This window comes from Pituophis catenifer, unplaced genomic scaffold (assembly GCF_029215685.1).
Source record: "Pituophis catenifer annectens isolate HBS135680 unplaced genomic scaffold, rPitCat1.0.hap2 SCAF_12, whole genome shotgun sequence".
NCBI classification, from domain to species: Eukaryota; Metazoa; Chordata; class Lepidosauria; order Squamata; family Colubridae; genus Pituophis; species Pituophis catenifer.
In genome coordinates, this window is record NW_027256892.1 from 17,615,100 (window position 1) to 17,666,766 (window position 51,667).

Genomic DNA, 51,667 nt, shown 5'->3' on the forward strand with positions numbered 1-51,667 from the left:
ACACCATTCGACAGCATTTTGGTGTGGCACCAATTACAGAGAAAATTTATTTATTTATTTATTTATTTATTTATTAAATTTATATACCACCCTATTCCTAAGGGACTCAGGGCGGTGAACAGCGAACGATAAAAATACATGTAATACAAATGTTAATAATAAAAACCAATTAAAATATACTAAACATTCTGGTCCTAGATAATTCAAGACATCCCAGTTTAAAATAAAATCAAAAAGCAATATAAAGGGAAAGTTAGGCCAGAAAAAATGAGAGAAAGCCGGTTCTGCTGGCACGGACATATCCAGAGAGAAGCATCTTTCACCGTGGCCAAGGTTGCCTACCAACCAGAAGTCAACGGCCGGCAATCTCATGGGCATCCAAAACAGAGATGGCAAGGCACCATCAACCAAAATAAGCAAGCCATGGGCCTGCACCATGGAGACGCGGCTGACCAGGCAAAGTGGTGTTCAATGATCCGAAAAGCGGACTCTGCACCTGTGGGAATATGCTAGGAGGAGGAGGAGGAGGAAGAAGAAGAGGAGGACAAGGAGGAGGAGGGGGAGGAGGGGGAAGACTTACCCAAATCAGGTGTTTTGAGATTACCATCACCATGGCAAGGGCCAGACTTTGATGGGGGCTTTCAGGAACAGATTGGGCAACTATTTGCCTGAGATACCCAACCTTTTGGGCACCAGGTTTTTCCACGGACCGGAGGAGACGGGGTTTTGTGTGCTGCCTTCATCCTGCTGATGGGCTTTTGCTTGTTTGTGCGGACCGGTTTCTGACATGCCACGGCCCGGTGCTGGTCCATGAACCAAAGGTTGGGGACCCCTGGTATAGGGTGTCCTGCTTGACTAATGGTTTTGGACTAGAAGACCTCCAAGGTACCTTCCAACTCTGTTCTTCTGTTATGAATCTGAAATCTCAGAATTTTCAACCACTATTTAGCCAATCTCCACTTGGAACTGGAGAAGGAAACTTCTCGTGATTCCTTGGCTGAGCCTCCAAAAGGAACATGAAATGGTATGCAACAAAAAGAGAAATATTGGCTCAGAGTGCTCCATGTCCTAAAGACACTTGCCTTAGAATAAGGTACATTGCTGCATAAACTATACTTTTTCTATCTTCTTTTTAGCTATATTTTATTTGTGAGATTTAACTCTGGATGAGTAGAGGAGCTTTCCCTGACATGTGTTGTGGCTCCGTTACCTGAGCCTGTGTCATCGGCAGGAGAGGACTCCGAGAGTGAAGGAGAGGAGTTGGCAAGGACTCCCTCTCCAGGACCCTCCTCTCTGGCAATGCCTTCGGTGTCCACCAAAGGGCAAGAGATAGGGCCGGGGCCAAGCACGTCCACGCAGCCACAGGTGGACAGTGATGAGGGAAATGAGTCTTGGCTGGATCCTCGGCAGCGTCGCAGAGATAAGCGCGCGCAACAGAAGAAAAGGCGTGCCAGAGATTAATCTGAGTCACTGGACCACACCCCACAGGGTATAAAAGGGGGTGAGGTGGCCATTCAGACTCTGTGATGGACAAAACTAACTACTATCGAGTCACATTGCATCTTTGGAAACAACATTATCGGCCTTGGATTTATTTTACGAACTGGACAATTCTTGACTGTGTGTATTTTGTTTAATGAGTAAAGTTCTTGGCAAGCAGCTATTGGGTTGCTGCCAAGCTTCTTATCGGAAGAATTGGTTGTCTGCCAGTTTATTTAAACCCCGGCTGTCTGTTTGTGTGCGTGTGTGAGACGGGGACAGAACAACATGAAGTCCAGATGGGGTTCCTCGATATAGAAGTTCCAATAGAAGAGAAGCTTTGTAGCTCAGGGTTGAACAGTGGGATCCCTGGTTCTCTCTGGGCTTGATTGTTTTCTTGCAGATATTTCATTTCCCAACTAGGTAATACCACCAGTGCTGCACAGTGAAGATGTGACCTAGTTGGACAATGAAACATCTGCATGAAAACAACCAAGCCCAGAGAGCAACAAGGACTCCACAGCAGTGGTGGGATTCTATTTTTTTACTACCGGGTCTGTGGGCGTGGCTTGGTGGGCGTGATGTGGCTTGGTGGGCGTGGCTTGGTTTGGCAGGGGAAGGATACTGCCAAATCCCCATTCCCTCCCCACTCCAGGGGAAGGATACTGCAAAATCCCCATTCCCTCCCCACCCCACTAACCTGCTTTCCAGCTCTGTTCTCCTGTGCAGGGCAACAAAAGAAGACCCAGCTGATCAGCTGGGAGGCAGCGAATAGATCGATTGGGTGCACCAGCCTTACAGGCTAAACTCCTCTGCAGCCCCCTGGGAGCCAAAACGGGGTGCGTGGGTACTCTTGGAAGGGGCAGGATGGGCAGGGGCAGGGTCAACCGGTATTTGCCGGTTCTCCGAACTACTCAACATTTCCACTACCGGTTTTCCAGAACTGGTCCAAATCGGCTGAATACCGACTGTGCTCCACAGGTATGGAAGTTGCCAAATGAGACAATCCAAAAGATGGGAGTCATTTGGATTTTGCTGCTGGAGGTAAGAGAATACAGAATAACAGAGTTGGAACACACCTTGGAGATCTATTAGTTTTTGTTTTTTTTTAATTTGATTTATATGCCGCCTTTCTCCGGAGACTCAGGGCGGCTTACAATGCGTTAAGCAATAGCCTTCATCCTTTTGTATATTTTTACAAAGTCAGCTTATTGCCCCCACAATCTGGGTCCTCAATTTACCTACCTTAGAAAGGATGGAAGGCTGAGTCAACCTTGAGCCTGGCAAGATTCGAACTTACTAATTGCAGACAGCTGGAATTAAATTACAATGCATTAGTCTACTGAGCTATCCAGGCTCCTTAGTTCAACCCTCTTTCCCAAGCAGGAGACCTAATCCCATTCCAGACAAATGACTGTCCAATCTCTTCTTTAAAACCTCCCATGTTGGACCCTGAGGACACAGATAAACCTCCAAGAGCCTTGGTACTACAGTGGTCTAAAGCACCCTATTATTAACACAGCTGCCTGCAATTTACTGCTGGTTCGAATCTCTCCAAGGCTCAAGGTTGACTCAGCCTTCCATCCTTTCTAAGGTAGGTTAAATGAGGACCCAGTTTGTGGGGGCAATAAGCTGACTTTGTATAAATATACAAAAGTATGAAGGCTATTGCTTAATGCACTGTAAGCCGCCCTGAGTCTCCGGAGAAGGGCGGCATATAAATCAAATTAAAAAAAAAAAAAAGTGCTTCAACGACGCTCTAAAAGGATGCAAATGTCCTGCTTGTCAGACTACGTTGCTATCTCAAAATTAAATGAATTTCCAAACTGCCAATCTTTAAGGAAATCTTTCTTTAATTGAGCACAGCCACCGGATCATGACTCCACGCGGACAAGACTGACCTTTTGCCCCCCAATCCCTCCCTTTCCGATCCCCAAATCTCTGCTTCTCATTGGCTGTCTTCCAAGTCATTCTTCAGACTTCATTCCCCAGGAATGTGCCCCCTCCCCTCATTTCCACGACAACCCGGCTTCAAAGGGATTTAGCAGGCAAAAGTTCCAGAGTTTATCTCTCGCTCTCCTCTGCTCTCCATGCCAGCGTTGAAACGCTGACACTGCTGTCTGCAAGGAATATAAATCCTTCCATTCCTCACTATCCTGTCAGAGCTGAAGAAGCTTCTTGGATAAGAAGCGAAACATCTTCAAAAGAAAAAAACAAAACAAGGAAGTCCAGTTGCCTCCTGAAAAAGCACCTTTGGGACAACCATGACCTGGATGACTGAGAATCTCTACAGACTCCATTGTTGGACCACTCACAACTACCTTCCCTACCAGTTCACAAATGTGAGCACGCATGCGCTTCCTTTGCTCGCATGCACCACCTCTGCGCATGTGCAGTAGTAGCGCATTACATCTAGGCGGATGGGTGATGCCTCCTGCAGTCGTCGCCAGTTCGCGCGATCAGGAGAGAACCGGCTGAATCCCCCACTGGTTAGATCTCGCTTTGATTACTTCTTCCATCCATTACTTCTTGTCTTGCCTTCAGGTGCTTTGGAGAATCGGTTATCCCCTCTTCTTGGTGACAGACTCTCAAATGTCTATGGTGATTCTCAATCATCCAGGTCATAATTGTCCCAAAGGTGCTTTTTCAAAAGGCAACTGGACTTTTATTTTTCCTTGAAGATGTTTTGCTTCTCATCCAAGAAGCTCAGACAGTTCAGAACTGAAGAAGCTTCTTGGATGAGAAGCGAAACGTCTTCACAGAAAAACAAAAATCCAGTTGCCTTTTGAAAAAGCACCTTTGGGACAACTATGACCTGGATGACTGAGAATCTCTACAGACTCCATTGTTGGACCACTCACAACTACCTTCCCTACCAGTTCACAAATGTGAGCACGCATGCGCTTCCTTTGCTCGCATGCACCACCTCTGCGCATGTGCAGTAGTAGCGCATTACATCTAGGCGGATGGGTGATGCCTCCCGCAGTCGTCACCAGTTCGCGCGATCAGGAGAGAACCGGCTGAATCCCCCACTGGTTAGATCTCGCTTTGATTACTTCTTCCATCCATTACTTCTCTCAAATATTGGAAGACTGCTATCATGTCACCCTTGGTCCTTCTCTTTGTTACTTGAATCTTTTTTTTTTTTTTTAATTTTGATTTATATGCCGCCCTTCTCCGGAGACTCAGGGCGGCTTACAATGCGCTAAGCAATAGCCTTCATACTTTTGTATATTTATACAAAGTCAGCTTATTGCCCCCACAAACTGGGTCCTCAATTTACCTACCTTAGAAAGGATGGAAGGCTGAGTCAACCTTGAGCCTTGGCGAGATTCGAACCTGCAGTAATTGCAGGCAGCTGGTCTTAATAACAGGGTGCTTTAGACCACTGTACTACCAAGGCTCTTTGGAATCTTACTTGAATCCTTCTTGGGATCTTCTTTTTAGAAATGCAAGGCACCTGAACTTCAGAGAAAACAGGGAAGGGACCTGAAGCAGGGGTGAAATCCAGCAAGTTCTGACAGGTTCTGGAGAACCGGTAGTGGAAATTTTGAGTAGTTCGGAGAACTGGCAAATGCCACCTCTGGTTGGTCCCAGAGTGGGGAGGGAATGGAGATTTTGCAATATCCTTCCCCTGGAGGTGGAAATAAAGATTTTGCAGTATCCTTCCCCTGCAACGCCCACCAAGCTACACCATGCCCACCAAGCCACGCCCACAGAACCGGTAGTAAAAAAAATTGGATTTCACCACTGACCTGAAGGTTTTCTTCTCCTGTTCCTTCCCCATCACAGAGCATCTCCTTGAGGGAAATGCTGCATTCTGCCTAATGGCAGAGTTGGGTCTACACAGGAATAGCATAGCAGCCTGATGCAGTAACATGGAAGTGGGGATTTGAGTAGCACCATAATTCAGTTGCTAAATGAAATAAAAACACTACTAGACCTTGGCTGACATGGCCACAGCTCTCAGGTCAGTGTGTATGTTTGTGACATGTCAACACTTCTGCACATATCTGTTTTTTTTTTTATAACTCAGAACAGGCTGAAAGGTTGAACATTCTGCTCAGCATCTCTTGTGCTGATGTTTATCATCTTTATCATGGCCAAGAGCAGGTCTGGCTGGGAGATTTAGGACCATCGTGTTCAAAAGACTTTCCTTCCTGCCTAGTTGCAGCCAGAAAGCGTCTTCCAGGTTTTCTCTTTAAATCTTCTGCCTGCATAGGAGTAAACCCAGACCAGCTGTTTTTCCACTTGGACAGCAATAATAAATCGAGAAGCTCATATGTGTGTGTGTGAGAGAGCGAGCGAGCGAGAGAGAGAGAATGAGAGTGTGTGTCTGAGAATGTGTGCAAGTCAGAAAGCTGTGCGTGCGCGTGCCGGTGTGGGGATGTTCAGCCATGAGCCTATCTTTGCAACCGCCTACAATTCTGCACTCATTTGGCATCGCCCATTAGCATGATTGCTGGCTTTATAAACAATTAGTTATTCATCCAGCTCAAACCCTTGGCATAAGGTGAAGTGGCCTTGCAAAGAAGAGATCAGCTCTCCATTTTGGCACTTTATCGGAAATGTAGGATCCTTGCCATTTTCAGCGATGAGCCTTCAGTGAGCAAACTCCAAATTCGCTCCTGGGGTAGAGTGCAAATTTCCCAGATGAGGTAAATGTCTTATCCCAGGTTGTTGTTTTTTCTCTGGTGTGTTTCTCCATCGGTGCTTGGTCTTTCTCAGCTGGGTTGGAGACGAGCAGGAGCAAAAATCCATCTTCTGTAGTGCTCAGCTCCAAACTGGTTGATATTAGGATCTCAATGACTGAAGCAAAATTGCAAGGTCTCGTACAGGGGGTGGGCTTCAAAAATTTTAGCAAGGGGTTCTCTGTCCGGTTGCAGCCATGGTAGGCGTGGCCCTGTCGGCCTCCTGCACCATGGTGTGTGTGTGTGGGGGCTCCAGACTTTCCTTGAACTTCCGGGAGGGCGAAAACGGCTTCCCCAGGCTCTGGAGGCCAGAAATGGGCCCAAACTTCCAGTAGGCCCATTTTTTGCCCTCCCAGAGCCTCCGCGCGCACCAAAACAGGCTGCGTGGGGACTCTGGGAGGGGAGGGGCGGAGTGGGCAGGGCCAGCCAGGAGTGGGATTTGAGAGTTCTCCGAACTGCATAGAATCTTAGCTAGAGGTTCTCTCAAACCCCTAGCAGCCCACCACTGGTCTCATAATTAAAAATAACTTTCCCAATGTCTGGTCTCAAAAAAAAAAAAAAAAAAGGCCATGCTAGCCAACTCTTGGCTACTCTATAGGGAAAGTGAATGGAAAGCGAAGGCAAGGCCTGGCACATGTTATAGCAAAAGACTTTTCGAGAAGATCCTTGACTTTCAGGAAGATTTCTTGCTCAACTGATCCTTTTACATCTTTACCTAAGGTTATGGCCTGTAAAATATTTATAAATACACAGGTGGCAGCATTTCATTTCCTGAATTTGCCACGTAGGTTTCTCCTTCCATGTCTAATCATGAACCAGGAACGTGTGTCTCTCTCTGTGTGTTTCTGTGTGCTCTGCATCATGCCCTTCTTACGAATGCATATTGAGTCCAGCTCAGGAGACAAGCATGTTTTCCAGATCGACTCTTCTCAACTGCGAATAGCTGAGATAAGGAGAAGGAATCAGTTGGATGGCAATCAATTTCTGCCTTCTGGGATAGGAGGGGAAAGCGAGGAGAGAAGAGACATGAAGAGTCTCCTCCAAGACTATAAAAGGCAAACGTTTAGATGAAGGTGATGCTTGGGGGAAGGTTTGCCAAGTTATTGGAAGGTGTGTGTGTGTGTCTGTGCGGAATTAAAAGCACTTTGTGGCTGGGCTTGGCATGTGCTTTTGTGCTTGTCTAAATCAGCTGCTTAAGTTTGATGATTGTTCTTGTTGACAAGCTTTCAAGCATCTTGGCTGCACGTGGCGGGCATGTGCTTTTGATGGGCTTGCAGAATACTGGGCTGTTATTAAATCTTGGGGTGGGGTGGGGGGGAGAGAGAGAGAGGCCCAGGGGGAGAAAGGTATCCCCGGGATGATTTACACGCGGCTCTGGAATCTCAGAACAGAACAAGCTCATCTCTGTGCAGAGCAGTTCACGAAAGCAGCAGCGGAAAAAGGGTCTGGCTAGGAATCAACCAGTTTGCAGAAGTGCCTTTCCAAATTTGGGTTTCTGGCTGTTTAAAATCTGGACTAATTAAATGAAGCCAAGGGTCATTGGTTTGGAGCGAACACGTTTAAATGCTGGCCCTTGGGACTGGGTGAAAGCGCCCATTTTGACAGTATTGCCATGATGAGGTCACTCAGAAAGCCTAAATGTATGCTTGTTTGATTTTCATCCCACTTTTATTGTTGTTTATAAGTAACTCAAGGTGACAAAACATGCTTCATATGCTTTTCTCCTCCTATTTTCCCCACAATAAACAAACCTGTGAGATGGCTTGGGCTGAGAGAGAGGGACTGGTCCAAAGTCACCCAGCCGGCTTTCATGCCTAAAGTGGGAGTAGAACGTCCAATTTCCGGCTTTCTAGCAATGCCTTAACCACTAGACCAAACTGGCTCTTGCTTCCAACTAAAAATTTAAAAATAAAACAAACTTTACTTCACATTTAGGATAAATTCTGAGATACGTCTACTCAAAAAGAGTAAACAGGAGACTGAACAAAACTATTGCTGCATTGTCCAATCCCATGTATGTTTACTCAGAAGCAAGCAAATTGATAACTGATCCCCCTCCCTTTGAATCAATGTTGACTCCTGGCCACTGCCTGGAGATTTCTGAGCAAGGTTTTCCAGAAATGGTTGTCATTGCTTCCTTCCCAGGGCAAAGAAAAAGTGACTGGCCCAAAGTCATCCAGTTAGCTTCATGCCAAAAATGGGACTAAAACTCATAGTCTCTGTGCTTCTAGCCTTTAATGCTTCAGCCACTACTGCGTTTCCCTGAAAATAAGACCCTGTCTTACATTTTTTTTGAACCCTGAAATAAGTGCTTGGCCTTATTGCCATGCACTCAAAAGCCCGATGGGGCTTATTATCAGGGGATGTCTTATTTTGGGGAAAACAGGTTACATCAAACTGGCTCTATGTGACTATAGGCCACAGGTATAGGGGACTGGTACCCTAAAGAGATGCTAATTTGGATAATTTGACAATCCAAACAGAGTCCTTGACTCCAAGAACTCTATACAGAAGCATTTCAAACCGTCTGTAGAGGAAGCAGAAAACATATTTGCTTTTTAAGGTCTACCTTATGTATGTAATTTCTCTTTCTATTCACCCTGAAAACTCGCTCAGCTAGGAGTTCAGTGTTTCTCAACCTTGGCAACAACATGCTGGCTGGGGAATTCTGGGAGGTGAAATTTGCACATCTTAAAAGTTGCCAAGGTTGAGACTGATTGCATTCATTCAACATTACAAAGTTGAAACACTGGCTTAGTACAATGACAGGCTGGCCTTAATGGCATACAATGTTCCAGCCTTATAGGAAGTCTAGGCACTTCTTTTTGTTACTGAAAATCAGCTGTGACATGAGGAAGAAATAATGCTGCAGGACAGAAATACTTACTCCGTAAAACATTAATGTTTTAATGAAAAATCTTAGCATTGTGTTTCTATCCAAAGACACTCAAAACTAGCTTTTCTTTCTGCTCCATTTTTGTCTTATAATGGGATCAATCGCTTTTTTAAAATTTTGAAGGCTTTTTTTTTTTAAAGTTTAAACAACCAGGCTAGCAAAAAAGGTACCCAATACATATTCATCTTATATCAAACAAGCTAATATTTCAGTACAAGGTAACTATACATAATATATACATTACACAGAGAATCACAAAAGCAAACACTACAGGCTCAGAACAAATCTTGAAAAAACCATGATATTCACATTGATTACAAGAACTCTAAAAATGATTGTAACAGTGAAACGGCACTTTAGTTTACAAAAAGTCACAAAAATATATATATATATATATATATAGCCACCAAGAACTATGGGTTCCTTAAAAATACTAATAGCCAGATATAGTATATAAAATGTAAAGTGTATTTCAACATTTAAAAAAAAACCCAAAACATTTCTCTTCCCATTAAGTCAATCAACATGCTAAAAAGCTTAGCTACGGTCAGCACAGACAGTGGGGGAAAAAATTTTTTTGAATGAGATGTGATTGGTGACCAAGGACTGGCACAGTTAAAGGGGAAGGTAGGTAAAGTCACATGCTAGAATGGCCCTTTAAGAATGGATTCAGTCTTCTAACGACAGCTTTATCTCCTTCCCTTTACGGTTTTTTTAACAGCCCAGAGACAAGACAGGCCTGCAGATGCTGGGCCAGGAAATACTCTCTCTAGGGCTTGTAGTTAGAATAAACCAGCAACATGCAGCATTATATATTAAATGAAACAACGGTGCCATCCATTTCAAGGGTCCCCAAACACTCCAGAAAAAGCAGCTGCAATATGTTGATACAATATGGAGAATTTAAAGAAAAAGAGCCAACTTTAAAAATGGCACATTTTGCATTTTAAAAAATAATTGCATCTTTTAACAATACCAATTGTATTCTATTGATCAGCCTGCCTACTTGCCAGCTGACGATAATTTGCAAAGTATGATGGGACCTAAGCAGGATTTTTTAAAAAACATGGTCTGAGATCAGTGACTGAACAATATTTCATTTTGCCTTTATTAAAATCAGAAAAGTAAGCCTTGTCGTCTGCGGAAAAGCAGCAAGCAAGAAAGGAAAAAAGTTTGTTTGCATTTAATGCTACCCAAATACTCCTGGTTGCCATGTTCTGTAGACTTTAAGATGCCAGGATTCAGATTTAGCCCTCTGCCATCTTTAGGCTGGTGAGAAAAAAATCAGTAACCCTCTCCCCAAAAAAGAAAAGCAAACAAACAGGCCAACGCCATTATTCAAAATTTTGCATTATTAAAAAAATACAATTTTAATCTCTTTGGGGACCTGGGGCCTAGGGACTATAGTTTTATAAAATATAATATATATATTTATATATTTTGCTACACCGGCACTGGTTACTTTAAAAAAAAAAAGAAGATTCACATTTACACTTTCCAGACAAATGATAAGTGCCAAAACTAGAACTATTCTTAAAGACATTAACTGTTGTATTTGCATTAGAACTGGGAGCATAAAATTGGTCAGTCTGAGGAAAGAGATTAACTGATTTTTTTTAAAAAAAAGTTATAAGAAGCTGGTGACAGAATATTTGCAATCCAAAAATGGATATTTCATAACATCTTGAAGAAAATATGGAATTGTCTGCCATGAGCACATGCTTTTCTATCCTCCTTGTGTCCCATGGGAGAAGTCAGAAAATAGGACTAAATAATATATCTCTCTTTCCAAACTGAATTTGGGAATAGATGCTTTCCATGGGAATATAAGCCTTTCTCCCAATTCATTGGTACAAAAGCTTGAATTGCATACGTTTGACTCTGGGAGCACCATACTACAGATGGATAACCTGAATAGTCAAGCATATATATATCCTAGCTACTTTAAAGGACCGTGTCGCCTAAATTACGGATACTAACCTGTTTTACTAGTAATCACCTGTTACTGACAAGCACTGTCCTCAAATAGAAAAAAAACCCCCTCTTTAGTATCTTGAAAAAAAGGAAGCTTAAATCAAGACAAGTTCTATTCCATGAAAATCTAGAGAGCTTTTTAAGTTCACTACTGGGCCATTTGGAAGCTGTTACATGAATCGTTCTCTACAAGGAAGACAGTAGCGATATCTTGACGGGATGCAAAAGTTCTCCTTGAAAATTCAAATTGGAATGGAAGGGATGGAAAACCACCCATAGTAAATTGCTAAGGAGAGGAAGGTAATTTGCTGCCACTGCTGGCCAGGATCCAAACGTTCAGGGCCTAAATGAGACTCCCATGGGTGCTCTATGAGTCGGGAACAGTTTGCCACACACTGCTTACTTAAAATAGGCTGTGCATAGAGCAGGGTTTATATTTTCAAGTTAAACGTGTGCGTTGCTGAAGACTTGATACCCCTCTCCTTTTAGACTCTGAATACTTTCCTTGTTGCGTGCTACACTTTGACCGCTGCTCGCTAAAGCATGCCTGTCATCCTGGCTACCTTCTTCACATATTGAGTCAAAGGGGGAAAACTTGAAAAAAATGACTTTGTTCCAACGACAAGTAGCTCTGCAGATCGGAAATACTTATGTAAGGAAAGAGCTTCACTTTGAGGGCGAGAGAAAAGTGAACTAATCCCCAGTTGGATCAGAGCTTTATAAAATCCTGAAAATATATCAGGATATGGAATTATTGTGGGTGCTATAATACAACATGGTAGGACAGGAATTACACAAATGTTTTATCTTTCTGTAAGGTAAAATGTACCTTTTACATTTCAGGAAGCCAACCTTGTTTTGGTGTTATTTTCAAAAAGCACTCAAATTTTTGAAATGTATTTTAAATATATATCATGTACCAAATATACAACCTGCACTAGCAAATTGCTCCCCATTACTGATCTCGTAGGGGCTAAAATGCACTGTGTAGGTCAAAAAAGGTCTCTGTGGATCAAGGTTAGATAACCTCACAATACTTGCTAGACAATTTGTAAAGTCTATCATATTAAACTGATTTGCTTCCTATGCTGTTTAGATCTGAGGTAACCATTTGCAACCCTTTCTTAATATTTATTGTATTTATTTTACATTCATCTATTTTGCTTGGAACCCAGTTAATATGTCAGTGTGATTCCCCCGATCTCCAAAAAGCTGTGTATTTTAATTTAGATGTTAAGACAACTCTCTCAATGAAATGTGTGACTAAATAGCTTTATCCTACATATATGGAAGAAAATAAATAGTTTAATAATTACTAGATGAGTAAAATCACTGTATGTATAGTGTAGCCAATGTCCTCTTTCCTGATATAATTTTTATTTTACTTAATAAATATTTTGAAACATTCCAACCTGAAAATATCCCTTACTAAAAACATTTTCTTTATCAATCTGGAAGAGTGACTTAATTTTTTTATTAAAATTCATTGGAAGAAAAATCTATGCCTATCTCATAAAATACTTTAAATTTAATCTTTGTTAATAATTATATCAAGCCCTTTAAGAAGTTGCAGAGAAGTGCAAGAAATAGTCTCACTGGATTTGGTGGATTTGCTAATTAAAAAAAAAAAATTCTTTGAAACTATTACTTCCAAAGCTTCCCACAAACGTCATTTACCACTGTGTAAATATCAGTGCTTTTACAGTTATTTAAACATTTCCCCCATCTATTGTGTTCTATTATATTCTTAGTCTGATAACATGAAATTCAAATTATTTATGTCCCCCTCATAAATCTCATCCTTAAAAAAAATAAAGATGGTTTAAACAAACCCAAATAGAGGGGAATAAAATATTACATATCGTTTTTAGACTTACCAATAAGATGCTGGCAACAAAACCAAAATTGCTGGCCTGTAAATGCCCTTTGTTGCCTTTAGAATCCTTTTAGGGGAAAATAATAATTTGGTGATTGTTTGCTGGACCTGTACTTGAAGTCAGAGTAATGGCTTTTATGAAACCAGCTTGGCAAGGGTATATAAACAATTTAGAATAGGAACATTTTATCATTGCAAACAGGTCTTTTGTAAACAACTCTCACTGATTTGAAACTCGGCCTCTAAAGGAAAATAAATGGCTCGTCTTACTTAAAAAAAACGACAGGCTAATAAAATTGCAGTAAATAGCACACACATTCAGGCAAAACTTGAAAAGAGCACATTAATGCGCCAATGCGCATTTTGACTTTTGTAAACTCACTTCTCATTATACTTTCCTAGCATCCCAATTTGCTAAATGTTAATCAGGATTTCTTGACGGCTCGACTTCTGAAAATGAAGTTTTTGGATAAGGCCATTTGCATGAGAAGATTCTAAAAAGGCATTGGCCAGCACAGGCGAGGATAACTCCACCCCACCCGTTTTGCCAAAGCCAATGAATTATCCGGTTTTAACAATGTGCTTGCTACAGAACCGAAAGACTAAAAGTGATTCCTTCTAACTAAAAAAACAAAACAAAAATCAAACATCTACGACACTAGTTATTTAATTGCTTGAACTGGATACTGTAGTCAAAACAAATTTCAACAGCCATCAATACCTTTTTCCTTAATGAGAGGTACTGCGAAATTAGGGTGGTAAACCAAGGCCAAAAGTTATTAGGCCTAATTTTACACTTGGTGTGTGCTTGGCTGCTCTTCGAATTTAACCGTCTTATTCTGACCAACTCTTTCCTCTGCATTTTCAAATGCTTCCGTACAAGGGACCGTTTTAAGGGGTGAAGAATAGTGTAACATTTGTTGCAGTTTAGAGCTTTTAACAGCATAGCTTATCAAATGGAAAGGGGTACATTCACTCTGCCCCCCCTCCTGAAAATTAAATTAAAATGTACAAGACCAAAACACAGGCACTTTCCAAAAAGACAAAAAAACAAAAACAAAAAACCAACCCGAAACCAAACTTTTGACTTATTCGATAGTGATAGACGAGAGCCCGGCCTTCGGGAGCTCCTCTCGGCCGGCCTCGGCGCTTGAGATGGTTTTTGGCTGCTCCGGCAGGTCTTCTTCCTTTTCTAACAGCCCACCCAGAGGCCCCAATGGGAAAGTGCTTTCGCAATTCTGCGTCGATGAGACCTGCGAAATAACCGGCATTTGGACAGAAGAGCTGCTTTCAAATCCATGCTCTCCTAGCTCGTACTGGCCAAGAGTCTCTTCATGTTCTTGGTTTAAGTAGTCTGGTACTAGGAAGTCACTGAAAAGGGGGTGAAAAGTTGGGAAGAGGTTAGCAAGATACGGGTTGATGCTAGCTGCAGCATTACAGCTAAGCTGAAGGGTATCTACTTTGCCAAGAAATGAGAACTGCCTGATTTAAACAAGAGCACAACCTAGCATTGTGATGCCTGTTAGATTTATGTGGTATATACCGTGCTTTCCCAAAAATACGGCCTACCCCCAAAGAAAGTCCTAGCTTGATTTTTACACGTGCGCCCAATATAAGCCCTATCCCCCCAAAATAAGCCCTAATTAAGGGCTCACCCACTCCAGGGTGCACAGGTAAAAATTAAGCTAGGCTGGGGATGAGGGGGTGGGTGGAACTGCCCTACTACTTACCTTCGGATAGCTGCAGCCAGGCCTTGCACACCTCGTCCCATTTCTTCTGCATCTGGCAAGGCTTTCCTGAAGGCCCCTATAGCCGATAACAGAGTTCCGGATCGATCTAGAGCTCTGTTATCAGCTACTGAGGCCTTCAGGAAAGCCTTGCTGACTTTGCTGGAGGAAGAAGTTCCTAAAGGCAACTGACAGTGAAAAGGAGGCTGGGGGCGAGGCGTGCAAGTGGGGTGAGTCAGTGGACGATATAAGGCAGGGTCTTATTTTCAAGGAAACATGGATATAAACAATTTTAAAGGTTCTGGACCAACCAACTAAAAGCCTCCTTCACAAAAGAATAAATTTAAGGTTGGGTGGCAGTTTAACACAAAGCTGATAAGTTTAAAACGGGCAAAGGAAACGTTTCTATGATTGGTTGGCTTTTTGGTTCCACTGAGCTTAGTCCAGGTAAAATAAAGCAATTTTAAGGTTCTGCTTCCAAAGGATCCAACATCTACGAAGGTCAATGTTGGTGGCGCTCTTTCTTTCTAAAACTGGTCTGACTGCCTACTTCAGTTTAGCTGCATTTCGTTCTCCTTCATCAAGTAGGATTTAAGGATAAGTAGGCTTTTCAAACCATACTCTGGCTGCTTCATTGCTTTTGGATGCAGTTATTATAGAGCAATTGAGAAAAGAAAAGCAAGAAAGGAAGATTATTGCCAGGAAAGCTATTTTTTCCCCCCACCTGGATAGGAAAATAAGGTATTAATGCACAGCAATCTAAAAGCAGCTTATTCGTTTGATTATTTGAAATCCGTATCTACACTGACAGATAAATGTTCAAAACACTGACACAAGGCAGGGCCACAATTGTTAACATGGTATACTCTAAATGTGCTGGGTTCATTTTAGTTTCTGACCAAATGTCCTTAACCAAGTTGGCTGCAGATTACACAAAATGGAAACCAGCACAACTTAAGGGTGCCATGATGGATAAGACTTGAGTTCTGCCCGGGACTGCAATAAACCTGGCAACCTGACAGAAAAGGATACTACAGGTTGCGGTGAAATAGTACAGGTAGTCCTTGACTTACAATCACAATTGGGGCCAGCATTTCCTTTGCTAAGAGCAAGGCGGCTGTTTATTGAGTCACGCCGGATTTTATGACCTTTTCCCCCATGTTCGTTACGCAAACCACTGCAGCTGTTAAATGAATCACACAGTCGTTAAGCAAATCTGGCTCCCCCACCCTTGTTGACTTTGCTTGTCAGAAGTCAACTGGGAAGGTTGGAAATGGAGCTCATGTGATACCCCCCCACCCCCAGGATGGTACGACCACATGCTGAATGTCAAGCGAGCGCCCAAGTTTGGCGATGTGACCCTGGGGATGCTGCAACGGTCCTAAGTACAAGGATCAAACCGTAAGTCACTTTTTTCAATGCTGTTGTAACTTCGGTCGCTAAGCGAATGGTTGTTAAGTCGAGGACTACCTATACAAAAGAGGGTTTAGGGAGAAATTAAAAAAAAAAAAAAAAAAAGGTACGTTGCCCTAACAGTTTCTTTTTCTTTTTGTGCACCTCACCTGCTCTGGAAGTAGTTTGCTAGCTCTGACGCTTCATGGTTCAGACTCCTCAGATGAACGATTAAATTTCCAGAGTTGGTGAACATGGCGCCACATGTTTTGCACTCGTAAATCCGAGGCTTGCGGATAATGTGCCGGGAAACCCGCATGTGGTGTTTATATTCCCCGAAGGAAGTGAAAGTGGCACTACATATCTGGCACCGGAAACAGCGTTTACCTTCGTGCTTCAGGCGATGCATCTTTAGCGAGTAAGCCCGGGTGAACTTTTTCCCACAGCGGTCGCACTGAAATGGTTTAATGCCTGCGGGAAGAAGGAACAGAAAATCTTCACCACTGAAAAGCATCGGGAATAACATTCCAGCCTTTTCTAATTGGCAACAAGTCAGCCTATTTACACCGAGGCGGTGTGTAAACTTCTAAAAACAAGAGGATAATTCGGTCAAAACTTTCATGCAGTGGATGCCACTTCCCCAAAACTAAGTATTTAAAACTTTGAACTGAGTATCAAGTAAGACAAAGTCTATTCAGACCACTGTTCTCTTATTACAAACGAGAAAGCTCATCTGTTCAGCTCAAGAATAGATGAAAACATGTTAAGCCCAGCAGTGGTGCATCGTATTGGTTGTAATTTGTGGTTTAATGGGATTTTTAAAGATTTTATTCCGACTTGGGTCAGGGGTTTGTAAACCACCCAGAGTTGTCACAAATGGAGTAATGTATGAAGCAAAGTCAAGAAATACATTAAAAGTTTGTTAATGATTAAAAATAAAAGAATGAAGCATAAATCTGAGGAACATACGGAGGCCTATTCGGGGAGATATGGCATATTTATCTGGAACTATTATTAACTCATCTGTATTAAAAATATATCTCCTTTATAATATTTAAAGAGGAGAAAATCTTATATTTATGTAAAACATCCTTCCTATACTGCATGAAGCCAGGATTCAACAGAATAAGAGAAACACATAAAGGTTGAAAGCAGGTCTGTTGTATTTGTTACCATGTTTTTATATCTAGAAAAAAATTCATGTGCAACATTCTGCTTTCCAGAAATCAAAGCTGATTTTTTTCTTCTATTTTCTATTTTATTGCATTCTTGCAGTAAGGAGCCATACGTTGCTTCAAAAGATTCAAGTAATCCTTATTTAACAACCACAATTGGGACCGGCAACCCGGTCGTTAAGCAAAGAGGTGAAAGTGCAACGAAGTGAAAGTGTAACTGTGCTTACAGTCTGACTTTACAGAGCCGTGAAGCTAGGTCTGTGAACTGTCACTGAACGAGACAGTTGCTAAATGAGGACTACCTCTATAGGCTCCTGTTTAAACTATACCTTTGAGAAGTGGACCAAGAGATATCCTTACCTGAGTGGATGAGCATGTGCTGTTTTAAGTTCTGAATTCGGGTGAATCGAACACCACAAGTTGGACATTGAAAAGGTCTGTCAGGACCATTTGGGCTAGGTCTCTCTGTGCTACTGGTTGTAGGAGCAATATAGAGCTGGTAAGGGTATTGGACATTCTCCAGTCTGAAGAAGCAAATAAGAACTCTTTTAGTAGCCGATCAAGAGGAAAAAAGTCAGGTGTACAAAATACAACATACATTTCAAAAAGACAATAATGATGACGTTAGGATCAAAGACAAAGAATTGGAGATGACAAAGTATCAAGTTCTGAAAAAGGAAGTTGAAAGATTATGGCAGCCACGGTGGTTCCAGAGGTTACACTGGATGACCTACCAAGAAATCTTGGACGGCATTTAGAAAATCTGTGCACTGACAAATTTTCCATCTGTTACTTGCAAAAGGCCACACTGCTTGGACTCACGCACTACATCGATACCTATGACATCCTAGCTTCTTGGGAAGAACTTAATGTGTACGAAGGCCAACATCAGTAAGTTGTGACTTCTCCTTTTTGCGAACAGATAACAATACAACAAAAACGAACTTTACTAAACCATATTAAATGACTGAATTCTGACTGATTGAAAATTTTAAACAAAGTGGAAGTCTTGAGGAAAGAGATGGGTCAGTGTATGAAAATAAAGAGTTGCGATGAAAATACCATCACAGTGAACCTGGTATAAAATACTGGTTATAATAATCATTTCAACAGCTGATACTTGAATGATATTAAACTGGTGTACATTTGGAAAGGTCAGAAATCTTTTGTGGGCACATAATGCTATACAGTCATATCTATTCCAGATAAAGCTGTTTAAACAATCCAGATCCTGCGCAAGTGTTATGCTTTTGCTTTTTTAAAAAAAACACTCATTGGCCACATCAAATCTTTTAACATGTTAAACTTCATCTACCTCTGAATCTTTTTGGTAGATATTCACTTGTATTTTTAAAAAGTGGGTATGTACTTGATTGAAAGTATGTCCCTAATGTGGACTACATACAGGCCCAGATTTACTCTGTTCTGCTAATTCCCATTTTAACCACTCTGCAACTATATATTTGTGGTATTGCACACCATGGTGTATGCGTAAAAACCGAACATGTACATGAAAAGGAAGTTAGATTGTGGGGTGCTTGATGTTCTCGAGACTTCGTTTTCTTCAATGCCTGTAAGAAAAGAACCAAACTCAGAGACCATCAAGGACCCCACAGTTCAACTCTTGAGCTACAAATATTATCTTTTTTTTGGAAGCTAGGTTGTCAGAAACAGTGACCGCCTTAAGGTCACCTAGAAAACTCTTATGTCTAAGTAGTATTCCAGCTTGAGAATTCCTTGTTCTGCTTAGGAATGTAAAAAAATAGCCTGGTGACAGGCAGTGTGGACAGTGAACACTGGAACTTGTGTTCATGAACCTCGTGTCTTTGATCTCATGACTGGCCACTGGCTCTGAATTCCACTTGTTTAGAAAATCATGCATTTTTCTAGGGATGGTTGAATTCAAAGGAGATCTGTCATGCTTGTCACCATCTTAGATGACTCAACACAGCAATCTATCTATAAGGATCTAGTTCAGGTGTTATATATCACTTTCTTCCAGCCCAACACTGTCCATATGTCATGGGATTGCAACGCTTGGTAGCATGGCCAACTACTCTACTGGCTGGAAATTCTAGGAACCCTAATAGAGACAAAATGAAGAAGGCTGTTCTGCAGAATGCTTTGTGTGCTATATTTATACGTACCGGTCATCGTCTTCCACATGGATATTCCCACCAGAAGTACTCTGGAGTGTTGGTAATCCTTCAGTGACACCTTCATCTATTGAACCTAGAGGCAGTTAAATAAACCATACACATTAAGTTACAGTTTAATGGAACCATAGTAATGTTTTTTTTTCCCACATCCTCTTCACAAGTTATCTTGCTGCCAAATTTAAGAATTCCGTTATAACCCAATAGGATAACGATGTAGAGCAATCTGCATAATTTATAAAGAGCAAACTTTAATCAATTTGGCCTATTTGGATTCAGGATATTTTTCAGTTGGAAGAACGCTTAGATACACATTAAGTGGTGGCAGGACTGTGATTAAAAAGCCAGCTTATTGTTTAAACAATGCCCAAGGAAGGATGTAAAACAGGCTAAACCAGGGGTCAGCAACCTGCGGCTCTGGAGCCGCATGTGGCTCTTTCACCCCTCTGCTGTGGCTCCTTGTCATTCAAAATATGCGTCACAACCGGCAATGTGCGACACCCGCCGGCACGCGATTTATTGAGCTTTTCGACCCCGGTAGGCCAACCATGGATAAATCCAAGAAAAGTTTCAGAAGGAAAACAGAACACTTAATTCAACTACATATACTAGTTTTGTGGCTGCTCAAGAAATAGTCAGGCATGGGAAGGGTTTTGTGGCTCCTGGTGTTTTCTTTTCTGTGGGAAACGGGTCCAAATGGCTCTTTGAGTGTTTAAGGTTGCAGACCCCTGGGCTAAACCGTACAGTGCACAGAGGCAGAAACAAGTAATTGCAAAGCTCACATTCTTCATAACTTTTCCCCAGTATTGGTGCCAGATTTGTGTTGTTTATAGCTCAGTACATCCCAGAGTCCTAACTGAAGTAGTGTGTGTCTAAAGCAAAATTAATGGAAAACACGAGGATTTGCTGTCAGTTAAACGTGCATCATTCGTTAATATTGTGTTTCTACTCATCTGTACTGAAGCCATTTCAAAACTATATCACTGGGAATGGTGAAAAGGTGATGGAGGAAGATTTGTTAAATGTGGTGAGATTATTACTCCCTCAATATAGTACAGGTAGTCCTCGACCTATGACCACAATTGAGTCCAAAATTTCTGTTGTTAAATGAGACATTTGTTAAATGTGTTTTGCCCCATTTTACGACCTGTGTTGCCACAGTTGTTAAGTGAATGGCTGCAGTTGATCAGTGAGTAACCCGATTAAGTGAATCTGGCTGCCCCGATGACTTTGCTTTGTCAGAAGATTGCAAAAAGGGATCACATGATCTTGGAACACAGCAACAGTCATAAATACGAACCAGTTGCCAAGCATCTGAATTCCGATCATGTGACCACTGGGATGTTGCAACGGTGGTAACTGTGAAAAACGGTCGTAAGTCACATTTTTCAGTGTCGTTAACTTTGAACAGTCACTAAGCAATCCGTTGTATGTCGAGGACTACCAGGGCAGCTTAGGAGGTCTTTTTACTGGACATGTCATTTACTGGAAACAAAATTTCAAAGCAGATTCCTATTTTGGATTCTGAGTGTGTGATACCTTAAACCACATACATGCAGTTTTTTAAGAGAGACAGCTCTGCCGCTATTTCTAAGGAATCAGGACTTGACTGATTTGTTATTAACTCATGGCTACAAACAGAACTAGAAGTCCCATTTAATTCATTGGAATTTATTTCTGAGTCAGTACGCTCACGATCAATATGAGGCTACTTACATTGTTTGGAATTGCTAAAGTAACTTGTGTTTAACTGTGTTCAAAAATTGAAAGCTGTGGCGACCTGGATATTTACAGAATTCTGTGGGTATAGGTTTCTAGTATGACACTGAAAAACCATTAGGGCTGGAAATATTGTTTTTAGTGTTTGACATCTACGAAAAAGAAACCAGCATCAATTTAAGGCACTGACTTCTGTTTAACTGTAATATGCTGTTGTTCTCCATCAGTATCTGACTGCTTTAGAAAACAATGAGGGAAAGAAAGGACAATTGTTCAGTAATGAAACAAGTATCTCCAAAACATGATTGTGGGTTCCAGTTCCAGGCGCCTTCATTTAAAGGATTGTCAAAGGCACACAATTGGAAGGATCCTTGTGCCAGAAGCTACTGCTGGTTATAGCAGATTATTTTACATTTAAAAAGAAGAAGGAGGAAAGGCTTCCTTGAGCCAAACTTGAATCCTGATCACTACACAATCAAGACCATTTAATTTCTGTTACCAACAATACTCTCCTCCAAAATTTTTAAAAACCTCTCTGTATAGCCTTGAATTTTCTGGTGGTTCAATTCATGGACTTCATGATTCATTCATGGTTTGACTTTGCTTAGTTTTTCTGAAGTTCACCTAGATGTTGCTACATGAATCAAAAGCCTTATAGCATAAGGCATATGTTGGCATATTATAATTTAAATATTAAGGGTACTGTCAAAACTGATTGAAAACAACTAGACGGTATATGTATATCTCCAGTTGCACTCAAAACAGTATTTATAAAGTCTTATCATATGACCTTTAATTATGTGTAAATGAGATGCCAGCAAAATATGCTGCAAGAGAATGGGGATGGAGATGTACTTTCAAATCATAAAACCTGAGTTGGACCTGTTGACTATATAAGTCAACAGGTCTAACCTGCTAAATGCTGGTGGAGAAATTAAAACATCCAAACAAATAACAATCTAGAAGTTATATTGGTAAAGGTATTCCATTTCATGTAATATAATGAAGATAAAGTGCATCGTAGTGATGGCTAAAATTCCCAATGCATTGAGTGACAAGCTGATGGGTGATCTTTTTTCTGTTCATGTATCCATACAGTGGAGCAAAGCAAGCCCAATCACTCTTTTCTTCTCTAATAAATGTAGCATTTGAAACATTTTTATGCATCAATAAAAAAAAAAGACTCAAACGTCCTACAAAAAATTGAAATAAACCAATCCCCATGGAAGAGCATCCCTAAAAGGATCAGAAGTGGGGGGGAAAAAACAAACTGGTGCTGCTAAATTTTTACTGCAGCTACTTTTTGGACTAAACTACTGCTTACAAAGGAGTCCTTTTCATCAATGAACTTTTTTTTGATGCAACCAGCAACTTGTCTAAAACTATTTGATGTCCCAGGAAACTGTCAACACTCATACCACTTTTAAGTTCCTGCATCTTCAGACAGAATAATGCAAAGCGCTATTATGAACAAAGGAGCATGAAAATCAAACATGTTGTTTGTCCCAGCTCTGTATTGATAGTTTTGCAGCTGGAACACCATTGCTCTCTTCATGCAAATGAGAAAATTCACTTGGCATCCCTATGCAATGGCCAAAGCCTGCATTATTTTTGCACACATTCTGCCGAACTGATCAGGAAAGATGCACACTGACATTTTGTTCACCATGCTACCTATATAACATAAAAATGCCAAATGTTTTGGATTTTTAATCAACACCGATGGTCCACTTACTATATGGATTTTTTTTAAAAAAAATAGTAACAAACATGGCAGATTTGAGATGTTTAGTGAGATGGTCTTTTGATAAGGAACGATATTTGGGTAAACACATTTGAAATACATGCCTGATTTCCTTACTTTGGTATCCCAAAGTATTAGTTTTACCATACAAAGTGTTTATAAACTATATTCAACAATATCAGTGTATTAAATAATCTTTGACTGCTGATTAAAAAATGTTTCTGTTGATAAAAAGCATTTTGGAGGTTTTTTGTTTACTGTGAGAACATTGTTCCAAGCTTTTGCTTAACAAATTAACTTCATTTAAAAAGCTATGATTGAGCTCCATAGATGGATTTCTGCAGTTGATTTCCTCCTTTGTATAGTTTATTAATGCACTGAGGTTTAAAAGAAAAAAACTTCAAGAAGCTGGTTATTGTGCTTTTAATCACCCAACAAGAAATTCTACTTAATATGCCAACTTTTTTTTTTAAAAAAAGTGATGCCCAGTACTGATTTGAAGGATTACTTACTGTGAATACTTAAATGATTTAATAAATCAAGTATTTATTATTTATAAGTTATTACTTGTATTACGTATAAATAAAACAAAACAGAAATCACCAAAAATTGTTTTGGTTTTATAAACGTGCTTCATTAAAATATTGTGCATTATATTCTATCTAAATTGTTTTAATTATTTGGCAAACACTTTCTGATTTATTGTAAATCACAAAGCAATGATGGAAATTGGTGTTTTTAATCAGGAACAAAAGAAATTTGCTCTTTAATTGATTTCGATTTGCATCTTCTCACCTTTTCTACTCTAGAAATGACTATCATACTTAAAAAATACTGTAATATTTCTCTAAATGAAGATGCAGTGAAGTAAGTAATCATTATACAAGACATGGTGCTCAATATTTCTGGCCTGGTAGGTTCATTTGATATTTTGAGAAATGCTGTGGATGATCTAATCTACCCAGTTAAGAATGGCTACAATAGCTGCCCTGGTAGATATACCAAGCCCTGATTTACATACCAAAGATGCTACCTTCATCCCCTTCTAGTCTCATCCCATGCCAGGATACCTCATATGTCTCCATTTTATATTTGTCATCTTTCCAGACAGGCACACCCACAAAACTGGGAAGCAGATAACTACCATTTTGTTTTCTAAAATTGCTTAAAAGGTCCATTCCAAGACCATAGGCACCTGTAGAAATTAAGAATGAAGCTGAGACCGGCCTTTTGCTTAGAAACCTTAGTGTTCCACTAAGTGGGAGGAGGTTTTCTTAAACTTTAGGACTACACTTTCCCTCTTAGCAACTGAATTTAGCCATTTGTTTCCTTGATATGTCATTAAAAAGGCCTTGTCCTTATTTCACACAATTAAGTCTATATTACACTGCTCCAATAATGAATCACTGGAAATTTATTTCCTGAATTCCCGTTTCCATGTGCTGAATAGTATGGATTGGATTACATTAGTCTGGTAAACTAGCTTTCTTCGAAGGGCTGCAGGAAAATAATTTTTGCCTTTCTTATTAATTGACAAACCACACTTTCACATTTCTGGCAATTTAGATATACGGTATCTAATGATACTGTAAAAAACATTCACCTTTGTTTTTCTTTCATTCAAAAATTCACAACTGCTCACTCAAAAAAAAAAAAAAAAAGACAAAACAATTTAACTTGAACATGACCAATATTCATTGTTAACAGCTATTCAAAATATGCTGCAAAAAACAATATATAATTATACTGTGGCATTCCCACAACAACTATTTCCTGCTTCCTCAAAGTAGCAATGAAACTGAACTTCTTTGATTTAGGTGTTTTCTTGGAAGTTTCAAAACAGAAGGAACAACTCTTCTCTTGCCTTGCTGTGCAAAGTATAATAACTCGCCAGGAAATAAGGCCCGCTGACTCAATAGAACATCTAGTGTAGATTGGTCTGGTTTAAATACTTTTAACCGTTTTCTACAGAAAGTATCTAAAATGGCTTGTGAAAAACGTTTAATATATCACAAATCAAAAGCAATTATTTCTGTGCACGGCAAATAAAATTTAAAATTGCAAGAAAGGAGATTCAACACTTCTGGACTACATGAATTTGACAAATCATTTTGTTTGAAATACAGTGGAAACGGTCATCTTTATACAACTTTTACAAGATACGGTACTGGTATTTCTTGCAAACCACTTGTAAACTCAGAATGAACATTAAAAAAGCTCAAGCTCTAAGGAAACAATGAAACACACATAGATTTAAGTGATTCTACCTATAGAAGATGACTGCGGACTGATCAAAAGATCCTCCTGAACCTGTTCACTTCCAGGGACTGTCTGCTGGTCACTCAAAGAACTTTGGGATGCACTAACAGGCTGAGATACTTCCTCGTGTACTTCTTCATCACTCAACCTTTCCACTTTTACATGCACATCTTCTTCAATCACCAGGGGTGAGGTGGTTTTTGTGCTCTCACACGTCATATAATCAGAAATTCTTCTAGATGCTTCAGATGGACCAGGCACTTCTAGAGTCCGAGAATTTTCTACTTGTTTCACTTTTTCTGACTGGAGTCTTCGGTCAATTCCAAAAGGGAAAGTCCAAGGAAAAGCTAAGGAAGAGTCTACAGGGTGACTTCTACTCTCTGCGAAGGAAGCTGAAGTAGTCAAAACTTGTGGGGAGTTCGTCTGGGTGTTACATTTAAGTGGACTTTCTGGGGACATTACAATATAACTTTTACGCTTCCGCCGCGATTCTCTGCAGACAGGAATGGTTCTTTCTACCACGCTGCATTCCGAGGAAACTGGGGAAAGACTGCCATCCCGTGATGTAAAATTGCAGTTTGCGCTGTTTTCCTGGCCTGTATCTAGCACCTTTTCTTGCTGACTATTGGGGGTGTTCCATAAAATACTTGACTTCATAAACTCAGAACAGGTGCTAGCCACGCTGAACATTTGCATATAGCTAGCAGCAGCCAAGACGTCAATAATGTTTTCAGTGTTAATAGACAATGTTGCTGTGTAGGCGTATTCCAGAAGAGGCAAAAAGCCAGTCACGGTCACATGATGCAAGTCAAGTACACTCTGGCTATCATCTTCTGCCTGGCCAACCAATTTGGAACGGAAGAAGTCACTGCACGCTGCCAGGACTACCTTGTGTGCTCTGAAGATTTTATCTTGGACACGAATGGTGATGTCACAGAAATGTCCATCATTACGTAGCATGTTCAGCTTCCCAAGCATCTCCTGGCTGTGAGCTGGGGAACTGTGGGTAAATGTTTTGACACCCATTTTACTTGTATACTTGCTGCGACAAATATTCAAAATGGACCTAGAAAAGAAAAAAAGGGGGAAAGATTTTTCAGTTATGTAATTACGTAAAAAGGCTAAAACTCTGGGCATTTATCATAAAACATGTCATTAATATGAACCCTGGTGGAGCGGCAGACTAAAGCACTGTTATTAACATCATCTGCCTGCAATTACTGCAAGTTCAAATCTCACCAGGCTCAAGGTTGACTCAGCCTTCCATCCTTTCTAAGGTAGGTAAAATGAGGGCCCAGATTGTGGGGGCAATAAACTGACTTTGTATAAAATATACAAAAGTATGAAAGCTATTGCTTAATGCATTGTAAGCCGCCCTGAGTCTCTGGAGAAGGGCGGCATATAAATCAAATATATATATATATATATATATATATATATATATATATATATATATATATATATATATATATATATATATATAGAGAGAGAGAGAGAGAGAGAGAGAGAGAGAGAGAGAGAGAGAGAGAGAGAGAGAATACTAGTTAAATAATGTTTCTGTGTTTGTTAGCTTGGTGAAAATATATTACTTGTCAATTATTTCAAAAAAGACATTAAAAGACTGAAATGTATGTGTCAACGGAAAATAAAGGCTGTATGAATTGTTCTTATTAACAAAAATCTGCTTAACCACAGATGTGAATGTTCCTTTCCTGTCTTTCCTTGATGCTGTGTCAGAATCATTGCTTGATATAGTCTTTGAACAAGGCCAAACTGGAGTTAGTTTAAACAATGATAAAACTTATCTAAGTAAATCTTCAAGAGATTGCAAGTAGCGCAAATATTGTAATCAAACCTAGTCCAGCATTGCTAGCTTTAAATATGGTTTGCATATTCTATGATTTTTACAGGAACATGAAATAAAATTTTACATTTTCTGTAGTCAGATTATTTTTGATAATTGGTAAATTACTGGTTATTCTGCTGCAATAGGAATTTTGACAAAATTATGATCCAATAATCATTAATAGTGTACAACTGTGCTTGCAGGAAAGTTTAGAAAAATACAATATATAATTATTTGAAACGAGTTGTAATAGTTAAATACTGATATATATTATTCTGGACAGTTATAGTAAACAAAGGCTTTATGCTAAATCTTGGATTCCCTGTAACACACGTAAGAAGCTCAGACTTTTTAAGTCCACTGCTTCAGATCCTTAATTAATCATGTAGATTAGAATTCAAGCTAACATAGACTCAAGAATAATTAATCCTGTCAGAGTTCATTGCCTATTAAATAAGTGGTCAAACATGATTGAAACTATGAAAAAAAATACTCTTTCAGAAGATTAAGACACTGTGTCAAACGTATTTGCAGTAATCTTTTTGACATAATAAAATCACATGAGATGAGTCAATAATATTTTCAAGTGTTGTTAAGAATGTAATTGCTCCATCTGATACCGCTGCTGCTTTCAGTAATACTCATAGATTTCTAAATATAGAACTTTCTCCTTATACTAAAGTGGGCATTTAAGGTCACTTTCTTAAGATGATCTTATCTGAAAGATAATGTGTAGGCATGACTGCTCATGTTTTCAAAGCTATACAATCCTAGATAAGTCTTGGGGTGGGGGTTGATTATATATGTTACATGTCTGCATAGTATACAACCTACTGAAGTCAGGTGGATTTAATGTGCCTGTGTATACGCAAATATAATACTCAAAACAGTATACATGTTTTGGGATACTCAAAACAGTACACAGTAAAGTATAAAAGGCAGGCTATAATCACATACACAGCACATACCAAATGATACCCATTGAGCTCAGCAAGTCTAGTAGGCAAATCCCAGGCATATTTATTTACATAATCCTGCCTTTCATTTAGGAACTCAAGGTGACATATATAACACAACTGTTACCTCCCCGTTTTTCCTCATAACATTCTACTGAGACAGATTCCACTGAGAATGCTGACCCAAGAGCCAGTAAGATTACTTGAATTAAGAGTAACTGTAGGCAGATTTTTGCTACATCCTGCCTTTGCTTAAGGTTGTGTACACAGTGCACTGTCTTGTTTCCCTCCCCCCAAACAAAAATCATGAGAGAATGGTTGCCCAAAGTCATCAGTGACCTTCTTTAGATGAGGATGAACTAGAATCTGAATCTTCTCAGTGCAAGTCCAACAATTTAACTATTACATTATTGATCTATGCTGATTCTCTTAAATTAAATACAGATCCAATGTGGCTGTCCTGATCCATTCTAATGCATAACACTGTATTTTTAATGCACTATTTCCTAATAAAAATCAACAAAATAAATTCTTTGGTTTGAGTTTTGAATAGCTATTGTTTATTTTAATAAAGTTATAGAACTATGCTAAAGTCTGGCTATATACATATATGTTAAAAAATTATAGAAGAGAAACAATGTTAAAAATAGTAAAATAATCCTGTAGTACAATAAACTAGAATTACAAACTTAAAACAAATTAAAAGGCAAAAATAAAGAAAAAGAAAAATCAAACATCTAAAAGGCCAGATAAATAAACATTTTAATCTGGATCAAAAGAATAATTCTTCTGAACCAATAGTGTAGGGATGGTGTTTTACAAAGGACAGCATAAGAATAAAAGCTCTCTGAAAAAAAAAAAAACAATTATTAGATTGTCCTGTTATGCTAAGTCACAGTATTTGAATTCACATTATAGTATAAGACATGATTACTATTTTAGTGGAAAAAATAACATATTAAACTATAATCAAAGCTTTTGATTTAAAAGTATCACATTTGATGATGGTTTACTATGTTGCAAATTTATAGGAGCCTGTGCTTGACTTCCAATTGACAGTTACTGTAACATTTGCCAAATATTGTATATCTATCATCCCATACTTATTTCAAACAATAATAACTGCATTTATTTGCACATATACTGAATTGCCAGGAAAAGCACACATCAAGTAAGTTACTTCTTTGATTATTCACATAACTGCAGCGAGGATAGTAACTTTCTAACCATTAATATTGCCCCTTTTAAATTTTTGACCCGAACTATTCTTCTCCCATATCAATCCATATCTATCATCCTCCAGCCTGGCTAAATTTAATTGTTATAATATTGTTCTGCTAAAACATTCAAGGTGTGTGTGCTTTTGCTAATCCATCAGCTTCTACTGACATCAGTTACTTCTGTAAAAGGAACTGACTTTCAGGAATCTTGTTCAAGTTTAAACAAGACAAGCATTTGGTACTTGCTCTCGCCCTTTCTACACTGGTTTAACTTTACAATGAATTAATTGTCTGAATGGAAACGTATATTAAATGTTTTTAGATAGTTCATCTCAAACAAAAAAATTGCTTGCTGTTCAGGATTAACACTGTTAGGCCAGCACAAATTCAACTCTTTTGAAAATGCTGTAAATTCAAAAGCGATATATCACTGCTGCTGGGGGAGGGGAAGAGATAAGATCAATACATGAAGATAATGATTATGTAAGCAGATTTATCTAGGTTCTGTGTTTATGTGTTCCCTATAGCAGTAGCCAATCTTTCTTCTTTGCTCTACCCTATAGAAAATACATGGTGCTAATCAACCGTTGCTATTTATTGAAGCTACTTAGAAAATGCTTTTGTAAGGAGTTTATCTCAAAGCTATGCAAACCAACATACAAGCCATTTCTGAATTTTAAAGGTTACTTCATTAATGCTGAGATCTTCCTGTTTTACTTCACATACATCTAGAAACTGGCACTAAAAATTCTGTATTCTGCCTGCACTAGAATCTCAACAAATTCCAGCCCAAATTAACAGGATGGTAAGGTAATTGTGAAACTTCTTAGGGCTTCACATATATGAATAACATTTTCTGTTAGCTTATATTTGAGCCAATCTATTATTATTATTTTATTATTATTCATTATATTTTTATACCGCCCTTCTCCCGAAGGACTCAGGGTGGTGCACAGCCAAAAAATAAAATCAACAAATATATTATTTTTATTATTTATTTAATTTGTATACCGCCCTTCTCCAATAGGACTCAGGGCGGTGAACAGCCACGGTAAAAACACAACATATAAAATTTAAAAACAATTTAAAAAACATTAAATATTTTTGGCCATCAATTTAAAATAACCCAATTAAAACCAATTATAAATTTAAAACCGTAAGGATGGGGTCAAGCAGCCTGGCTAGATGGAATAGATGTGTTTTCAGGGCCCGACAAAAAGTCTGGAGGTCTGGTATCATGCGTATCTCTGGGGATAGGTTGTTCCAGAGGGTAGGTGCCGCCACAGAGAAGGCTCTCCCCCTGGGGATCGCCAGCAGACATTGTCTGGCCGACGGCACACTGAGGAGGCCCTCTCTGTGTGAGCGAACTGGCCGGTGGGAGGCTATTGGCGGCAAAAGGCGGTCTCGTTAATACCCTGGCCCTAAACCATAGAGCGCTTTAAGAAGTTTAAAAAACATATTAAATAATCTGGCCGCCACATGTTAAAAACAGAAACAACCTGTTAAAATTTAGTATTTAGACCAGCCCAGCTTGATGAAATAATAGCGTCTTGAGGGCTCGACAAAAGGTGCGTAGGTCAGGGATCATACGTATCTCCGGGGACAATTCATTCCAGAAGGCAGGTGCCCCCACAGAGAAGGCTCTCCCCCTGGGGGTCGCCAGTCGGCATTATTTGACCGACGGCACCCTGAGGAGTCCCTCTCTGTGGGAGCGTATTGGCTGGTGGGAGGCTATCGGTGGCAGAAGGCGATCTCGTAAGTACCCAGGTCCTAAACCATGGAGCAACTTATTATTACCGATGCAAGAAATTATGATTGAGAAACTATGGTTTATCATTAAAATAAACAGATTCTTTACAGTAACTATCTCTTTAGCAGATCTATGACCGAAATAAAAATTTGACTTATCTCTCTGAAGAGAAATCAAATTATAACTGCCCATAATTTTTATGAATTTTCTAGTCAAATTTGTAAACACAAAACAGTATGGATTCAGAAATCCTTGTATTTTATCCCAATGAAAATTAGTGGATGACATTAATTAATAAGTAACTTTTCAATAATTATATCTAACTTCAGGGTTAGAAGGGAGTAGACTTCCTAGCCCTCAAAATGCCCATATCCTGAATTTTTTTTTTTTTTAAAGATTTATAAAGCTGCCCATCTTGTTTAATATAAGCCTGGACAGGTCAATAACAGTAAAAAAAAAAGAATACAAACATTAAAAAAAACCAACAGAGATACTCTTGGTCATGCCAAAATGCAATATATTCCCACACATCCACAACAAACTTTACTAGGGTCACACTACCTCGAAGTATGTAGAAAACTTCTATATTTAGCCTAAAGCTGTAAATATGGGACTGCCAATTTCCCATTTTAGTAGTATTTGTGAACAGGTAAATTACTGAATACCCTTTATGAGTCACTGGTATGAGGATAAAACGAACATAATAGCTACTTCATGTCAATTTTGCTAGATATAGTTCACAATGGCCAGAATGCCTAGAAATCTGATACTTTATAAAAAGCAGAAATTCTCTTAATTCCCTATTGCTGTTGCTGTGTAATCTGATTTAAAAAAAAAAACTAGTCACCTTTAAGTATGTGGCCTCTAAGGAAGAGGGAAAAATGGAAAGAAAAAAGGTAAAAATGATAACCACCAGAAATGAAACTTTAAATGTGATATATTCAAGGTGTTTTAAAAGTCAATTGGGGTTAGTTTTATTTGAAGGTAACAATAGGTAATCTATCAACTGAAATTTGCCATACATTACCAAGAAAGTCTGCACATTTATATCAAGATTGGTAACAAGCAATTTGCTACAACTTCAGTAAATTAAATCATAATTATAAATAAAAATGTTCAGGAAAAGTTCGTTATTTCTAGCAGAGATCAGTAACTGCACTATTAAATAACTATTTGCCATGGTAATTGCCTGGTCTAGGCAAGAAGCTTATCTGATAGAGGTAATTCTTTATTTCAGTTTAGTTCAGTTGCCTTTCTACCTTTCTGCACTGTTCATATATGGACAAAACCTTTCTGTAGAAATGGATAGAAATGCGTTCTTGTGTCATTTATTTTCTTTTTCTGAAAATAAAAACAGTTTTATTGTCACTGTGCAAAACTTTGGAGCACTAAATACCACTGGATTTCACTAGCAGTCAGATATTAGTTAATAGGCAGTAAACCAATTAAATCAAGTACTTAATGCAGATCTAACTACCACCTATTTAATTAAATCATCATAAACAAAGAATACAATTAATCTCTTGAATTCTTGCTAAGGACATCTAGAATAACTTTAAATATATACTATGAACAAGGTAGAGCTTTAGAACAACCCAACTACTTAACTGCTATTCGAACTTCATTTGTACTATTATAGGTAAAGGATCCCCTCGCACATATGTGCTAGTTGTTCCCGATTCTAGAGGGTGGTGCTCATCTCTGTTTCAAGGCCAAAGAGCCAGCGCTGTCCGAAGAAGTCTCCGTGGTCATGTGGCTAGCATGACTAAACACCAGAGATGCACAGAACGCTGTTACCTTCCCACCAAAAGTGGTCCCTATTTTTCTACTTGCATTTTTTATGTGCTTGCAAACTGCTAGGTTGGCAGAAGCTGGGACAAGTCACAGGAGCTCACCCTGTTACGCGGCACTAGGGATTCGAACCGCTGAACTGCCAACCTTTCGATCAACAAGCTCAGCGTCTTAGCCACTGAGCCACTGCGTTTCCTTTTGTATTATTATACAAGTGGTTTAAAATAATATTTCTGTATTATGCATTCAAGTGTTCAAATAACTTCATGCGCATGATCTAATTGTATCCCTTATAACAATCCTTTGACGTTAAATGTGGACAACTAGTGTTAGAGTTGCCCACATGCATTCTAAACTTTGTACAATCACATGTAAAGGATTATGTGGGTTTGTGTGAAGGCTAAGGAGTGGAGAGAAACAAGCTTAACCATTTGTCCCAGGCTACTCTTACTTCTGTACTGCTGTTGGTGTTAAAATGTTAAAAAGATGCTCCAAACATTAAGACTCCATGATAAATCCATCTCAGAATAGGCTTAACAGTACATTCTGTTTTAACAGCCATTCTCAAAGAACTCTATAATCAGCCATAGAGTACTTTCATAGCAGCTGCCAGAAAATCTGCTCACACTTCTCAAGGAGGCCATGTTAACAACTGCCTTTTAATGTCTTGGGTGGGGTTAAGTCATGCACAGAAATGGCAGACCCTCATAACAGGCCTTTAAGGCTAAGGCTGCTCGAAAGGTAATCAATATAGTCCCTCTACTACAGAAAGGATTTTGAGGTTGAGTGTGTGGCTTGCTTATGGCCACCTAGGGAGAATATAGGAAAAGTGAGATTTAAAGTAAGGGTTTCCTGGTTTATAGCTTCCTCTGTTTAAATGCCGTCCAACACATTTATTTCTTAACTTAATTCTTCTTCCCTGTACTTAACATATTTTTTAAACCAGTAGGATTTTGGCTCGAAGAGAGACACTATTGAAATCCTTAAAATAATTATGATTATTAGACATAATTTTGTCTAGTAACAATATTTTAGTCAAATCTACTTTATGAAGAGGTGGTGAGGCCAAAAACATAGCTTTTTTCTTTCTTGGAATAAGAGTAACATTCTTCTCTTGTAAAGAAGAAAAGCATTTAGCTTGCAGAGTAAACCAAACATGAATGGAGACTTTCAAATATTTTTGTCATAAGATGCATTACCATAAATTAAATCACTCATAAAAAGAAAACTATTCCTTCAAAAGTATTCCATGCTATATTACTCATCGGATTATTCTAATCTACAGAGGGATAAAAGACTAAATCAAATATTGTCAATTTTGACACAGTTACTACTTTTATCAAATCCAACACTGAGTAAATTTTGCAAGCTTGAAAGTCAAGTTAAAAACCATATGGCAAGAAAAAGAAAGCAGGGATATAAACTTTCAATCTATTGAAAATCAATTAAATTTCCACCTGCCTAACATATTCTATCTTCTAAACCATACAGCCCTTGGTCTTTCAGCTAGAAGTTAGAATCAATCACTCACTGAATTCTCAGCTAATTTTATTACTTAAAAATGTGTCTTTACTTACATAGGATTGTACTTTTAAAGAGAAAACAATTTCCCTCCCTTTTAGCCAAATCATATGATACTCAGTTTGCTTTAATTGTCTCCTGTCTCAAAAAATGACATATATTTTAGGCCAGGTCTGATGCATCCTTGAAAAAAGACAAAGTAAATAAACAGTTTTAATGTGGGTGTTCCTTTTGACAATATTATGTTAAGCAACAAGTGATCCAGGAGTATCACAAACAAGGGATCAATATGCTGTGATTAACATATCCATGACTCTATCGGAATAAACAAGTTTTTTAAAATCTTTTTGCTGTGAATGTAGTAGCCACTATGAGTCCAACAGATTCAGCAGAATACACATCTAATAAATAAGCCTCAATCGACAATAATGTTAAAACACTTGATATTTCTGGCTGTGAATACTGAACCAATGCCTACGAAACAAAACACTAACAGTACAGTAGACAATTTTTTTCTTATTTTCTTCAGCAGGCATGCAAATAAGCATACACATTTATATCCTGTCTATTAGAACAGATCTACCGGACAAACCCTTTTGCTAGAATGAAGTGCACTATTAACCTGTTGCCTTTTCGTAGGAAAAAAATCATTATTCTGAGACTATAGTAAAAATATTTGTAGTCAGATTTTAAGCAAAGAGTGATATGCTCTGATGCTGGGTATGAGCTTGATTTTTACGCAATAAGTTGTGGCATAGTTTGTTTGCTTTAGCATGGGAAAAATATCTTTTTTTGGCTGATGGGTATACTCAGACTATTGTGAGTGCCCTCACAAATTAACTTCCATAAGAGAGTTGAAAGGACAGCCAAGCATGATTCTGCATGGAGATGTCCAAGTAGTTTCCTTGGAAACGATGAAGAAGTGGTTCTCTTCTCCAGCAATGCTTTCTCAACTTCCCAGTCCAGCTGAAAATGCTTGGACCTGAAAGTCTCTCACTGAAGTACTAATCAGGTCTGACCCTGCTTAGGTTTTTGACATCAGCCAAAGTGGGTTTTCTATTGACAAAATGCCTGTCATGGTGATTTCTGGCCATGGTAAATTTCATCAGAAGGGAAGCTAGTGTAATCATGTGTACAGTGCTCTCTCTGCTGATGCTCTACCACTCCAGGTTATCCGATTGTGAATGCTGAATCAATGTCACAAAACAAAATGCCAGTAGACAACAGATCTTTTTTCTTGTTTTGTTCATTGGCATGAAAATAAGTATATTCATTTATACCCTTCTCTATTAGAACAAAACTATTGGACAAACCTCTCAGCTAGAGTGAAGTACATTGATAAACTGATGCCTTCTGATAGGGACAAGTAATTATTTCATTATTTTTCACTTTTTACTGGTTAGTGCATCTTCAAACACAGCATTCGATTGTACCTGCTGTTTTTATTTTGCAATAACACAGAGACTATTCCGAACCACAAGGCATTTTGGAAAGAGGGAGATGGTAGCTCTTTGTTTTAACCTAAAAAACAGCCCCATAAATTTAAGCAGGTTAAGGATCCACCATCACTGAAAATGAACAAGGCTTGCATGCTGGACCAATAAGGGTGACTCATGTCAGCATAACAAAAATCAACCAAGGGGACCATAACAACCCCACATACACAATGTGGCATCAGAAAACAGGGCTGGGACAGAAAACCAAGCAAATTAATGAACATTCTTGACCAGTAAATTAGGTGACCAAAAATGAAGGGCTGAGCAAGACACACGGGCTGACCAAAACCACAGGTTTGGGGAAGGGAGAAATCAAATTATGCCAAAACAACATGTAAGGACAGACTCTTTTTAATGGCACCCACAGCATCTTCTACCTGTACACTGAACCATATTTTCCTGGCAAAAATAAAACGACAAACCTGTAAAAGGAGTGTATCTGAAAGAGATTCCCAAGGACATGGAAAAAATATAAGTTTGTCCCTTCGTTTATACAAATCCCCCGTGCCAAACCAAGAAAATCCTGCTGGGACATAACCCTTAAAGGGGCAGCTTTTCTAACCTGCAATCAAGGACACCATGCCTATCATGCATCCCTATCAACATTGAAAGGCATCATTGGAAAGCATCCCAGGCTGGGGAGACCTAACTTGGGCAGGTTAACCTCCACCTTGGGGGGCAGGCGGGGGGGGGGGGGTTGGCACAGAGGCCATCCAGGCCTTTCCTAACCTTGAAAGTTCCTGCAACACCCCCCCTCCCCCCCCCCTTCGCTTTGGGGGCTTCCTACAGGACACCAACCTCCATAGTTAATGAATCATTAATTAATGGCAACAATGTTGCAAAACCCGCACCTGACCAATCCCAGGTGGGGGGAAATGTGGGTGGGTGTTAAGAGAAGCTCTCCCCACACCCCCCGTCGTGCCCTGGGAGAATCTCGGGCATCCGCGCAGACGGAGCGCCAAGGGGGGGAGGCCGGGATGCTCCGGGAAGGGGCGGGGCCAAGGGGGCGGGGCCTAGGATCCCTCTCCCCTCCTCCCTCTTTCCCCTCAGCCTCCATTACCTGCTCTTGGCGAGGCCCTCCTTTCCCCGCGCCCGGCGGGCTGAGAGCGGGAGTGGCGGGGGGGGGGTTAGGTAGGTCGGTCGGTCAACAAGCGCAAGGCCCAGCTTCTCCCTTCCTTCCCGGGCCCCGTCCCGGCTCTTCAGCTCGGCCCCCGCAGGGCCATGGCCGCCGCCGCCCCCGACGCGGCTTCTTCTGGCTGAGGGGAGGGGGGAGGAGGAGGGGGAGGAAAGGAGGGCCCCCCGCGAAGGAGGGAGAAGGAGTCCCGCGCGCCGCCACGCAGGCGCTCTCGCGGCCTGGCCGAAGGCAGAGAGGGGGAGGGCGAGGAAAGGAGAAGGACGGTGGCGGCGCGGGGCCCGCTGGAGGGCTTCGCGCGCGCGGGGCCCAAGCGTTCGGGATCTCCTCCTCCCCCCGCCCTCGCCTTTTTCACGCGGAGCCGACGAGCCGAGCACTTTGTTTGTGTCCCATAATGCAACGCGGGCGGCGGCGGCGGGTTGAACAGAAAAAGGGAGGGAATCGGCGCGAGAGGGGGAGAAAAAAAAGGGGGGGAAAGAGGAGAGGCCGTCAGCGTTGCGCCCGAGGGGGCGGAGCTTGTGCCCCTCTCCAGTCGAGGAGAGGCGCGCGCGCTCTCTCTCGTCTGCCCCGCTGAAGCGGGGGCGCGCTTCAGGGGTGAGGGCGGGAGGAGGAGGAGGAGGAACCCGCTGGGGTTGTTTTCGCCCCTCTCCCTCTGAGGAGTTTTAAATCCCTGCAGTGAAGCAGGTGGTGGTCTGAGAGAAAATAATAATAATAAAAAAAGAAATAAAGGAGTTTTTCCTTCCTTTTAAGGGTGTATTAGAATACATATGGTATAAGGCAGCGCGTAGACAGCACATTTATGTATTTTTTCCCCCTCAAAATTTGCCCTCTCCACAGACTGGGTGGCTATTACAACCCAAAACATAGTTAAAAACAATGAAAGACACAAACCCCAAATCCCCCAATACATTAATTCTAGACCTGGGAAAGCGCCCAGGAGGTGTTTCACACAAACAGACATAACCCACATAATTTTCTAGTTCGGTTTGGTGTCCAGAGTCTTGAAGTTGGCTAAACTAATAAATTCAAATACAGAAAATATGTATTTGTATATTTATATTTGCATATGTCTTATTTCATATACATATTTATATATGTATATTTCATATGCATATTTTAGGGAACCCCAGGCTAAAACAATAATACACACATATATATATATATAAGTTTTTTTTATTAATAATACAAAATTAAAAAAACATTGGACATAGATATGACATCACTGGTTCCAAGCATTTCCCGTCACTTTACAGTAATATTACTCATATAAACATATAGTTCTTAAGCTTTGTTCGTTATTTAAACATAATATGATATAATATTAATACTTTTCCCCTTATTTCTGTATATTTATTCATCTCTTAAATGTACATTTATCTATAATAACATCTATATTTTTGTTCTAACACTATACATTTGTCTTGGTACCCTCTTGTTATCATAAATAGATATATTTCATATACATATTTTAGGGAACCCCAGGAAGGTTTTCCTATGCATAGGAAAACCTTCCTGGGGTTCCCTAAAATACCGTATGTATATGAAATATCTATTTACACATACAGGTATATGTAAGTGTGCATACCTCTGTGTGTAAATAGATATAAGCATACATACATTAATAAGAAATTAGTATGTACAGGTAGCCCTCAACCTAAGACCACAATTGAGCTCAACATTTTTGTTGTTATGTGAGACATTTATTATGTGAGTTTTGTCCCATTTTATGACCCTCTGTGCATCAGTTGTTAAGAGAATCACTGCAGTGTGATAAATTAACAATCTGGTTGTTAAGTGAATCTGGCTTCCCCATTGACTGTCAGAAGGTCGCAAAACAGGATCACCTGACCCTTGGACACCACGACGTTCATAAATAGGAACCAGTTGCCAAGCAAATGAATTATGATACGTGACCACGAAGATGCTGCAATGGTTGTAAATGGGAAAAATGGTCATATGTCACTTTTTTGGTGCCATTGTAACTTTGAACGGTCACTAAATGAATCATTGTACATCGAGAACTACCTGTACATTGCATAGGCATATCACATAGATAATAAAGTGGTGTTTTATGATATAATTGTTTCTAGGTGTCTCAAGAAAAGAGAGAGAAAAGCATCCAGATTCTATAATTTGCGTTGGATACTTGATGAAACCAATCCTGGGGATGCTTTCCGCTTAATGCCTTCCAAAATCCTCAATTCCCCTGGGCTTGGCTGAGACACTCCTTCCTCCAAATCTGAAAACTGAAACTGAAGTTACCATGAAGTTAACACACCCAGATTAGCTGCTAATCCAGCAACAAGATTACATTTTGAATAATAAACGAGAAGTGAGTCCTATATAACCTACCAGTTATTTTGGTCCCCTTTATGAAGCCTTGGGAGCATTTGAGCCATGGGAGACCTCTGAAATACAATAGAAATAATTGCTGTTTTATTTGACCTCATTTAATCCGCTGTTTTGCTAGAGGAATGAGGGTGATCAGGTTAACTTGAGTGATGGCCATGAGCAACAAAGAGATGAAACAAAGAGTCGTCATTTAGTAGTACCATTGAGCAGCCTCCAGGATTTTTGCAGTTGTGGGTACTCCACCTCAAATCTGGTTATTAATAGGGTTCATTAATTGATTTAAAGTATACTCTCATAGATTCGGTTTTTATACTAATGCATTCAAGGCAATTTTCAACTAAAAGAAAGTGAGAAAGCCGTTTGAGTTGCTTTAAGTTTGAAGGGGAGATTTTGTAAGCCTTTCTATTAGTATTTCTTGTGCATACAGGTCTTTAAAAAGTAGCACATACTCATTTTATTTACAACTATGTATTTATATATTCCATCACATGCTCATAATTCTGAGGTTTGCTTCTGCTGGAAGAATGAATCCCAGCCTTCTATTACTGCTGAATAGGAACATTTCACTTCAAAGATTTCCATAATTTTGCTGGAAATCATCTGTCCTGCTAATTACATTTTTTTCAGGCAGAAAAATGTGAAATTGTACCATAGTCACTGTGGAAAGATAAATTGGTATATGACTTACCAAAATTTTGGTTTAAGAGTTTCCCCCTCCTTGTGATTCAAAGTAGTTCCTGCTCTTTTAATGTTATGTTTTCTCTCTATAATTTCTATTCTCTATAAAATCATTTTGCTAGAGTTTGTAACATACTAAGACATTCAGAAGAGGCAGTTACTCTGTCAGTTACTGCCTTTTAACTATCCCAACTGTCCTGCTTTTAATTAAATTCCTTCAGAATGCAGCCGTATTATGACAGTAGTCTCAGAATTATTGTACCCCCTTCATTCTATACTTAAAATCTTCTTTGATTAGAATTCATCTGGTGATATCCATGATGTTCTTTTCTTGGCATTGTTGTTAAACTGTCTTTTTACTGTATTTTAGGATTCTCCCCCCCCCTTATTTCTTAATCTAGTTTGCCATCCTGGGATTTTGTCATGATCTTTTATGCAAATTTTGCTTTTTAAAATCAGTCACAATTGCCTTTTCCCGTATAACTGCCTGAAACAAATTTTAGAATGATAATTTTAATTATTTGTACTAAGCAGTCTTTTCTCCCATCATCATAACATACAAATCTAAAATTAGGTTCAATGATCGTTACAGTTGCTGATACATCAATTTTGTCTTCTGTCCCAGATATATTTATTCCAAATATAGCTATTCTTTGATGGGAGACGGAGACTGTCATCCAAAGAAAAGCTTGAACAAAATAACTGGAACTTCACAGCAAATATAAATAGTGTATGTTCTTTTATATAGAAAGAAAAAGAAAGAAATTTGCTTATATTGTATGTTGTTTTTTAACTGTTCTTTCATTAAGATAGAGAACAGATGATTAAAGAGCCAACTCTTCAAAATGTCAGCTCCAAAACTATTTCAGTCAAGTGGAGTAAAAGCAATTTATCAATAAGAGTGCAGAGTATTCATACGCAGTTCTAATGATACTTAAGCAAAAATAAGTTCTATTCAACTGAGTAGAAATGCTTTTAATACATGTGTCAGCATCTCTCCATTTGGTTATGGATAAGATTGTGGAACTTTGCAGCTAAAGAATACATCTTTAGACTACAAGTGAAATAATCAAAAAGCAAATTAGCAATTGATAAAACTAGCACTGATGATGTTACCTAGTTTGGGTAATAAAATGTCTGCAAGAAAACAAGCCAGCTCAGATAGCACCCAGGACCCCGCAAGTTAGCAATCCCAAAATCTGTAAAAAAAAATTCCCTATAGCTGCTATGCCCCGCACTTGTTTTCTGGGTAAGAAAGATGTGTGTTTGTCAACATTCTGCTAAATGCTATAGTGAGAAGAAGGGATATTTTGCTTTTTAGATGTTGAACTATATTTCAGAGCATTCTTCATGGTTTGTAAGGCCGTCTGAAGTTACTGACTTCCTTCAGAAATATCCAAGGGTGCTAATAAAGAAGATTTGTAGCTCAGGGTTGACATGAGGGGCCCTTGGTGATCTCTGAGCTTGCTCGTTTTCTTTCAGATGTTTCATTACCCAATTAGGTAACATCAGTGCCAGTAACTAGCACTGATGATGTTACCTAGTTGAGTAATGAACATTTGCAAAAAAATCGAGCAAGCTCAGAGATCACCAAGGGTGATCTCAGAGATCATATATAAGGGTGATTGATTTGCTCATCTCTGTTCTGTTATCTTAGAGCTGCAGCAGTAACGGCTCTGCTTTTTTGCTGCAATTATTCTAGCTTCCTTTACCCCCATCCCGAAAATTCAAACAGGACAGCAGAACTGCAAGGTGAAGTCTAAATTATGCAATTTTCTCATCTCAAAAGCCTGAATTTTTATGTCGAATCTAGCATTTCCCTCATTTGAAACCACTTTGTAGATGAGTGTATTAACGTCAAAGAGGTTTCAAAACACTCCACTAAAAATATTAACAAGCTGGTTTTGTTTGCATATGGACATGTGTATTAGGCCTGCAGCTGGATTAATTCAGCTCGTTGTGACAGCTTGAATGCTTCCAAGTCAGTTTCATTGGCTCATTGATTCAATACAGTTGAGAAGGATCAGCCAGTTCTGTGAACTGTCCCACTCATCTCTGCTACGTTTCTGGACTTGAATTCCTAGTTCTGTATTCTCATCCAGTACTATTTCATTTGCTCAGAGTTTGGCACTTGCTTAAGGGTGAAGTCAATAAATGAGTATGTGTGGATTCCATTTTATATAGATCCAGGAGAAAGATACAGTTGTTAGCTGCAATGAATGTTCTATGTAATTATTTACATGCCCCATTTCCTCTTAGACAGATGTACTGAATGATCTTTTAGTGGGAGCCAATTTAGAAGAATGGTGTCTGAGAACATATTGCAGTCAAAATTTGAGGAAGTTTACTGCTTTGTTGTGAAAGAATTCTTGAGTACTGTGCAAAAAAACAGGGTAGACTTTACAACTATCACTATAACTAGAATCTAACGTATCCTTTCTTACAGTGGTTGACTTCATACAACTATGCTGAGTTTTTTCCTGCATGTATCCCTTATAACCGTGATGGCAAACCTATGGCACGCATGCCACAGGTGGCACATGGTCCCCATATCTGTGGGCACGCGAGCGTTGCCCTACCTCAGCTCCAGTGTGCATGTGCATGCCAGCCAGCTGATTTTTGGGCCTTCCAGTCCCACCGGAAGTTGGGAAACTGGCAGTTTCCTGCCTCCAGAGGGCCTCTGGGTGGGTAGGGAAGGCCTTTTTCACCTTCCCCAGGCTCCTAGAAAGCCTCAGGAGCCTGGGGAGGGTGAAAAACGGGCCTTCCGGTCCCACCGGAACTCAGGAAACGCGCCGTTTCCGGCCTCCAGAGGGCCTCCAGGAGGTGGGGAAGGCCATTTTTGCCCTCCCCAGGCTCCAAGAAAGCCTTTGGCGCCTGGGGAGGATGAAAAACAGGCCTACCTGGCCCACTGTGCCATCATGTGCCAAAAGTGTGGGGAGCATGGGGGGGGGCGGGTTGCATTGAATTATGAGTGTGGGCACACACACGTGCAACCCCCCCCCCCACGCTCCCTCCACTTTTTGGCACACGACGGCAAAAAGGTTAGCCATCACTGCCTTATAAGAAATGCGCATCTACTCTTATAGTTTCTTTCTCTCTTGAGTATTCTGTCAGCTAAACCCAAAATTATTGCCATTAAGTCTAATAACATCTTGGTCTAATAGCTTACTCTTTAGACTAAGTTCTTGCTTTCTTTCTCACTGCTGGTTATATTGGTTCTCCATATTGTTTATTTTTTACCATATATCTTCGGCATTGGGGCCATTGGAATTGATTGCCTGTTGTTGTACCTTTGGTATCTTGAACAGAGCTTGACCCTAACCAAAGCCTGCTAGTTTTATCTCTGAACTGGTTAATTTTCTCCATTTCCTTATTTAGTAAATTAGCAGTCTTTTTTTTTGGAAGACAGAGTAAATATGTTTATTCAACCTTACGCCCATTTTTAATTTTGCCCATCTCTCTCTAGTCATAACTTATAAAAATATACTTAGTGCAACTGTAATCACCTATCAATCTTTTTTGTATGCAATTCCAGCATTTGCATTGTATCCCTCTCCCCTCCCCACAGTAGATGATTAAAGAGTCACATTTCCTGTGGTACTCCTTTCTCAGAGAGTTATATATCACCCTATAGTTGCTGAAACTAATAGTTGTGCAACCCTTGCCTATTCATTGCAAGTAAACACCGCAGCTGTGTTACATACGTTTTAGCTTAGCTTGTCATCTTTGCCTCCAAGATCTTTTAATTATGAAAGCCTCTCAATAGAAGCCTTTGCTTATTTGCTGTTATAAAAAAACAACATAGTCTTTTTTCCCCACAGCAGCAGAAGGTGGCATTTCGAATTAACATTGCCTGAACTCTTCAAATGAAGATTTCCTAGCAGCTGGCCTGATCAGATACAACCATTGATTGCACTAGAGCTCTGGCTATCCATGCCAGCTGGGTTTTTGATTCCTTGCTTCTTTAGCTACAGTGCCATCTTTTTTATCATTTCATCAAAGACCCATTTTATCAACTGTGGTTACTACCCAGCAGTGAAAGAGGACATTGCACAGAGTTGCAAAAAAATTCTTTTGATTATTTGTGCACATAAAGGATAAAAGGTTAGGTATTGCAAAGATGTGTAAGGGTATATTTATATTTATACCTGTTGTGAAGCTGGGCAAGACCCAGACTCAACTCTTTTCTGCTTTATGAGTTCAAAATAAAGGTTTTCTTCTCTTGAATTAACCCTTACTTCTGTACCAGCAATGGGACAATGATCTTCAGTACCCCTGAAGAGGGTTGATTAATTTTTTTTATTTTCCTTTTTAACTTAAACATTGCATCTTCCATTAAACAGTGTGTTATTTGGGTACAAATATGTCTGCAATAACAATCAAAATTTACAACAGTATTCATTGATTCTCTAATCTTATAATAATAATAATAAGTATAATACATCTATTCATTTCTCCCTCTTAACATATCTTCTAATAAGAATATAATAATATTAAATATAATAATCTTAATAGTCATATTAGTAAGAATCATCATATTGTTTACTTCTCTATCTTAACATGTTTTCTATATTTCACTGATCACCATTTATTTCTAATTTCTATTTTTATTTTCCAACCATTCATAAAATAACTCCCATGTCATATAATATTCAGTTTGTTCTTTCTCCTTTATAACAAGCATTAATCTATTCATTTCTGCACATTCTAATATTTTCCTAATCCCATTCTCTTCAATAGGGATCTCTCTGTTTTTCCAGTTTTGTGCAAATACAATTCTAGCTGCGGTTAATACATGTATAATTAAATATGCATTCCCTTTACTATAGGTTTCAGGTAAAATCCCCAACAAAAATGTTTCTGGTTTTAAGTCTGTTGCAATATTTTCAGGATCAGACTCAATAAAGATAATAGAAGTTATAGGTTTAAATATAATTCTCTTTAATCATAATAGGCATTCTATATTCGCTGAATATTCAAGATAGAAGCAAGGAAAATGGGGAGGATGGCTCCTTTTATATACAAGGGGCGGAGCCAGGAATGGGAGTGGTAAATTATGAATACATTAAAGCTCAAGTAATAAGTTAACCCCTGATGTTCCATATATACATTATTTACACATTAGAGAATAAGGCATTTACATCTGACAAATCCCCCTCTAAATGCCGGTTCGTTATACAACACCAGTTACATTCAGATTCAGGACAATATAATACATATAATTTAGAAGTTAAATATTTGTGTTGTTTAGAAGGTAAGGGTTTTGTTAATATGTCAGCTAATTGTTCAGAAGTATCACAATGTATTGCTTTGATGAATCCGTCTTGAGATAGTTGTCTCACGTGCTTAAATTTTATATCAATATGCCTGGACCTTTGTCCAATTGCATCGGATCTAGAAATTTCAATGGCCGCTTTATTATCTTCATGCATAATAAATGGTAAAGTAGGTTTCTTCCAAACATCTGTGATTAAATCATTGAACCATACAAGGTTATTTGCAGCTTTAGACAAGCAAACATATTCTGCTTCTGTGGTAGAGGTGGCTACCAGTTCTTGTTTACCAGTATACCAGTAAACTGGACAATCGTTCAATAGAAAAACATAACCAGAGGTACTCTTTCTGCATGATGTATCACCAGCCCAATCTGCATCAGCATAACAAGTAATTTTTGGTTCTTTGTCATTATTGGGTTCCAATATTAAACAAAAATCTAATGTACTTTTCAGATATCTTAAAATTCTTTTGACAGCTTCCCAATGATACAAGGTTGGTTTGCTAACATATCTTGACAATAAATTGAGAGGTAATGCAATATCTGGCCTAGTCCAATTAGATATATAAAGGAGTGAACCTATAACTGATCTGTAAAATGTGTTGTCTTTAAACTCAGGGGAAGATTCATCATTGTTTCTAAGAAAATCAGTTTGCATAGGTGTGTCACATGTTTTGGCATTATTTAAGTTACATTTGTTTAGGAGTTCAATGATTTTATCTTTCTGAGTAAGTTTGAATCCCCTTTTTGTTTTGTTAATTTGTACACCAAGGTATTTATTCACTCTACCTAGTGATTTCAATGAGAAGTGTTCGTTTAACTTATTTACAAAGATTTCCCTGCTCTCTTTATGCTTTCCAATATATAAAATATCATCCACATAAATTAATACAAATTCAATATGATCATTACTCTTTTTTACAAAGAAACAGTTATCAGCAGTGGTGGCGTTGAAATCCATGGTCTTTAGTACTTTTACCAAACAATCGTACCATCTTTTGCCAGATTGTTTCAATCCGTACAGACTCTTATTTAGTAACCAAATTTCGTTCTTATTAGTGTATTGACTGTGTGGTGCTCTTACATATATTTCCTTATCTAATTTTGCATGTAAGTATGCAGTCTGTATGTCATATTGAAACACGTCTAGATTGAGTGCAGATGCTACTACAAGAGCTGTTTTGACACTCTCTGTTCTCACTGTGGGTGAATATGTGTCAGTATAGTCTTCTGGATATTTTTGTGCATAACCTTGTGCAACTAGTCTGGCCTTGTATAAGGTATTACCTCCTTCTAAATTCTTAATTTTATAAATCCACCTGGTACCTATAATTGTTTTATCCTTAGGTGCGATCGCAGGTGTGAATACATTTAATCCTTGTAAACTTTTCATTTCTTTTTCCATAGCTAGTTCCCATTTTTCTCTTTCTTCACGGGGAAGTTTCAATACTTCCTCATATGTATTAGGTGTTATTTGTTCTCCATCCATATGCATAATATAATCTTTGTATTTATTTGGTATTTGGTTTCTATTATTTCTAATATTTCTTTCAGGTTTGCTATGGTTGTCATGCAAATATCTGGCTTCCTTTTTTGTTAATGTGTCTGTCTTTATTTTATGCTGACTATTTGTCCAAGTTTTGGTTTTGTTCTTACTTTTGTTAATATTTTGATTTTCTATTGTTCCTTCCTCGCAAGATATATTATCTTTGCTTTTATTAGGAAAAATTTCATTAAGGTGCAACTTAGACCAATTGGCCTGCTCATGAAACACAGCTGTTCTGGATACTATAAATTTGTTATTATTATCGATGAATCTGTACCCTTTGGTTCCAGTTTCGTATCCCATGAATCTTAATCTCCTGGATACGTTTTCTCCCTTTCTCCTCAATTGTTTAGGTATGTGCACGTCTGCAGTAACTCCAAATATGTGCATGTGTGCTAATTTAGGTTTTCTATTGTACATCACCTCATATGGTGTCTTATTCACAATACTGGACCATGTTCTATTTTGAGTGTAATTTGAATAATGTAAGGCTTCTGACCAAAATTGTTTGCCTAAACCAGCATCCTCTAATGTGCATCTAATCATGGTTTGTAGTGTGGAGTTCTTTCTCTCTGCAATCCCATTTTGAAAGGCAGAAAATGGATTGGACGTGAAATGTAGCATCCCTCTATCCTTTAACCATTGGGAGAATTCTTTAGACATGAATTCACATCCCCTATCTGTCATAATTTGTTTTATTCTGATATTATGTTGTGTTTCTATGCGTTTGTAGAATTCCTTAAATTTCTGAAAGGTTTCATCCTTGTGCTTTAATGTGTAAACAAAACCATAGCGACTGTAATCATCCACTATTGTTAGGAAGTAACGTTTTCTATAGGTAATTGATGGAGTTAATGGACCAACTAAGTCCATATGTACCAAATCAAAAATATTGTTAGTTGATCTGTTAGATTTTTTTGGTCTAGGACTGGTTTTTAGTTTGGTGGATTTACATACTGAGCATTCTAAATAATTTTCACAATTTTTTATTTTTACACCTTCTGCGTGTTCAGTCATTTTTTGTACTACAGGAAAGCTTGCATGTCCTAACTTCCTATGTAAGATATGAGCACACTCATCATGAATTGGTTTACCTATTTTTGGTTTCTTCTCATTGTGTGTATTTTTGTTATCATGAGTTATTTTACATTCATCATTGTCACTGTTACTGACATTTTCATCATCTGCTTCAATACAATCTTCCATATTTGAATCAATGTTATGTAACCATCTTTCTTTGGTTATCAGATAGGGTAGACCCCCTTTTATCATCACAGTGCCTACATTTGTTTTGTTCTTTTCTATAGTTGCTTTCCCCTTTGAGAAAACTATATTGATGTCAGATTCTCTGCTTAGTTTTATAGCACTTAGTATGTTGTGAGGTATTTCTGGGATTAATAATACCCCCTCTATTTTCCCTAAACCAGGCAAGGTCACATTTCCTCTGCCTAATACTTGAACCTTTTCTTGATTAGCTACCTTTATCACAAACTTATCTTCTGTAAATGAAGATAATATACTTTTGTTATTAGTGGTGTGATTTGTTGCACCAGAATCAATAAGCCAATTATTGTTCTCATCTTGTTGTGTTTTGGTGCTGTCTTGTTTATTTAGCCCATTTAGTGATCCAGATTTTCTCTCTTTTGAATTTTCTCTACCCCCTCTACTTTCTCTGTAGTTTGGTGGACTTCTATATTTGTGTCTATCTGTGGAAGATTGTCTGTAATTGTATTTGCTCCTATATTCTGGCCTATGTCTCTCCCTTGGGACTTTGGGACAGTCTCTCCTACTGTGTTCCCTGGATCCACAATTGTGGCATCTAAAGGCCTCATTATATTTATCTTGAAAGACTACTTTCCTAAAAGATTTGTGTTCTGTTTGGTTACTGGAACGATTTTTTCTTGAATTGTCTTCTGCTATCAATTTGTTAGATAGACTTTCTATTGATAAATATCCCAAATTAATGGTATCTAAGTGTGACATAAAGCTATCCCATGATGGATCAAGTGAATTGATAATAACACTTTTCATAGTTTGATCTGAAATCACTTCCCCCCTCAATTGCAGCTCAGCTCTTATTTTGTTTAGATTTATCAAATGTTCACTTATAGAAACCCCTGGTTTCACTCTAGAAGAAAAGAAATCCTTAGACATTCTTGTGGTTGTGGCTACGCTATCGCTGTGAAATAGATTAAACATGCATTGAATTATTTCTGATACAGTTAGGTTTGGTTTGATGCTATGATACATTGCAGGAGACACGCTAGAAATTATTATGAAAAATGCTCTATGATGTAAACAGTCTATTTTTAAAGTCCAAGGTCTTCTTGGAGGACTAGTTATAAAGAATAGTAAATTTTCTTTCATAAAAATAACCTGAAGCTGTTGGTACCACTCTTGTAAATTAATGCCATCAACTCTAAGTTTTGGGAAGTCACTGGGTAAGTTCCCCACATTATTTTGTCCATTACTTACAACCTGAGGCAGTCCGTGGTCTCTCAAGTGCAGGAAATTACAGAACGGCATTGGGATGCTTGTAACGAGTCTGCGCGGTTCTCTGGCCAGTTCAAGTCTTTCGGGGTCGTCTACGTAGTTTTGCACATGCGCGTTGCTCATTTCTTCTTTGGCGCCGTTGTGGAAGGTTCTCTCCATTTCAGCTCTCTCGATCCGCTCCTCTTCAGATGAGTCGGTCTCTGGCTCGGTTTTTGGGGCTTTGGTGATGGCGGCGGTTCTTCTCTTTCTCTTGTGTGTGCTGGCACTCGATTCTGTCTGCGGTGTAGGACGGAATCGGCATGGCTCTCTGGGCTCGGGTGTCGTCGTTTTCGAAGTCAGGATGGGAGCGTGCAGGTCTTGAGTTGTCGGTTTGATTGCTTGCTTCTTCGTTGATGTCTTAGAAATTTTCAATCTTGGCCCAAAAGCAGCAAAAAGTGTTTTCATTGCTGACTCTACTTGAGACTTTGTTAAATCGTCTTCACTTTCTGATTTTGGTTCATCTGAAGAGTTTGAGACTTCTTTTTCACTTTCTTCGTCTGATAGCGTTTTTCGCGCCAGAAATTTTGAACTGAGCGTTTTGATTGGCTCTGCTTCACTCTCTTTTGAAGTTCGTTGAAACCAAGATGGCTGCCGTTCAAAATTTCGCGCGGGGTCACATCTTTTCTTTTTTACAACTATTTTCTCAGTAGTCATTTCACTCACAGTTTTTTGATCTTTGGGTTTTTCTTTAATGATGTTTTTCTCTCTCGCTGCTCCGCTGTTCCTCAGCATCTCCTGGAGGTCCGCGATGAGGCTTTCATCATTCTTTTGGCTTTTTAGTATTTTTAATATTTCTGACCTGAGTTCGTTATTTTCTATCTCGATTTCTTCCTGGTCGTTATTTTCACTCATCAGTTCTTCTTCTTCAGTGGTGTATTCTTCGGATTCTCTCGAAATCGCATTAGTGGATTCGTTGATCATCTCTTGATCAGTTTCTATTTCTTTGCTGTAGGCCCTGGTGTTGGGCCTATCTTTCTTGGACATTTTTAATTACTTATTGAGTCAATTAACCATCCTCTGCTACCAGCTTGTTGCAATATTTTCAGGATCAGACTCAATAAAGATAATAGAAGTTATAGGTTTAAATATAATTCTCTTTAATCATAATAGGCATTCTATATTCGCTGAATATTCAAGATAGAAGCAAGGAAAATGGGGAGGATGGCTCCTTTTATATACAAGGGGCGGAGCCAGGAATGGGAGTGGTAAATTATGAATACATTAAAGCTCAAGTAATAAGTTAACCCCTGATGTTCCATATATACATTATTTACACATTAGAGAATAAGGCATTTACATCTGACAAAGTCAAGAGTAGATTAATTTTCAAGTGATACAATGCAGACCAAATTGCACATTCCATAAAGTTCTGTTCTCCAAACACTTGCTATTCCTTCCTTAAGGTTCTCCCTGATGCCATCCTGCTCCTTCTCATATGCCAATGCCAATGTGTGACCCAGTGCGTGCTTTGTCTTGAATATTCAGCAATATATTCAGTGGCCTGCTGAGTGTGGGTCAGCACTGATGGTTGTCTGTATGTATGTGTGTTATTTCAGATTCGGTGTATCTGAAATACTTGAGGAAGGATATTGGGAAAGACAAGCAGGCATCTGAGAGTGCTTCAAGTCATCCTTGGTCAAGATAGCTGAGAGAACTACAACCTTCCCCCCCCCCCCAGCAGGTACAGCCTGAGTCAGATGCCTCTGTCTGTATAATGCTGAGCTGCTCCTGGCCATTAGTGAATGCTCATATATGCAGATGTTTGTGGCATCATTATATATTAATTCAATTTGAAGAGCTACCATACATCAGTGTTGCCTTCGGCCATGTGGCTGCATAAGACAGTTTTCAGCTTTGCACTTCACTCGACTTAATGAGAATCTGTGCCGATGGTTTCTTATCTTTCTCTCTCTCTCTCTCTCTCTCTCTGAGCCTTTATCAGAAGTTGTTGCTCTCAAAGGGATTGCGAAAACATCTGTTGGCAACCACTTTGCAACCGCTGCCTGGAGGCCACCATGGCTTATCAGAATGTTTTTATATCACTTTTCACAGCTTGTAGCACTTCACAATGGCTTCCTGAAAGTACTCTGGGCTTCAATTTGCAAAGGAAAAATTTTGTAGCACGTCTCCCAGAAATATCCTTTTTTTAAAAAAAAAAAGTTTTGGGAGAGAGTATTCGGTCAACAATTCCTGTCAAAGTTACTCACCCACCCCGGCCTGAGGAATTCTTAGCTGCAAAATCTCACGCTTCCTGTCTGTCTGTGCATGGTGGGCGCCCATTTCTATCTCTTGGCTCCACAATAACTGTCATGGTGTGTCTGCCTTTTGATAGCGTCGTCTGAAAGAGATGACTAATTTTTTCACGATGACTGCTGAGAAGTTACATCAGTGATGGATTGGATCCGTGCATCCTCCTCACTCTCTTCCCCACCCACATGGTTTCCATTCATGGTAAGGTTTGCCCTTCCTGATACCAAGGTTTCT

General features: G+C 39.2%; 1 protein-coding gene across 2 annotated transcripts; it reads right to left on the reverse strand.

Annotated features, from left to right (window-relative positions):
* Positions 1-9,053: 9,053 nt before the first annotated feature.
* On the reverse strand, positions 9,054-37,212 carry ZBTB44 (zinc finger and BTB domain containing 44). Of its 2 annotated transcripts, none has more exons than XM_070952641.1 (6): positions 36,729-37,212; positions 25,097-26,154; positions 19,358-19,442; positions 17,571-17,734; positions 16,206-16,506; positions 9,054-14,287 (listed from the first exon to the last, which is right to left on the reverse strand). In XM_070952641.1, exons 2-6 carry the CDS (start codon positions 26,112-26,114, stop codon positions 14,005-14,007), a joined length of 1,851 nt encoding a protein of 616 aa, XP_070808742.1. In that variant the 5' UTR covers positions 26,115-26,154; positions 36,729-37,212; the 3' UTR covers positions 9,054-14,004. The 2 variants fall into 2 exon arrangements, with proteins under 2 accessions (XP_070808742.1, XP_070808744.1); XM_070952643.1 differs by having other exon boundaries at positions 14,202-14,287; positions 16,423-16,506; positions 36,729-36,804.
* Positions 37,213-51,667: the final 14,455 nt, after the last annotated feature.

Bases quoted from the DNA above. Each gene is read 5' to 3' on its own strand.
- ZBTB44 (XM_070952641.1), bottom strand. From the start codon at position 26,114: ATGGGTGTCAAAACATTTACCCACAGTTCCCCAGCTCACAGCCAGGAG. The intron at 17,735-19,357 runs GTACGTATAAAT...TTGCTTCTTCAG, and splicing joins CATGTGGAAGACGATGACCG to ACTGGAGAATGTCCAATACC. The intron at 16,507-17,570 runs GTAAGGATATCT...TTCTTCCCGCAG, and splicing joins GCACATGCTCATCCACTCAG to GCATTAAACCATTTCAGTGC.